Source organism: Dermacentor variabilis, chromosome 5, assembly GCF_050947875.1.
Source record: "Dermacentor variabilis isolate Ectoservices chromosome 5, ASM5094787v1, whole genome shotgun sequence".
In the NCBI taxonomy this organism is placed as follows: Eukaryota; Metazoa; Arthropoda; class Arachnida; order Ixodida; family Ixodidae; genus Dermacentor; species Dermacentor variabilis.
Window position 1 is genome coordinate 122,049,387 of NC_134572.1, and position 72,089 is coordinate 122,121,475.

Here is a 72,089-nt window from a genome sequence, read left to right on the forward strand (position 1 = left end):
CAAACTTGCCGTAAAAATACACTGTTGTTCCACTTACTTGTTTGGCGAAACGATCTTTTATGCATTCAAGCACAAGAGTAACTGCAACGCCCGTGTTTGTCTCACACGTTAGGAAATATCTCGAAACTGTCGGCCCCCAAGAAATTCATTTCAAGTGGATGCGTCTTGCAAGGTCACCGGCTACAATTCGTAAATTACAATATGTGCCGTAATTATTGAGGTAATGAGTGAAATTTCATTAATTATTTGAATATGTGTTTCAGTTTTTCGTGCTGGCAATGTGTGCCTTTTCAGATAATCCCGCTCAAGGACGAGAATTTTGGGAAATTCCCTAAATCTTAAAGATGATCACACCGCATAATCGTGTATAATGTAGAAACTAGGTACTGTTATTTTGATACCTAATGATCCCGACAATAACTTGCTTGATAAATTAGAGCTTCTGAAAGTTTTAGTGAGGTCGTAATTTGTATTGTGAACGAACCCTCGTAAAATCAATCATTTCGTTGTTTCTTTATAATGCAGTGAGTGAAAACTTTATTGCAAATGTCCGGCGATTTGGACGGGGTAGGGCCATAAGCACCCCAGCCTAGGTGACGGCCTCGAGTCCTTGGACTCGGGCGGCTTCCTCGGCGTGCCGGACGGCCCACAGTTGATCGGCGAGGTCGTGGCTGAGCAGGGCCGCCTCCCAACGCGCCCCTCGGTTCGAGACTGCCGTGTTTACCCCGCTCGTCGGGCACTCCTGCTACTCGCTACCGGTGCATTGCCACAGCATGTGCTGCAACGTCGCTCTGGCTCCACACGCTTTACAATCGTCGGACGGATAAATGTCGGGGTAGCAGAGGTGAAGGATCGCCGGGTTAGGATATGTGTGTGTCTGCAATTGCCTCCAGGCAACCGCCTCTTTCTTGTTTAGTTTGGCGTGCGGTGGTGGGTATTTACATCTGTTCAATCTGTGGTGTTGCGTGATGTTTCTGAAATTGGTCATGCGATCTCCCCATGTCCACTCCCGCATCGCTCTCGCGGTGGGCGAGACGCCGGGATTGCCGGCGGGCGCCGCGGCTCGGCATGTAAGTCCTCGAGCCGTGGCATGGGCCGTCTCGTTTCCCGGGAGCGGAGGGTCCGTGTGGGCGGGGGTCCATACGACGAAACTGTAATTTTTGCGGCAAATATCGCCCTGTTGAATTTGGAGGATACTGGCCGCTTCCCAGGAGAACCGGCCGCTAGCGTAGTTGCGTATCGCTGCCTGCGAGTCGCTTATTATCACCTCGGCATCCGTGGTAGCAAAATATTTTTAAATTTTAATTGAATTGAATTCCGTGGTTTCAGGTGCCAAAGCGAGGATTTGATTATGAGGCAGAACTTTATTTTTCGGGAAAGCTTATATCTCTACAACCGTTCGCAATAAAACATGTTCCAGTGGTTCAAAAGTGTAGGCCAGCGCAGGCAGTTATCCCACGAGCGGCCACTTCAGTACAAAATAAGTAAATACTAGAGCATACTACATTCCAGAAGTGTATATGTAACATCGGTATAGAAGCAACCAAATAAATATATTCTAACTTAGTAGACAATAAAAAACAAGTGTACGTTATTTGCGTTTGTTAAAAGATGCTGGCGTCGTAATATGGCACCGACTATTGGTACAGTTACACGTTTAAATTTGTGCACTTACAAATGAATTTGCAGAATGATTTGTACAATAATAGTTAATGCGCATTGAGTGATGTCAACACAAAAGTCTCGTAAGAACACAACGACAAAAATATTCTGAAAGAGACGGTGGTAAAAACAAGATACATAACCTACATGGTGGCAGTAAAAACAAAGTACTTTTAGAACGAAATGCCTTTTTCATACGTTCATAATGCCGAAGGATGCCTGCTGTGCTTAGGATGTTCCTCCAATACATTTATTGCGCTTTTTGGCATAGACATCGTTGGTTACAAGCCTGACAATCTCTTGGTGCCATTGCATCTTGCGTCTTGGTGCATTTGGTGCCATTAGAATTGGTTTATCTCAACGTGTGACATATTCTGACGCGTATCACAAGAAGCCAACAAACAAAGACACCAAGGACAACATAGGGTAAATTATTTGTTCCTACTAATTGAATTAAAAGAAATTATAAATAATAGCATTGAAAATGGATGAAAAAAAAGACACCTTTCCGCAGGTGGGGAACGACCCCACATCTTTGCATTACGCGTGCGATGTTCTAATCGATTGAGCTACCGCGGCGCTCTTTCCCTATCCCCTTTTTGGGTATTTATGTGTGACTACTAGAACCGACCTGGGGAGTGTTAGCCAGCACCACCACTCAACTCACATTGATGCCTTCAGGTAGCATGTTCGGGTATATTGACCAGTTGCCTTCACTCAGAAAGATCACGTACTCGTGACGGCTGCGGCAGAAAGGATGTTCCACAGCCGCCTCCAAGGTTTGTGAGTGGTGGCGCTGGCTAACACTCCCAGGGTTAGTTCCAGTAGCAAAACATAAATACACCAGAAAGTGGATGGGGAAAGGGCACCGCGGCAGCTCACTTGGTTAGAGCATCGCACGCGTAAGGCGAAGACGTGGGATCGTTCCCCACCTGCGGCAAGTTGTTTTTTCATCCACTTTTATTGCCATTAATTTATTATTTCTTTATTCAATGAATAAGAACAATTATCTTCTCCTATGTTCTCCTTGGTTAAGCTTGTTTCTTCACATTCTGATGCGGGACTTCTTGTAATTGTTGAACAAGATGCTACGTTTGTTTCTTTCGCAAGACCACAATCATACTGGGGGAATTTCGGCGAGGTAAGTGTACGTAATATATTTAGCACAGGTGGTTCCAAGCCGTCATCGACAAACAAGTACTTCTGTGTTTCTGTATAAAGGTAACAAAATGCTGAATTCCGTAAATGTTTGAATATAAAGTAGGTCACAACGCGAGGCGTTTTGGTCAATGCCCTTCATCCTACATGAATTGAAATAAGTCGTTTTTGTGATATAGCACAGTTCATGTCCTAATAACGGGAGAGAAACCACTTTACCTCTTGTTGTGTAGTGATGTGTACTGTGCACAGTACTTCATGTACTGTGTACATGAAGTACTGTGCTGGCAGTAATATTTCAATTTCCCGATATTGTTTGATTGTTGAGAATTGCACTTGGAAGCTTTCCATAAACTATAGTAACGTTAATTGTTTCCGCATATGCCATGTCATAGTAAATTAAAAAGCGACTCAGCAGTCGCGTTGCCTGCAATCTCCTGTCACGCGAGCTCTTCTGGGGTACAGTATAAAGAAAAATTTGTCGCAAACACAAAATTTACCGATCAAGGAAATAGGAAAGTCTCTGTAGATGCTTGGTACGTGGAAAACTAAATTACACCTACGTCGCAGAAAGAATACGCGGTGATGAAATTAATGGGGGAATCACATCTTACATTCCAGTGCAGAACGTCCAGCTCGAGCACGGTTTTAATGAAACAAATAGCTTAAGGATATAACAGTCAGTTCACAACAACATTTGCAGAGGCCTCCGGTAATATACCAAAATGGTAGATATTTATTTGAGACATTCATCTGTGGAACGATAATATGAATACTGCTTTTTATAGGTAAATCGATCTCTTCTTGCTTTCGCTGTTCCATACGTTTCTTTTTTTTTTCATCATAAGGTGTTGCTATTCTTAGTCCTCTTGATCCGCACGGAGATCTACTTAATCTACGTGCACATATGTGGATATTTAGATAACCCATTTGAGTTGCGAATGAGTGCTTATGCTATGCTTCCAGCGAGTCGCACCTTCTTTTATTGCACTAGTAACTAGACATCGTGAATCAAACTGAAACTTTGCGTTTTTCTAAGAGTCATTTAAGCTTGACGAGGCCTATTCTGGGGCCTTCACAAGGCCTACATTTCTGGTGGATTAGGAGAGGGATTATAGGGACACTCGTTAGCGCGAGCTTCTCTCTTTTGCTTCGGAGCGTTAAGCTACCGCAGCAGCGCTTTTAAGAAGATACAGCACCAAAATCCCGGGACAGCCGCCTCGAGGTAATTTTCGCCTGTAGGTGGTAGTGATAGGATGTGCCTCGTTAGCAAAAGCTTCCGCTACTGCCTAAGCCAAATACAAGGCCGCGGACTCTCGCTGCTTCCTTTCACGAAGCTATTAACGCTTCAATGGATGAAGACAAAAATACTTAGCTAACGTACATGCCATCGCAAAAAGACTATCCCACCCAAAAGACCGTACATGTGTTTGTAACAAGCCTAATTCTTTGCCTGTTTACGTCGAACCAACGGAGTCCGGAAGCTCACACGTGCATTAGACGACATGTCACTATGTCTGCTGTTTTGGAAACTTGGATACAAACATGAATACATTGAATAATTGGTTATTAATCTGCAGTAGAATCGGAAAATCCTACTGGCTGCATAACTCGTCGGAGCAGCTTCAACATTACCGACATTATTGGAAATGCTATGACTGCTTCCTTCGCGGCAGATTCTAGTGCAAGTAGTTCCCAATGTTTGATACTTTCTTTTCAAGAACGCATTTACTTTTTCGGGACATGACGGACACGGCGACACATCGTATTCGGGAACTATGAGAAGGGGAAATAATGCTCATGGCATGCTGACTGTGAGGTCTCACCGAAAAGCTCTCATGGAGAAAACCGCTACCGTTCACCATACTTTAAAAATACAAACTGCTTATGCATTGTTCTCCTGGTCAAAGAAGACTATGCCAAGATCGAAATTTGCCGAGGAAGTGTACTTTGAAATGCTTTTCACAGATCCTTGAGCCGTGCGCACTGTTCGACGCCTTAGATCCGCCGAATCTCTCCCACAATAATGATCACGTTTCATTCCTTGCCGTTGCTCTTAGCAATCATAAGGTTCCCGTTTAAGTTAAGAGTCTCACCGCGCTGCGTGGTTATTGTAATCTTTAAATATATTGATCCAGACGAAAAACGAAGTGCTCGCCTCAGCAATATCAGCAATGCACACATAAGGGAGTCAGTTGCGCACTAGAAAACTGAATCCGACCTTCACAAACTGAAAAATGAACGGACATTGTTAACCTAAAATGAGCGTAATCGATAGTCCTTACATTGACAACGGAGAAGTAAAAGCTGGACTGAGTTGTTAGGGGAGCGCAAAGCGCACTTTCGCCGCAATCATCTGGGAACGGTCGCTGACAACGACGTATTGAGCGGCGCTAGTTTGTCCGCCCAACCCGCGAAATCGCTCAACGGGACCCGAGGAACCGCAAGCGTCGGCGGCTTCGCGCTCCGAGGCGGTCCGCGAGGGGGCACCTGGGCCCAGTCGGCGAGGTTGTGACGTCACGCACCGCTTGCGAGACCGCGTGGGGCCCTCGCCTGCTCTGAAAAGAAGCTGCGACCGGCTGGTGAACACGAGTGAGCGCCAGACTGCGGTCGAAGATGCGTCGCCCGTTTCTTTCATCTCACGCGGGTGGAGTTCTGTCTCTAGGGCAACTACACGGCGGGCGCCGTTGGCTCGTGATGATGGGTTGCTGCTGCGACTACGCTACGCTCCACTGGTTACATCTCTGACTTGCCTCCGACACGAAACAGTTCGATACCTGGGTGATACGGAATACGTCTGGTAGGAGTGTGAAGTCACTTCCAGCTCCCCGGATGAGATACAAAGCATGCGCTGTCCCGATCCGGACACGGAAGTGGCGATGACCCTTCTTCTCGAGTGCTTGGAGGAATAGTCACGCCCCCCTGGAAACATAGCCGGGCAATGAAGTGCCAGCTGATTTTGGTGTTCCCGTTCGTCGTGCTCCTCTTGGCAGGTGAGTTGTGCGGGACTTTAGGCTTTGCTAGCCTGTGCATTGGCCACACATGATATGCTGCTTACCGAAGAATGTCCAAATAGAGATCATGGGTTTGGTTAGGTGTTGAACATGACGTTGTAAAATACTTATTCAAATAACAAACGCTCTGATCGTCCTGAAGGAGGCTATCTTTAGATACATTATTTAGGTCCCAAAATACATGGCCTGCCTTTCAAAGCTGAAATTTTGTAAAAGGGGCGCCTTGTAAATTGGGAACAAATTAATTTCACTCGTAGCATAGCATAACCGAGAAAAAGATACCTGTGAACATATGCCCATGACGTGTTCAGTTCGCTGCATGCTAGGGCAAAATCGATACCCTATGATTCGACGAACATTCGTAGGCTCATGTAACAATTACTCGCAATGAAACACTTGCAGAAAACCTGAAGTGACGTAGCCTAAATTAACGCGCATTGAACCAATGCCCAATAGGCAATCTTTCCTGGTGTTCTTAGGAGGTGGCTACTTCTCACAAAAGCGACACCTCTTGCAGTAAAATCATGTTCACAAAAGAAAAGAACGCCGCACAGAAGCACACGTATTCAGAGTAATGCGACACTAATTTTAATTTGCCTGCACACATATTCCGCTTACCCACAAAGAGAGTGAGTGGCTATAACTTTGTTAAGCTCTTCACAAGATTTAGAGAAATTTCAGGACTTCATCAGGTTCCTCAGTATATGCGGGTTATCTTGAACAACCAGGTGACACCAATGTCAAATGCGTGTAATGAGGTAGACATGAGCAGTAACTTGATTCTTTTGTGTGAATGGCTGCTTAAGGAAATGTCCATTGCTTTTTCAATATCGCGCCTCTGCACAGTCCTTGCATGTTGGTGCATAAAAAGTCGGGACCGAATACTAAACAAACCGATCATGTTCACCACCCCAGTAAGCACTACTTCACCACAACCAATCGTTACTTTTTGATTCGTGAAGACTTATCTAGTTTTTTCCTGTTTTATATTGATAGCGCCAGGCTGACCATTTCTAACGGCAGATTTTGCTGTCCTGAAGTTTCCACTGAACCCCAATTTTAATATCATTCAGTGACGTAAAGATACAAGAAAATCAAATGCAAGTAAGATTTAAGCGGTGTCATGCGACAACGACTATTAAAGAGGAATGTCCCTCGCTTTTTCTTTCTGCACACTTGCACACGGAAGGTTCAAGAACAGATTTCTCTCACTGAAATTCTACGACGCAGGAGACCGGTAATGATGCGAAAGAGTACATATGTCTCGATCGCGAATTGTGAAACTGGTTACCATGCCCGAGTAAAACAGTACTGAAGCGACAATCATGCACCCGTGATGATCTGTTAGCTGCCTGAGTTACAACACAACAGTATAATATGTTTCCATTAAAAACGTCAACAACGAGAGAGCTTTTACTTATATCATTCTCGGTGAACGCGCTTTAGAGGCATGTTTCAGTTTTGAGCAGTAACCGTAGCAACTTCGCTGCTTCACATAGCCTGACGGCAGTAGGAAATGGGAGATCCCTTCGGGAATATTAAAGCACGTATTTCTTGCTGTACCACTTGGCATATTCACAGACACGTGCTCAATACAACGGTTCATCGCATCATACTGAAGCATAACGTCACCTCTTCGTGTACACAATAAAGGAATAGGAAAGTTTCTCCATCACCACCACGCTTATTCTTCACCCTGCAACCCGAATAAAATAGCCTGTAGACAGTATACGAGTCTGCAAAGACCCAAATACACGGTTTCTAAACTGCAGTCTCAACCTACAGATGCAGAGTACATACAAACGCTGTATCAACCGAGATGTGCCAAATGTCAGACCGGCTGAAGACGCTATCACAGTCCATTACACTTCATTCTACAAGAAATATTACGTATTTCAAACCAGCGCTGAAAACTTCTTTAGCAAACACTTGTCAATATCTATAACGTAAGAGTAGTTGTACTGGGTGAGGCAAAGTTGGCATTGCCTGCAGTCATATTTACAAGTCCAAAAGAAAACACTGAAAGACACCAGTCATTTATCCTGAAAACGGTACAGACATCCGCGTCAGATAAGCTCCTGCATATTCTGCTACACTGCCAAGTGAAAGGGAAGAGACTCGGTAGAGAAAGATGTTATTAGGTGCGACAATGAGCATACAGGCCAAATGAATAAATAAACAAAACAAACGATAAAAAACGGACGGATGAAAGATGATCAGAAAGAGACTCCATGAAAGCACACTGTCAGATGAAATTATTTCTTCGAGAGAAAAGACACTACGAACACAATGAGAAACTCGAAGGCATTCTTCAGCGATATACGCCCCCTCAGCATGACCTCTAGTAACATCTCTACAAAGGAATGCCCACTGACTCGTTGCCCAAGAACTCTACGTAAAAATGCAGGGCCTCGACCCTCCCACAAGAAGTACCGTTTCGAGGTGCTCAGGGATGCTATTACCTAGAAGATGTTGAAATTCTACAGCGCGAATGTCACCGGTATGATTGCGCAAAGATTGGGTTTGAGCAACAAAATGTTCTACCTTTATATACGGAGAAACATTTCAGCGATTGCGTAAGAAAGCGAAAATTTCAGCGCTTCGGTTACGTTCTCCTTTTATCGGTTCAGGTTTTTTTTTCATGCTTTCATATGTCAAGACGAACTGTCTGGATAATTTTTTTTATTTTCAATTTGTCTAGTCAGCCATATGTTGTACTAGAACAAGAGTTAGCTGTGTCGCTTCAAATGATAGTTGCAATCAGCGCGGTGATGAAGAAGCTGCAATCTTCCCCGGGCACTTCTTTCAGGAATGTTAGTTTCACTATGAAAACAAAAATCGGCAATTGGATCAAATAAAAAAGCCGAGGCCTGCGCAGCACACGCAGCACAGTCAAGGTGTAAGATGTAAGAACGTTTCCATAGGAGACCGTCGTAAACTGTTTGAACACGGTAACTGCCAGTAGTAAGCATGTTTATAGCCGTGTTTTGGTTTGCATACATTTATTGAAACACACTCAGATGTGTTTTGGGGTAGGAAAAGTAGGCTGTAAAGGACACGTAGCGGGGCAATAAAGGAACTTTCATGTTTGTAAATACAAACTCAAAACAAGAACCAGTGCGCAAAGAGCAGCATTGTGTATTTGCCACAAATTTCATGCCGAGGTCTTCTTGCACACAATGTACGAAACAGGTGTTGTGCGGATCCATCGCGTTTACGTTGAAATCGCCCGTGAAAATTAGTACCACATCGTGTTGAGGAACGAAGGTATGTTCCAAGTAGTCGGCCCTCTTCCCATGTCGAGTACCTGGTGACACATACACAGAGGCAACCACACTACCATTTGAGTTAAGCACTGCGCACACAGTCGGCAAAGTCTACGTCCGGTGCTCCTAACACTTTCAATGGCACACACTCATTTCCTCGTTCGTCTATTGGCACACCCGAGGCCCGGTGCACGGTTCTATTTGCTGACACGACACACCTGTAGCCGGTGATGTCATGCGGACGACCATGAGAGTGGGAACACTCGCATTAAGATGTAGTCGTGCATGACGTCGATCCCGTGTGCAGCCAGAGAACGCACGTCGACAGAGAAGATGGCAAATCGGTGGGGTTGATCGAGCAGCATAAAGGAACGCTGCATGATTGTATCAAGGCGATATTATTGGAGTCTATGGAATTTGTCACGCAGTGTTTGATCTTGGCTTTCGGTGGCTTGGTAAAACGTGAAGTCGACTTCAGAGTTTGTGATGCAAAGGTCATCAAGTGAAGCGGCTCGACTCAGTGCCACGTACACAAATTCCTGGGGATGGCGTTTGTTGTAATCTTAAACAACGCGAATACATGTGGCACTCTGATATACATGAATCGTTATTGCACTAGTCTGTACTGCGGGAAACTGCGTGCGGCGACATATGACGTCAACCTTACGGTCCAACGTTGTGGTGACCGGGCGGTATTCAATCGGTACCCACTGGGGACGGACCGCGCTCCAGAGTACACTGCGCAACGGTGTCACCTTTAGCCGTGCCAGTCTTCCCGTGGCACCAAAGCCGAACCTTAGGCACAGTTTGTTTGCGAGTCTGGATTTGTCTACGTCAGTGTGTGTGATGTCCCCATCCGCACCACTGACCAGCCCGTCCACTAGGTCTATGTTGACAGCTAAGATATAAGACGAAGTTCCCTGGCCTCATTTTCGTCTGCTCGCTCGTGAGGGTCTGCGTGTAAACCTCATTTTCTGCTGCACGCACACGAAGGTCTCCGTGCCGAAGTTGTTCGGCCGCGTCTTCGGCTGAGTGCACATGAGGTTGCTCGTGTAGAAGCTGTCGTGCCCGATTTTCGGCAGCACGCACTTCAGGGTCTTCGCGGTGAAGCGGCTGAGCCGCATTTTCGGCAGCGCGTACTCGAGAGGCTTGGCAGCGAGGCTGTGGTGTCACATTTTCTGCAGTACGCACTTGAATGTCTCGCGACGAACCTGTTGCGCCGCATTCTCAGCAGCGCGCACTAGAAGGTTTTCGCGGCGAAGTCTTTTTTGCGTCGTTTTTCCAGAACGAACAAAACTGACTGCCCGGCGGTGACCTGCGGTTGACCTGAACTAGAGGGCCCAAAGCACTCAGTACGTAGGGACCGTAACAAGAACGGACTGCTGAATAACGCGCTCTAGTCACTTTGTGTTCGCTATGTTTCTTCTAAATGGCGATATGTCTTCTTCTCGTCTTTGTCTTTGCCGCACTACAGACGCGGCATTTTTCTTCATTTCAAAGGGTGTGTTGTCATGCGAATCAAATGGTTAAGTATGGCTTGATACGCACCACAGTACGTAAATGGAATGCAAAGCGAGCACGTATCGACGCTACGCAGCGTGCCTGATGGCTGCGACGGACACTGGACACTCGACCCCGGCGACGGCAGTGGCGGACACGATATGCAACCGAAATGGCTGTTTGAATGAGCCCATAACCGTTTACGCTGTAAAACAATACCGACAGCAACACTTCCGTTGTCAGCGTTTTCATGAAATGATTTCAGGTTACCTATGGTACCGGCTCGCCTATTGTTCTGGGAAAACAAAGATTCCTTGTACACTATTTCGCAGAGGTAAACAGGCTTTTGATACATGTTGCTGGCATGGTGTTTCCAGGTGTAAATGAGGAGTACTACTTGTATTTATTGCATATCAAACTGAGCAATTATTTGCTTTTTATTATGCATTTTATATTCACTATAAATCATAAATTTTTGGCTAAATTCTAGCTTCAAGTACGGAGCCTAAAGGGCTTATGGAAGACGTTTTCAAAACCGCCCTAGGTGATCTGCACGACCGTTTAAGTCTTCAGGCCACTCTTGGAGTTATGCGAACGCAGGGCCATGTGATATTTACTACGAAGGTTAGTGCGTGTTTATTCAAGCGCGGATGACAATTGAGCCACTTGGCACGGATCCTTGCTAAGATGACCATAACGCGAAAAAAAAAAAACTATGAAGAAGAATAGGCACCACAAGCGCTTGTAGTGTCTATTATTTATCTTAGCGCTCTTTGGCCCTCCATACTTCTTGCCCCATACGCAAAAATGCTCCTGTTTTGATAGTCTCACCCGCGCACTCACCGCGTTTCCGTAGCAGCGTGAACACTTCCATCGCTTTTTACAAGCCATATTTGTTCACTCTTAGTTCCTTGATATTCATTATGTATATACTGCAATCTATTCGTGAGGCACGCAATATTCCTTATTCTTCTCCCAGTAAATATTGTTTGTGCACTTCCGTAACGCGAGATCCGATTGTTTTTCTGGTCTAACCAGAGATAAAATTGGAAGGGGAGGAAGAAAAAAAAGAAATAATGGGGCGAGACAAGGACAGGCCTACTCATCAATAAACCTATCGTCAAATAAACTTACTTTCTCATTGCTTTTAGCAAAGAGAAAACTACGAGCTCGTGTCAATGCCCGTTGGCTATATGCAAATCGCACACTCACTCTCGCGTTTCTTTCTCGTCTGATCCTCTAGGCCGGGGAATAGTGCACGTGCCACGTTATCAAACTTTTAAACGTAGACAGGGCAAATATTTTCCGCGCATAACAATGTATGCACTGTCCTTTGCTATCTATGCGTTCACTATAAGTGAACAGGGAAATCATGTGCTTTTTATTTGCCAACTCTTGTGTAAAGCGCGAGAAAATAGTATTCAAAAGCGCAAAATATACTTCCCGCGTCGTTTACTTTTCTCCTTTTTCAATCACTTTTTCTTTCCCAAATCCATAAGGGGGAACAAAAGTCAAAATTTAGCTTGTTGAATCGTTAAATGTTCTCTTCCCGAACGTTAGTGTTGTAGTAGGCAAAGACAGACTTGCAGCTCCAACGGTTGACGCTGGGTCACGAAGTTGCCTAACGGACTTAGCTTGTCTATCCATTGTTCGAATACACGTTATTGATTATTAATTAAAACAGTGCGGTAAGAGTCTGACAACTTATAATGCCAAATAAGCGAAGAACAAAATTTGTGGCAGAAAGGGCGGAAATTTTCTTATTTGTGCCATCGACTTCACAGATGGGCGTCTGCTCTTACTGTAGATAGATAGGGATGTCTTGAGAGAGTGAAATTCCGAAGATGCGAAGACAACCATTCAGTAGCGTTGCTTTGGTAGAAGGAACGTTATTAGGGCACTCGCATTGCCTCTAGGGATTAGTCCTAACTTCATATTGAGCAACTCATAGCGCTCTTAATTATTCCGAAAGGAGCAATTAAGTGAGAGCCTTTCTAGTGCCTAATTACATAAACGTGTAGCTTTTCTTCCTAGCTAAGTGAAATGCAGCCGCGGTCACCATTACACATTGACAAAACCTTAATTTTTTTCAAACACTTCAATCGAATAAGAATGAGGTTGGTACAAGATTTCCGGCAACGAAAACTTATGTAAACATCGAATAGCATGCGTAGAAGAGATTACGTTGGATGCTTTCGGTGAAAAATAGCATTCATATTTGACACTTCCAAGCAGACGAAGATTCATTCACAAAACTTTATTAGTGTCCTGAAGCCCGGTCTTTTCAGACCGAGGCGGGCCGCGTCCACGTCGGCACCGCCAGGCCGAACCTTATGGCGTCATCGTGGACCCTCTGGACAGCCCGTAGCTGATCTTTATATGAAGAGCTTGTTATCAACTTGTGCCAGTAAAGCCATCTTTCTTCGGGGTCGGCGAGAGTCGCGGGACAGCCCGCCGGCATGTGTCTGATGTCAATGATGCCATCGCACACGTTACATTCTTTCCTAATTTCTCTTTCGGGGTGAATTTTATTTATGAAATACGGAGTGGGGTACGTCCAGGTTTGCAGTAAACGTAGCGTGACTGCCTGAGCCCTGTTCAATTTTACGTGTGGCAGAGGGAATTGCCTACGCCCTAAGTAGTAATATTTAGTGATGTCGTTGTAAGTTAGTAAGTGATCTTTATGCTCCCCGGAATGGTAGTGGGCGTCGGTTCGGTTCTGACCGGCACGGCAAGCAAGTCCTCGTGCCAGGTCGTTCGTCACCTCGTTGAGGTTGGGCCGAGTCTCGTCCACTTGTCCCATATGTGCAGGAAACCATCGGATTTCAGTTTTGATAGTTTCGACCTTGTCGATAATTTTAGCCGCAGTCCCAGCTACATAGCCTTTGTCAAAGCTCTTTATTGCTGCTTTGGAATCGCTATAGATGAAAGACCATTTGCGGTTCCTGATGGCTAGAGCAATCGCGGCTTGCTCCGCCACCGTGGAATCCTTAGTGAAGATGGTGACAGCGTCCCGTACCTCGCCCCGGCTGTCGACCACCACGGCGGTGTAGGCCTCTTTGCCTTTGCCCCAGGCAGCGTCTACAAGGGCCGCCTGTTGTCCTAGCTGTTCAATTTCTTTCAACAAAGCTTTCGCTCTCGCTTTTCTCCTGCTAACATTGTGTTCCGGGTGCATATTTCTCGGGAGGGGTGTGGTTCTGATCGCGTCTCTAAGGTTCGCGCTCAATTCTACCTCGGATTCCTTCGGGTTCATCGATCTATTTGGGTCCGTCCCTATCGCTTTGAGTATAAGCCTGCCCGCTCGCGTTCTCGTCCGTCTTTCCTGCTGCGACATCTGTTGCGGTTCTGCCATCTCTTCTATCGTATTGTGCACGCCTAGGTTCATGAGCTTCACGTTCGAGGTGCTGATGGGTATACCTAGGGTAGCCTTCACTAACTTTCTGAATATAGTATTTAGCTTGTTCAGCTCGGCCTGCGACCATTTAAATAGACCTGCCACGTAGGTGAAGTGACAGAGAGCGAAGGCATGCACTAGCCTTAGAGCGCTGTCTTTACCCAGGCGTCTGTGTCTGTTGCTGATTCTCTTTAGTAACCTGATGACTTGGTCCGTCTTGTTTGAAATGTGTTGAATGGCATTCAGGTTGGTACCTCCCGATGCTATGCGGAAGCCTAAAACTTTAATCTTTTCCACTTGCTTGATCGCGGATCGGTCGTGACAGCGTAAGATAATGCTTTTTTTTATTTGACAAATCTCTTGCTCGCGCGGCAACTTGGATGTCATGTTCGGTTGCTCGTTTTGCTTTCCTTGCGCAAGTTCGAGCTTCGATATGTTAAAGTCTGTTACGCTAAGGAGAGAGCAAAAGTAGAATCCTAAATCACATCCAGTAGGTGACCAGTCATTTTATCCCAAGTCAAAGGAAAAAAGGGGTAATTACCATGCATTATCGCATTGTTGATGCTATTTACTATATTTTTACAGTGATCCTGTTAGCCTCTGATTGGACGACATTTTTCGTGTACCTCCGGGAACCGAGCTCAAAACAAGCGTATGAACCATCAATAAAATATTGCACACCTCCCTCAGCCACTGTGGTGATGGTTTTGCAACAGCTTCGCAGGGCCTCCACTTTCGCAGGGCAGGGTTGGCGAGTCACTTTTTTATTTTATTTTTGTATTAGTAACCAAACAGCTTTCGCACAAATTCATGAGCTCTAATGCACTTGTTAATTCCAATAGCGCAAGGTTTGCATTTCATAGCAGTTTCCTTTTTACTTTCGCACCACACTAAGTAAGGAAACATAGGATGTTGGTTTTTTTAAACTTTGGAATATTCTTCTATGTGCGCTTAAGTCATCTTCATTTTTTTATTCATTTATGTGTAAAGTCGAAAGTTATTTGTTACGAAATAAGGTCGCAAATTTTGATATATTGTGTTCGAGTGCTTCTTTGTCTCGAACCTTGATCATGCTGAAATATTTACAGTGCTTTATTTAATTTGTATATTTCGTGTACTTAAGTTGCCACACAAAATGTTAGCGTATGTTAGCTGCTTTAGTATCTTAGAACGTTTTTCTTTTGGTTACCAAGTTTTCCAATGCAGTGACTTTGAACCCTTGAATCCGTACTGAATTTCTTCAACAAATTGTGGATATATATGGCGTTTTTAGTGGTGCCTATTTTTTAAAAATTTCCTATGACAAATCACAATTGTAACCCTTGATATAAATTGCTCCCCTCCCCCGACTCAACTCTACGATAAATAAAAATGCCTAATTTAATTTTATAATTCACGGCACATACTTGCACCAAAGAATTATACCGGTGAATTCGCAAGCCATATTTGCTGGTAACAAATTCTTAGGACCGCACCACTCTAGAAATATTCATTTTTAGAGTGTTTAACAAAATGCACTGATGTTTCGGTTACTTTTCTTACGAGACTTGCGCTTTATTCATTGAAGCACGAATGCGGCTATAATTTGTCGAAATACTTCCCGTATAATAATTACGTGAAAAGTAAATTAGCCTAATTTTGTCAATATTTAAATTCAGTAATTTCATTTCTCAAACCAGCAATGGCCGCCTCGTTGAGTAATTTATATCAATGGTTAGAAATTCGAGATATACCACATACCACAGGTGAATTTTAAAAATTTTGGTGCAGCTAAAAGAAGGCACCCTGCTTATTTTGGATATGAAGTCCATCGGCACCGTTTCACTACCTGACGTCTGTCTTACCGCAGGAGTTGCGCGTATATTTAAGGAATGTTCATCAAGACTGCATTACTGAAATGATTATCCTCGTAAATTTCTTACCTTTGGTACCCGTAAAATTCTCGAGAATATAATAGCCAGGTATGTCAACGAATTCTTAGCGAACGAAAATATATTTTCTAAACACAATGTCAGTTATGGCGAAGTTGCGCGCCTGTAACTCTGTTAATAACCACCGCTATTGATTTCACTAAAGTGTTTCATAAAGGCAGCCAGATTCATGTTATCATGCTAGATTTCTCTAAAGTATTTGACATGGTAGTGCACTCAAAGTTAGTATTCGAAGTTAAGGCAACCAGTTTACCTTCTGAAATTATAAAACTGGTTACGTATCTGTCTGCCCGCGAGGAGTACGTCGACGTGAATTAATCATGTTTCTATTTTCAAGATTTATGCTATGATGTTCCTCAGGAGTGTTCAGGAACTAATGACGAATGATATACTCGTATACAGGGCGTCCCAGCGCACTTTAGCAGCAGTTTAAACGTATGCGAATGCCACGTAGCTGGACAGAACAAAGGTAATGTTTGCCGTAGCTTAAAGATACTCAGACTGTTTTCATTCCGCCTGATTAGATAATTTGTATAAATAATTAATCAACTTCTCATATATTATAATTAGATGAAAGTGACAATGAAGAAACAGTAGTGCCATTTCAAAAATTCCCTATACACCTTTTTGTTCGTCGGTTCTTCCAAGCCTGAAAGAAGCCCGCAAATTCACGCAAAACTGCCGCGCGCCTTTGATTTACTAGGATAATATAATTTTGGGCCCCTTTATTACGGTAAACGTAGAGAAACCAAGAAAGAGAGAGAGAGAGAAAGAGGTAAAGGCAAAGCAAATGCAGGGAGGTTAACCAGAGATTATATTCGGTTGGCTACCGTGTACCATTGGAGGGGCAAGGGATGCAATAGGTGAGACAGAGAAAAATAATCAAAAAAGAAAAAGTAATGGTTAGTGGCGCACTATGCATTTTCTGACGGTTGAAACAATATCATTCATTATTTATCATGTTGCAGGTGACCGAACTGTTGAAGATCAACTGGTGACCTGCGTGGTACATAAGCGCAAATATTGTATGAAATTACAAGCTGCAAAGGATGACAGTAAATACACTTGTGCGCACTGAATTTAATTGTATAGAATCTAATTAACTGCTTCACAAATGTGCAAACACGTGCGTTGGATAGTTATTCCCCTCATAATGATGACTACTCTCTCCACATAGCAGTGACTGTATGTAATATTAAAATAGGAGAGCAATAAACAATATAAGCTTTAAATATAAGGCGCAAAGAAAGCCCAACAGTGAAAACATAGTTCTGTTGTGATTAGTGGAACTGAAGCATACAGCTGTAAAAGGCCACAATAAGCTCCCCACGAGACTACGATGAGTACACAAGGGCTCGACAGGAAAACGGTGCCGCAGTGTCATGCGTGATCTCGAGGCGCACATATTAGAAAGTGCAGAAATGTGCCAACAACCCCTCCCCTCCTCCCCACGCATAGATCACAGACGAAAAAGGTCTGCGTCATAAAAGACGGACACAGATGACCGTGACTTACATATGAAAGTCAGTGAGTGCAAGAAACGGTCTCTGAATTACCTGAGGTGTGCGCCAACAGTTACGCAATTGTCAGTCATAGCCTTTCTTCGGGCTGTGCTTTTGAGCACTTTAGACACTTTGGCACTGCACCGGCATCTTTTACAGGGATCACTGGATGAGCTTTACATAGAAATAACCATTTCTTTGTTTCGTAATTACACGTGATTATGTAGATATACAATACGTCAGTAATTATTTAATGATGCCAAAATTTTATTTTCCGCTCTTGTGCTGTCACATAGATTGGGCCAACGGGACATATTTAGCTGCTCGTTTTGATGTTCCACCTCAGAAACAATAAAAAAATTACATAAAGAATTGCTCCTATTACTATACGTCCATAAAATTGAGACGAGAAAGCATAAGGGGAGACGTCTGAGTGTATAGGCAAGTCTCTTTGCAATAAACGTTGTAAACGTTCCTCTGTTCCTGTTACCCTGTTACTTTTATCCTTCAATGAAGCACAACGCTACAAAAGCGCGGGTCAGCGTTGCTCTAGAACTCGTGTACTGTCCTCCGAACTACCGCAGTGCCTTTTTTTTTTCGCTTGAGTGGTGAACATGAGAATAAAGGTGCATAAATATTTTTAGGAGCCATCGAGCGGCGACCCGTCTCTTTGAAGTACGCAAAGGCATAATCAGACGTCTCAGGCGGCTGACAAAGGGACGTAAGAACGCCTGAATTTATTCCGACCTACGACAGATGTCACCGCGATTTCACGTGGGCACGCGGTAAGGAAGTGTGCGCGATGAAAACGACAAGGAGGAGAACAGATTTCCAGGCCATTCCAAAAATCGAAAAGTAAAGTCTAGCCGCTTTCAAACATCCGAGGACACCCAAGCACTTATTATGAGTTGTGAATGCGGATGCGTTAATGCCCTATTGAGTAACGCTCAGCGGTCTTTTGAATTTCGCACGGCGAGTAATATACCACAGCGGTACGAGCTACCCGAGGCAGCAAGCAGCAGCAGCAGCAGGTTGCGGTGCGAACACCACATGCCGCCGACGCGGCGATACTCTGCTCCGTCATGCTGCACCTGGCGCGCTAGCGCATCAGAAGGCGTTGCTTTTTGCCCGCTCGGCCAGGCTCTGCACCGTCGAGCAGCACTCGTGCAGAGAGCGAGGGTGACGTGACGCTGTGGCGACGCCCTCTCCCCTTGTCGAACAGCAGGCGCGTTAGCGAGACAGCAGGCGTTCTCTTTCGCCCAGTCTGTTTGTGACGTGGGAAATCCTTCGAGGCGCGCTCATGACGGGCCGTCGCAACCAATGGCAATGCGAATTTAAGTGCCGTTTCGGTGCTACAGACGACGGACGCCGCTTTTTTTTTTCGCTCAATTGGCCACTTGACGCTTTCGCATGAATAATTTGCACGCATATCGCTTCGCCTTCTTTTCTTTTTCTTTCCTTCTTGTGACATTTCACATGAACTACAATGGCGTTGTCTGAAGGGAGATAGGAAGATGCTTAAACATGTCAGAACTTCACAGGAAGGTGGAAGTTCGAAGTCGTGACGGCTGGTAGGAGACGGAATTTCATTTAACGACAAATGGCCTCGTCGAAGTGCTGGTTTCGGCCTGAGGCATTCCGTGCTCTCTTTGAACACAAGCGTAGTGCATACAAGGCGAGGATGCAAGAAGGTCGCATGAACAACAAAGGCGGCGCACACTTCGAACTGCAATTTATGTCCAGGTAGCGCGAAGTACTTGGTGGTGTTTGATATGCACCCCGTCGTTTTCTTACAGGCGTTCGATTATTCTGCCGTCCATGCACCTTTCTCTTTTAACGCGATAGCATAAGGTCCCCATATCGCAGAATATGCGGATTCACTGTCGGTGTCCGCCGCCGCCGGCGTTGTCCTTCAGAAGAAAACCATCCCGAACGACAACGACGGAAGCCCTGCACGTGGCATCGAGGCATTACTGAACTGGATTTCTCAAAGTGAAATGCGTCAGAAAATTCATAAAGACTGACTTGAACACGACCTACAGACATGATATCATCGGACATGAATTTAACTATACGAAAAACCAATTTGAATCTACGATAAAATATTCTGTTACGCGGAAACCCAAACGTAAACTCCTTTTTCCTTGCTTATGGGGGCACGAGCCATTGATTAGTCACTGCTTGTAGCCTTTGCCTTAATGGGAAATGGGAATGAGCCATTACTCTTCCCTGCACTGCCGTCGGGATCGGCCCACTATTGTTTTTTATCGGGCCTCGTGTCGTAGAATATCGGGTGTCGATGTCGGCGTCAACGAGATCCGACAACGCTATCACGTTCTACTCTTAAAGGCAAAGCACAAGCGCCCTCCAAGGTTTTTCACCCGCGCTTAGACGAAGCGGCAGCTGGGCTTTTACTCACCTTTCGCCCCGCCCTGGAAAACCCAGTGGACCGTTTCGATTCGCCTTTCGTTACGGGGAATCGCACCATTGACTTCAGGACACGACGGCGCATCGGCATGACCGGCAGGGTGAGCACCCTAAGGGGCGACTATGGGACAGCATCAGGCACGTACACGTTTTTCCTCCCATCCGCGGAGCCCTTACGGTAACCCTGTGACTTAATTTCGTTCACTGTTCCTTGCACCTACGACGAGCGCCTACTTGGTGTCTATACTACAGTGCCAGTGAGTGGTTGTACTACGCCGAGCCGCACTCATGAGGGCCTCAAGCTGAGGAAGACTGCCTTACACTCCCATGAGCAAGCCCATTGGTCAACGCGAGAGTACGCAGCGCAGCCGTGCGGGACACGTTTAGAGGCTCGTCACGGGAAACCATCCTCCTGCAGCAAGGTGCCGGTGACCCCTTTTCACTGCTTTTGCCTTTTGGGGAGCAACCCCAATGCTGTCCGCGAAGCTCCTGTCCCGGGTGTTTGTGCAGAGCTGGGTGCCGCCAGAGGCAAATAAAGCTGTCTTCGTTCACTCAGGGCCTCAATGTGTGTTTCTGCGGCGAAACGCTCGGCGTCCTTCGCAGGCTGAGCGCGCGCGCCCAGTGGCACTATAGATTGCGCGAGGCGACAACTGGCGAGGCCCTGCGGCTCACCAAGCCTGAAATGGCGGTGGTCGCTACTCCCGTGATTACACCGGTCACCGCAACTTATATCTTTGGTTTCACGCCAGACACAAAACGTGTAGTGTATGCGTAAACACCTGTTAAAAAAATACGAACATGTAAATAAAGATTGGTGTTGTAAGTTAGTGCCGGATCTGTGTGTTCAGTCGCTCTTTTCGTGTCCTCGTCCTGTTAGCACTACACGAGTATTCGAACAGAGCGAACCAACGAGCGAGCACTGCAACGCCAGATAACTAATTGATTAATCGATTGAGTAATGCGAAGGATTTCAATGGCACAAGGAACAAATATGGCCCAAGAGCACCGAGGTCAAACCCTAGTTACAGCCTTGCTCGACTGCTCATCACTTAATAGTATCTCCCCAAGCTAGATCGATATGCAGAGCACGTGCTTTTAAGTGAAATAGCGCGATATGCGCGTTGCGCATTGGGAACGACGTCAATCAAGCCTGTATCAGACTACCCAATAACAGCAACACAGTCTACAAAGTTCTAACAATGCGTACTGCAGAAGTTAACTTTCATTGTTTGTGTGCCAGAGGTCGGTACTATACTGCGTGTCCCAGCTAGCTAAGCTGTTCAACAACAGAAGAATATTTAAAGAACACGGCGCAAGATCCAATAGTAAAACCTACCTGAAGACCAAACACCATAGGTCTTAAGATAGTGTCTCGCGCCGTGCATTTTTAAACTTCATTCTTTCCATGAACAGCTAGGCTAACGTTAGCTGAGTCATCCGATATAATGGCAGCCACTGGCCCCGTTTCCCGAGCATACCAAGATCGATTTGTTTGAGTTCACAACAGCTTTGACTCTCAGTATAAAAGACGTACACACAGAGCATGTACGACGTAGAAGCCGGGCGGTGTCGGTACGCAGGCGTAAACAAAAGGAAGTGGTGGCAAATTGCAGTCTCTATACCAAGACTTTGTCAGTTCCTTCGAACTGCGCGGGTTTTGTTTGTTCATTGCTACGGTGCCATTTCCGAGGAGAAGCGCGAGCTCCGCAAATAGTCGGCAGAGCCTTTGTTTTCCCGCACAAAGGGTGTCTCATTCGTGAACTTAATGGTGCCCGCGTGGGGATGCAAAGGTATAAGAAAACATGAATCGCTTCTTTTTGTGTGTGTGTATCTGGGCACAGAGCCAACCGTGGCTAAGAGAAAAGAAGCGGAGAGGAACAGAAAACGCAGCTAGTGGCGTCCCTTTAGCTAACTCGCTCTTTGCTTTGCCGCAGGCGATTGTAGCTCTCGCAGTAAAAGCCGGAGTTCGGGAAAGGATTGTCCAATAATAGGGCGATGTCACCGTGGAAAGACGAGCTCGTTTTTCCAGGTGGGTAGGCAAAAATAATTGGCCTGCACAAACTGGAATCAACAGCAGGTGAGATATCGCTTATATGGAATTTGATGAAATATGATATAAATGTACTTTTTGAAACAGTGTAGACGTGATACCACTATATCATGATCATCATCTTTTATGCGCACTGCAGGACAAAGAATTATGCTGTCCTGCTTGCAAGCTCACGCTTACAAATGCATGGCGGAAAATAGAAAATGTGATTCACGTCCAACAAAATAAAACAGGAAAACAATTATTCATCGGCTAGCAAACCTCACTAACTTATCGCACGATGTAAAGGCATTATCCCTTTCTCTGCAAGCCGTAATTCCACAAGGATAAATATAGTCAACCTTCAGACATTCGATTGTTTTTGTCTGTGGTGCTGAATTAAGACGACAAACAAAACTAAAGCGGCAGTCTTAATAAAATTAGGTTTGTGTTATATTGAATGGAGGCCCGAAATAGTGTGGTGACTGCGAATATTTTGCATCACTTGTCCAATGCACAGAGAACAGAAAATCGAGTTGATTCGCTCTCTCTTTTGAGAGGGTGAGTATCTTGCCAGTCAGTTACCTAATGCTTATTTTTTCCCGGTTTTGTCCTTCGAATTTGAGACCTTATTTCGTTGTCTACGGCGACAGCGCATTCAAGCTTCAATAGACAAGCATAAAAACCTTCCGATCCATATTTCCTTTCTGGGTGTTGTCTTCCACCTAACTGCGTAACATGAGAATGTGCTGACGTTCTACTATTCTCTGTGAACTGGCGTATTGTTGCATGAAGAATGTGTGACGTGTAACTGATTCACTTCGCTTCGGGTTCTTTTATTCGTTTGCTTAAATATCCTACAGCTCTGTGTACACTGTACGATGTTTTTTTTTTCATTTGCGATAAAGCTTGCATTGTTTCTAAGCAACATAAACGAACATAAACGAAATTTCACGCTGTTGGGTAGGTAATTGATCGGATGTCCCCTTTTTTCTAAATTTCGTGCTACTGTTTTGTGAAGGCTGATATCAAAAGGATGGTTAGATAATCGCAGAGATTAAGACATTCGTGAAACACTCCGAGCAGCGAGTAATTCCGGCCTTTTACAGTGCTATGATTTTAGGCGTACTTGCTTGCTTGTTAATCTATATAGAACTTGTCGCCACATCTTGTGTGTACCTGCTGGACGAGTGATGTTTATTTTACATGTATCAGTGATTCGCTAAACCGGTCGCTATTCAGCGTTCTACAGTAACCCATTTTAGAGCAGCGCGCAATAAAAAAAAAGAATTGCATTCACCTCATGCAATGTTTGGGTCGATGTTATGCGAAGCATAATGCAGGTATCATATCATGCAGGTAGCATTGCCAAATGCACTAGCGTGTTTGTGCAAATCGAGCAGTGCGCATGACGTGACCGTGCTTGTGTGTGACAACAGCAGCTAGGGGACAACGACGGTGACAACGAGTGTGTGGCGGAAACGGTATGATTGCTATTGCACTTGGTTTGACGCAAAATTTTACAACGCTGTCGGGTTCTACATACGTAGTGAATGGTCGTAAGCAAGAGATGCACGGATTGTGACGTGATATGCAAGTGTTACACTGTCATAGGTACCTATGTCTACGTCATGTGCAAGTGTTACACTGTCATAGGTACCTATGTCTACGTCATGTGGTCTATGTTAAAACGAAGATGGCATTTGTACTCGAGCGAAGAAATGTTAAATCGTGATCAACCTAAGGCCGATCATGAAGGTGGTACAACTTCGCACAATTTCTGCGTAGAGTTAGCTGCTGCGTTTCTGTCTCGAGGCGCACAAGGCCTAGCATACAAAGGTTACAGAGACGCTTATGCTTCCTTACGTGCATTGAATGAACGCACTATGAACCTTCCGGCGCGATGATTTTCACTTGGTCATGTGCTCAAATTGGGCAATGTTAATTTCGAGGGTGGGCCATTTAAATTTGAGTGTGAGTCAAGTCGATTTTGGGACTAGGCCAGGTCGGTGTTGAACGTAGGTCAACTCTATTTCGAATTGAACAAAGTCAATTTTGGGTGCGTGCCAAGTCAGTTTAGGGAGTCGGTCAAGTGAATTTTGAGAGTTGGCCTACTAAATTTTGAGAGTGGGCCAACTAAATTTTGGCAGTGGGCCAGGTCATTTTGAACGTGGGTTAACTTAATTTTTGAAGTGGACAAAGTCAACTATGAAGGTGGGTCACAGAAACTTTAGGGCTGGGCAAAGTCCAATTTGTGAGGGGGCCAGATCAGTTATGAAAGTGAGTCAACTCAATTTTTATATTAGGCGAAGTCACTTTGGGGAGTGGGCCAAGTCAATTTTGGGAGTGGGCTAAGTCAATTTTGAAAGTGGGCCAAGTACATTTCAGGAGTGGGACTGGTCAGTTTTGAACGTGATTCAAATAAATTTTCGAATTTGGCAAAGTAAAAATTGTTGGTGCCGATGACATTCGACCGACGCCGTGGCTGATCATGGGATTTCACTATGCGAGCCGCAGCAGGTCCACGCTATCTCGGTGGTGTTGGTCCAGCGCTTGGATCGTGACGTCATCAAAGCCGCGTGGGTTTTGGTACCATCGATTGCTAACACCAGACGCTCGACGGATTTTCCACTCCATGGGGCATATAATGCATTCACATTATTAAGTGTATTTTTAAATGATCTCTGCTGCTTCACGTACTACCTCATTTGCTCATAGCAGTTGTGATGGATGCGTCATTATTGCGGGCATAACCATGTGGTCGAAGATTGACTAATCGCTTCAAAGGAAATGGTTTCACAACTCCTAGCCTGTAACTTTGGAAAGCGTTTCTGAGTATGCTTCTTACAGTCGGGGAAAAATATTAAAAGACTGAGAGGTTGGCGCTTATCTACGGCTCAGAGAAAATGGCTGTGAGATAGAGAAAGACCATGATTAATGATTAATCTTGCGGTTTCTTACGCAGCAACGGGGTGAGGAAGTAAGCATTGAAATTGAGGGCAGTAAAGGAGAGATAAAAGAAAAAATCTGCGCCCAAGCACTCGGTATAGATGGCTATTCAGCGAAGTTGAACGCGCAGCCCCGGTGTTTATTACTGGGTTAATTCCGACAGCTTGTTAAAGGGCGGCTTGGTAGTTTGCCGAATCCTGAGTACACAGTTGCTGCTTGCTGCTGCTGCACGAGGCCGTTCTTGTACCCTGGCGGCAGCATCGACACGGTGTAGACGAGCTTGTTCCCGGTTCTGCTAGCGACGTTGCTGATCGAAAGCTGCCTGCTCCTAGGGAGTACGTATGACACGTGGCCTACATATTTCGTGGCCGGAGAGAAACTGCTGCGCGCGCGCTCGCTTGCGACGGAAAGCGACGACGTCACAACTGGTGCAGCTAATACAAAACCACTTAGATAGCATAAGGCCTTTTCACTCCGATCCATGACGTCATGTTACCCGACCCGACTGCTATAGAATCTAATGGGGATGCTCTCGAATAGGCAACAGTGATTTTCACGTCACCTCTTTGATCATGCCAGCCTTGTCAATGAAAATTTTGAACCAGGTAGCGTTTGTAATCTCATGGGGCGTCGTAAACAAGCCTTGTGCTGTCTAGGTGGTGTTGGCTAATCGCGCGCCTTCTTTTTTTTCGCGCATGCGCATGGAGTTGCGCCGGAGGAGTTTTCTGCGTACAGGCGACCGACAGAGAGACAGATGGATGGACGGACGGACGGACGGACGTACGCACGGATGAATTGGCTAGCCATAGACAGCTTCGCTGAAAAATAGAAAGGGCGTTCCAGTTGGAGCTGCTCACAAAGCACGACCACAAGAAGCGCAGTATAGAGCTTGCCGGCTTTCTTGTGTGATGATAAATTCCGTCGATGGTGTAGACTTATTTCTTTTGAGAGAGGCCAATGGTCCAACTGACTGAGAGCACACCGTTCTTCAGGTACCAGCAGAACATACGGGCTTTTGCTTTCAAGTCACCGCAGTGGCTACAGGCTGCTGTGTGAGCCATATTTATGCGGAAAGCGTAGGCATCGGTAAACGCCATGCGCGCCCACCCATAGCGTAAACAAAGCACCAGCGTGTCTTAGGGGAAGTCCGGAGGGAAACCGAAAGCTTTAGTTAAGATCTAGGGTATACACTTGGTCGTGCCAAATACGGGGTCCGCTCATGCCACATATGCATTGGTGCGCAAATAAAGCTTCCTTGCAATCTCTGTCCTAGAAATCGACATTGATTGTGGTGGTCTTCTTCGTTGGCTGAACAAGCAACTTCATCTTCTCGTGCGTAGCCGATAATGCCACAGTGACAAGGTATGGCATATAATAAATTTGCATGGTGCCCTTTCTGAGCAGGAGCCGTATGGCCTGTAGTTTCAGACACAGACCGGTTAATGTGCATCGCGCCGCAAGCCTATCGGTGAACACTGCAGTGCGACTTTAGAGTCGCAGAAAATTGAAAATCGATTTCTCAGTTCATCAGCAATACAGTGCAGTGCGTCGCCAAGCGCTGCATGTTAGGCTGGCATAGATGTGATCGCGTCAGAACTTTTCTACTAGGTTAGTGGTTTTTGCGAGGATAAGACTGCGGCGTTATGAAGCGTTCAGGCAGGACGAAGACTTCGGTGCATATACGGGAGTGAGTATTGTCTTGGTACTTCTCACGTAAGGTTCTCTCTCTCTCTCTCTCTCTCTCACGTATGGTTACAAATATAATCTGTTTAAGAGCCAGCGACAATACATATGCATATCCTCGGACAAAGGCATTGTGAAGTTTATCGGGGGGGGGGGGGGGGGGGGGTTGGCTGGAGATGCCTAAAGTTCTCGAGGGAGGCGTAAAGCCCGATGGCAATACCTCAACGGTGTGCCGTTACCCTTCGGCAGAATGGGCTACGTGGCCTGTACGTATATAGAGAGGTCATATGGTGGCGAGGAGTGCGGTCAAGTTGTATTATGTGTACCGTTAAGGCTTCAACTCGGATATGGGTCTTGGGAAGGTGGTCTGTAGGAATTCCGATAGCTGCCTCCGTCATTGACGCGCTTCGAAGAAGAGCCAGAGAAATGTGGATAATCAGGGAATTTGCCTTTTTTGATTACGTTGGTTAGTGTTGGCAAGCTGTACCGCACAAAACCAAGAAAAATAACACCTTACTCATAGCAGCGCTCGCGGATGTTTCTCAGTTCACTCAGACAAGAGCGTGGAAACGCGACAAATACCTGTCAACCGTTTTATTTTTCACTGAGGTCTCATGAGGGCTCCATGAAGGATGTCTATCAATTCATCATCTGGTTATTATTACATTCAAAATTTTCAATACCATCACCATCATCATCATCTTCTTCTTCGTCATCATGAGCAGCAGCAGCAGCCACCGTGGCCGTCTATGTCCACAGCAGTACGAAGGCTTGCTCCTAGTGATGTCCAATTATCCACGTTTCGCGCCAGCTGGCTTTATCGCATACGTGCCAGTTCTCTAATTTATTCACATCACGTAATCCGCCAAATATGTTTATCTCTATCGCTTTCTAATAATTAAATGCGTAAGTTATTATTTGTTTGACCTTACACACATCAACGTTTGCGCATTGATTAATATATTGCACTACGTCACAGGCTCACGTGGAGAAACAGTAAGGGCACATTCCTTGGATCACATTTCGAACCGTTAGGACATCTGTAGTAATATGCCCGCAGATGGCGCGCGGGGCTAAACAAAGCTGCCTCTCAGACGAGACTTTACCGCCGAAATAACGAGGCGAGAAATGAAGTGCTAGAGCACGATAGCTACGCCTGCAACCTTGGATAGTGTCGACTTGAAGTTTTGCGAATTCTGTAATTTGAAATCTGTAAACTGTCGCCAAATACTGTCTGCATATGCATGGCATAGATGAGCAGCAGAAACCATAAAGGTCTAGCAGAGCACTCGCTATAAATTTGGTGCACAGAATTTTACCACCGGCGGTCTACGTATACATACCTGGATATGAAAAAAATGAAAAGCACCTTTAGGTAGCTTTCGTCCAGTCTAAAACTTGGCACGCCTGTCCATCTGAAAACGTTTGGCATGCTTTGTTAGCTTTTTGCAGTTTTTTTTTACATAACGCTCAATCGAAGTAAACGTTTGAATAAAGCGCAGGTACCTGTTTCGTTTCAAGTCTAACAGCTTCTCTCGCCTCTTGCTTGCTTTATCTAAAGGAAGTGCTTTTGAATAATGAGATGTAAATGAACTGGCGGTAACTTCGGGTTTGCAAAGTGAAAGCCATCGTTTTCCCTAATGATCCTTCGGAAACGTGTGTCTAGCTTTGTTTTTCTTGTAATGTTCTTTTAAATATTGTAATAACTACTGTTATCGCAAGCCTTGTGAAGATTGGGAATAAAGCACAAGTAGGTTTGCTTTTCCAGGAACGAACGTCAACTTTTCGACATCAATCAATGCTGTCAAAACATTGGTCAGTTAGACGAAATGCTTTCCGACCGTGAATCCATACTGACTAACGCTGGAGGTACAGCCTGTCAAAAAATAATTAAGGCTAATGTGCCGTTGGCAGCCTTTATGATTGATTTTTTTTTTCGCGATAGGATGTACATAATTTGGTAACTGAAAAAAAATGTTTGCTACCCTAAGCTGTTTTTCTTTCTTACCGAATAAGTATGTCTGATGTATATTCCATGCATAATGTAATGGCAAGGTGGAGCGCTTCTAGTCATTTATAAACAAACGGGTGAAACAAGGTGGTAGTCAATTTCGAATCCTTCGCATTGGTGCAATGTACTTCGGACATTTCCATCACTGGCTATATGCCTCACATGATAATTTATCCTGGGATTTTACTCGCCATAATTGCAACCTTATTAGGACGCATTCTCCAGTCGAAAAAGACAACAGAAATTTCTGTCGCAACCACAGATACGTCTGCCGCGACTGCAGACGACTGCGACTCCTGACGTTTCTGTTGCTGCGACAGGCATTTGTGAAGTTAGGACAGAAATTCTTTAGTCGCAACAGAAACCTTCTGTCGCGACGACCAAGAGTTCCGAAGTCGCAACAGAAACGTTCTGCCACGACAACAAGAGTTTTCAAGTCGCGACAACATCTTTGTATTGCGACAGCCGTTCTGACGTTGCAACAGGAATTCTCTGTCGCGACAGCAGACACTTTCTGTCGTGGCGTTAGAACTCTGCCACTTTCTGTCGCAGCGGCATAAGTTCTGACGCCGCGATGGAAGCGGTTTCCGTCACGACGGTTTAAATTTGCATGTCAGTTTCACATCGGTGGTGCACACTGCACTTTTCTCTTGCGCAGCATTCAATGGCGAGTTCTCTAAATACGGCAATGCTGATAGCCCCGACACCGATGTTAAAGTCGACGTTTCCAATTGTCGCAATTGGCCGCCCCGACGAGGCACCAGCAACCGCCCTACCGGCCTCTCAAAATGGGCCGGTGCTTGAAACCATAGCATCTGCGGTAACGGGTCCGCATTCATTTCGCTTTATTTTGTTAGACGAGCCACACAGGCCTGACGACTTACACACGCTGACACATTAGTTCATTTCGCAGAAATGTGGCACAAGGTTTTGTAAAGTGTAAAAGAAGTTTTGGGATGTTCCACAATGTTGCGTGAATATCTGTCTCGCTCGGGTGTCGGTATTCTGGCACAAGCGCTTCTGTGAGGATCGGGTACTCGGCCTCTAAATGATAACTTACCCGCGAATGTTTGTGTAGCTATTTCGCAATTAATACACGAATTATATGCACGCTCAAAAATGTAGGGAGCGAGAGACAGCTGTCCAAATTAGCAGTAGCAACCCTAACAGTTTCCCCGGTCACTGTTTTTTATTTATGAATTTCTTAAGTGATACAAATATCCTAAAGCAAAGTCGATATACTATAGCATTTCACGGAGTACTTCGCAATAGTAAGAACACTTTTGCACTTCTGAAGAAGGGCCACTTGACGTGGCAGAGTGAGAGCGCACCTTGGCTCTCAAAATACGAATCTAAACATCAGCGCAGACAGATATTCTTAGTGTTGACATGGTCAAAATGTAGAAGTACAGCCACGTTCGGCGTGGTTCAGTGCTAAATTCTGGGTTCAGAAGCGTAAATCACAAGTTCGAATCCCAGGCTGAAAACTTTCTATTTCTTCCCTTCACTTTTACTTTTCTGAACTAATAAATTTACATAGCATTAAACAGCTCTCTGTCAATTTTTTTTAATTTAATATAGATCAAAGCTACAGAATGTTAGACAACAGAGCGTCCCAAAATGGGACAGATTGAAATTTGCTGTCGTGTTTTGGAACTGGGATATGCCGTAGGAAGGTGTGTGGGGGGGGGGGGGGGGTGCAGACGTCGAATTATTTTTGACTAACTGGGGCTGTTTGACGTGCACCTAAATATAAGTACACGGGGATTTTTTTGTGTTTCCTCTTCATACCAATGAGGCCACTGCGACCGGAACTGAACCCACTATCTCAGGCTCAAAAGCTCAAGGATAGTGAGTCACTATGAAAGAACGTATGGTTGGGCATGTTACGATTTCATTTTAGTGGTGAAGCGCACAGAAAATACAGAGACACTAAGATAGCGCGTTGCGTATCGCTCCCACTGGTGGGCGTCGGGAAATTAATTTGTCACTGAAGGAAATGCAAGTATTTCGCCTGCAGCGAGAAATGCTGCAGCAATTTTTATGGTTATGCGGGACCTATATTCAATTGGTTGGGTGATACTGAACATTGCATGCAGCTCTGCCAGCACTATACTGCGAAGTGACACCTTGCAGAGAAGACAATTTTCACATGATTGTAAGAAATATTTTGTGTTCCCGCAAGGCTACCAGACTGTAAAAATGTTAGGTCAATTACTATAAGAGCACACGCGTCAGCGAACTCGTCGCTAATTTCCTTCTTTTCTTCCCTCATCTCTCTCAATGTCATCTTTGTTCTCCCCTTTCCCCATTCCCCCGGTGTAGGGTAGCCAACCGGACGTTATTTTGGTTAACCTCCCAGCCGTCTGCTTTTCTCTTCCTCCTCCTGCTGAAAAACACTGCGCCTTCCACTCGTGGGAAAAAGGCGCTACAGGCATTACACGACCAGCAATTACCGGCCTCAAGCGCCAGGCATAACCCGCCTGTTCCCTAACCCCCACAACCACCACTTCTATCTTCGAGCTACGATACGTTGTTCAGGAGATCGAACCGCTGCCTTAGTTTTCAAGGAGCAAAAGGGAGCCGTTGAATTATTGCCTTCAAAGACTGATTAATTCCGTCCAGCTGACATTTGCTTTCATCACATTTCTGTCTTAATCAGAATTGTGAAAAAACGTACAGCTGCAGAAAGAAGCAAGAATTGTGTTCTTTAGTGAGTTTTGTCATGTGTACATAATGTGGGCTTCATGGAATAACTCTATATATCTTATGGGAGTACAGGAACTATTTGCTGTCTACACCATAAATAAAAAGCGCCTATCCAGTCACTTGAAATATATGCCTGCTGTAAACATTGTAAGAAATAACGGAAGAGTTGAACCAGTTACAAAGCGAAGCACTGACACAGAAAGAAAATACCTAGCCATCCACCTACAAATACTTCTTCAAAAACAGGAAAAGCGTACGCAAAATTTTCAAGTTTGCTGCACAGGTCCAGCCAGAAATTCAAGATGTACGCTAGACATTTATACATACCCACCAATGTTTTCGCTTTCAACGCACTAATTTGGTGCGCACGATTGCGCATGCACAGCCTGAAGCGGATTAGGGCTGTTTTTCTCGGCTCCCGAATCTTCCACTCGTGCGCTGACGCCTCGAGACTCCTCCGCCATCTTTCTTTCGTGGCGTCGCCCAAATAGACTCCTCTTGACGGGCAAGCTTACGGGAGCGCCGGCGTAGAGGCCCGAAGCTGTAATATGGGCGTTGCTAAGATCGACGTGATTGATATGGCTCGTGGGAGGGCTTGGAACACGTCATTCAATATTCTGCCGGCCCCCTACCGGAGCTTTTATCTCCACCTCCTCTGTCGCCTTTGTTATCGCCGACATGCCAGAAAAATGAGAAATGCCTGGCGCGACGTTACAACCATTTGCGGGGCCCATTCTTTTCATTTTTGTTTCTTTTTTCTTTGCGCAGAAAAAAAGGGTTAGAAAGAAGCAAAGCGGCTCGACGGGATGCGGTTGCGTGCAGCCGCCGGTGTACGAGTTATACGTGCCCGCCATCAGAGTGCAGCCAGACGTGAAGCTGTGTTTGTCTTCTAGTTGTTTATTATTCTCTCTCTTTTTTTGTCGTTGCGTCTTTTTGGACCTGCGTTTGCATCATCCCTTGCCTCTTCGCGTGACCGGGGCGTCCCATATAAAGGATTAATTTCGCGCTGCGTCACGTCTGTTCGAGGATTGCATGTCTTGTTTGCGCTTCGTGCCAGCCGCTTCTGCCCTTAGCGCTGCTTGTCACGCGAACCAGTCAACAGGGTTTCGGGTCGATGATGAAGTTCGCCAGCGTCACAGATGGGAGAGAAGTGCGCCTCGGCGAGCTGACGATTGCAGGTTGGCGAAGCACGCGCTTTGTAATTACAGAGCAACTCAGAAGATAACGCTTTTCTCAAGAACGAGTGGCGGCCAATTGGGGTAACGAACATTAGGAACCGACGAGATATTAGCAGGATAACGTGACTGAACTTTACGCAAATAATACGTTCGTGGTGGTACAAGTCCCCTATTTACAGGGAATAGGTTCAATGAGTCATAACACACACGCACGCACGCACGCACGCACACACACACACACACACACACACACACACACACACACACACACACACACACACACACACACACATATATATATATATATATATATATATATATATATATATATATATATATATATATATATATATATATATATATATATATATATATATATATATATATATATATATATATATTGCAGCATCAGGAAAGCCTCAAGCCAACCCAAACAGCTCATCATGAGATGTTGTAAAAGAGCCTGTTTTTATAATACGTACCCTTGCCTCCTGTTTTCAGTCCATTCTGGCAATTTACAACTTTACAAGTTTCCTTTGCCGTTTTAGTTGACGACTACACGAAGCCCCCTAGTCGCATCTCAGATTTCAAAGTTCAACTGGGATATGCAGCAGTCGATGTGATCGACTTGATGGTTGCCCAGAATCCCACTACGGCTAGAAACACAAGGAGCAATAATTTGAGGTAACATTAAGGTTTACGCGGCGTTTTCGCCATCAATGATGACACGTTAGCCTTATGAAGTTCTAGAAATGGTCACAAAACCATTTGAAGAAACGAACGGGCAATGAATGCTGACACCTCGTACAGGCTGTGCAGTGACAAAGAAATAACCTAAGATCTCAGGAATGGGTGGAACTAAGGCCCAAAGTTTATTGCGCACTGTAATCTTTGTGCCTTTCATTATCTCTTCTTTTTCGCTGGCATTTGCTCCCTTAGGTGCTTAGGAGGGGAAGCGAGAATTGTTATACTTTTCTCACCAATTTTATTCGCCATCAACACAAGCTTTCGATCTCAGCTATATTGCCAATTAAGTTGAATTGTGTTGAAAAAGTTGAATACGAAGAATGGGCATGAAAACTTTTGTGGTATCAAAGCACCAACTCGTCAAAGAACACGTTGTCCGCTGTTTATGTACGCGATGACAAAACGTCCAATTATGATTGTTAAAGTTGATATAAAGTCAAAAATAAATAGCTGTATTAATAAATTATTATTCTACGACATCAAAAATTGCAGTCGTACCATACAAATTTGCTCTGTAAGCTAGAAAACAGGACGAAATATATGACAGTGGATGAAACCGGCTTGACGTTTGCGCATCAGCTAGCCATGACGTCAATACTTAAGCCGGCATCTGCTTGGGCCTAGTTAAGTTTGTATCTATAAATAGCTACATTATATTCCAACAGAGAAGTACCCCCCCCCCTCCTACTTAAAGAGCTTCCATGCTTTATTTAAGCCACAATGACCCAAATACAAGAAAGTACTTTAAAATTTATGACCCCACACGTAACCTGAAAAATCATAACTTCACCTTCAGTTCCGCTAACACTATTCAGCCTGTTACCACAAATAAACAAAAACGGAGCACGAAAGAATGCTTTATTAGGATAACCTGACTTACAGTCTCTCATCAGTGTCATTTTAAGGTTTCGGCGAATTTCTGTTATGTTACACGTGAGTACATGTCGCATTTATTCATATCGTTTAAGGTCGTTTCGTCCTTTGTCGGTAGGCCTTCGTTATAACCCAAAAAACCTCGCCCCCGCCCCAAAAAAAGAAAAACATGTTTGTTCGTTGCACAGGCTTCTGCCGGGCTGTGACCATTCGACGCCTAATCGTGCCGCGCTGGGTGCGCAATGGGTCCGAGACGCCCGCTGTTCTCGACTGCGAGTACGTGTACAACGAGAACGACCTCAAGCTGGTGGTTAAGTGGTTCTTCAACGACGGCGCGGAGCCCGTGTACCAGTGGATACCAGAGATGGGGGTCCGCGAGGCGTTCGGAGTGCTACGACAACGCCTGGACGACACGTTCTCGGTGAACTCTCGTGACGCGTACTCGCAGTACCGCGCCATCCGCATTCTGAGGCCCACCTGGGAGCTCAGCGGCAAATACACCTGCGTTGTGACCTCGCTCGCTGGCCAGGACGCAAGGCACCAGCACATGACCATATTCGGTAAATGCCCTCCCCTTCCACCTCTTCCTTCCCGTGTTTCCTTTTCTTTTTTTGCGTGTGTATGTGTGGAAATGATTGTACCAGCAGATTGAGTCACCAAACAGCGGCGAATGCTAGTATTCTACGCAACAAGAATAAAAATAAATAAGGTCCATAGAACATGCTAAGGTGAGATAATCGCGCAAGAAGAAATCTAAGAGCATGAACATCAGTCATATGCTGGGTCATATATGCTGGGTCATATATATTGTCATTTCAGATGTCGCCGTGAAGGTCGGCAATAAGAGGTTTCTAGTGGCCGGCAAACATCTCGAACGACTATCTAGCGAGACATATTGATAATTGAGTGAAAACGTTTTCTCTTTAAGAACAACGCCTATTCGATGGCTATATCATATCGATGAGCTCTGCAACGTTGTCACTCCAATAGGCGAACCGAAACTTACGATAGGAAAAGCACCATAGGAAAAGCGCCGATAGTTAAACATGGCCATAGGGTGTATGTAAAACTCTGTAACTAGGGTTTCCCACACTCTTATGTAGCACTGCACAAGGTGGCCGACCGAACCCTCACGACGCTTTTGAGCCGAGGACAGGCTTGGGAACTGTAAGTTTGTACAGTTCGGAAGAGAAGTGGCGAAGATTGTCGCGCCGCCTCTCTTGATCCTAAATAATCCTATCTTTTAGGGCGACACCCGAAATAACGTGGAGTTCACGTGAAATGATCACGACGCTTTTTGCAGAAGGAAGCCACGATTGCAGTTTAAAATGCCTTATACTGAGCCCTACGAAAAGTAGTGCAACGACAGTTTTCGTAACTGAATCGATAGTTCTCTGGGGTATATTTCGTTGAACAAGATTCGCACGTCGATAAACTATTGTCTCCGAAGAGAGTATTTTGCGAACTTCATTGGAACGTCTGAGGTGAGGAAATAAAGCCGGTTAAGCTGTTTCCTCGGAAAGCCAGCGGGCTTATTGATAAATGCAGGGCACGTCGCCACAGCAGGACACAGTGTCACGTTATTGATTAGCTGTCCGCGAGGCTCATCAGAAAAGCAATGCGCTGCCGGAACAGAGGCGTTCGTATAGTGCAGGCCTGGCAGCAACCTTTTCGGCCCCATAGATCCATTGTTTTGAGACTCAGAATCGATCAATGTTGTCAGTTGATTGAACACGAGAAACGGGACCAGGGAGGTCCCATTTCTTGCGTTTTACTGCTGTTGGGCGTTAAGAGGAAGCTTTAGCTCGGGCCCAACTTCGACGCGGCCTATTCAAATACATGTAAACCGCAAAGCGTTTTTTATGAGATAACCACTGGACCGATTTTAACTAAATTTGTTGCATTTGAAAGACAAAGTTAAATTCTAGTGAATGTTGCAAGTGGAATTTCGATTTAAGGCTTAAATTTTCATAAAGAAATTTTCAAATATTTGACCGTTTGAAAGAAATAGAAGCACAAAGTTTAAAAATTCATAACTCTGCATAAAGAACTGAGATCGCGGTTCTGTCAACAGCATCCATTAGATCATTGAAAGCGGACAAATTCGGTATGTCATTATACATCTTATGTGAATTTTTTACGTTCGTTACCAGGGTTCTGCAAAAGTTCCATTTCCCTACTACTAAACTTTTTTATATTCGTGTGTAACATATCAATTTTGTCTGCTTTATATGTACTATTAGATAGAATTCACAGAAGTGCATTATCGTTATTCGTTGTTGAGTTACGGAGTTGTAAACCTGATAATTACGTTCTTTGAAAATTTTCGATTTTTGCTAATGCTTAATTAAACATTGACGACCTAACTCCAAGATTCGAAACCAACAGTCAATAGATCTTAAGTTTTTCTTTTAAATGCAATAAACCTCGTCAAATTTGGTGCAGTAGTTTCCGAGAAAAATGAATTCTCCTTTTACACGTATTACACGTAGGAAGCTTTAGCACCCGAGCTAAAGCTTCCTCTAAGTGTGCTGGGATGGGTTTTTTGCACGTGCACCATTATGTACGCGTTAAGTGTTTCTTTATTCCATTAAAGAACAAATTACTGCATTTGACTGTGTACACGTCAGTTGTTACATTTTGCACGAGCGAACGAATACGCACAAGCAATGCACACATTGGAATCTACGTAATGCGAAGCTTCAATACAAGCAACGATGATGCATAGGATAGTGCTTGCTTTCATCCTATGCAATGTGTAATGTCATGAAATGTTTATTTTTATGCACCCCAAGGTTGGTAACTGGAACATTATGCAATAAATTGTGTTTATGTAATATCGCGTTCACAAGATCTACGTAAATGCAACCACTAGATCAGACAGATGCCCAGCGTCACATGTGGGCACAACGACGTCATCAGGACGAAGGCAATGTATGACGGTATAGGAATGAAGACGTGTGATGAGAAGTGTATGTCACTGCAAAGAAAATAATTTGGTCACATGGAGTTTTTTTATGGAAGAGGAAAGACCTCCTAAGACAAGGACAAAGGTAGATCGACTACACATGCGCTGTCCTGTTTTTTTTTCATGCTCGTCTTACGCGCTGTTTCCCATTCCAAGTGGAAGACCAGCTAGACCTAGGTCGGTACCTTATGGGGTTAATTTGCAGAAAACGCTAGACACACAAGCGCTTTTGCATTCCTTTCTCATAGCAGCGGCCTTTGCAGACAGGAAAGAAACCGGATACATCCTGCTTAACCGCATACCACCATATATTTGCTGACCAACGGTTAGAGAGAGAGCGAGAGGGACCAAAAACGGTGACCTGAAAAGAAAGCAACAAGAAAAAAATTCCAAAGGAAGAAGAAGACAGGGTGTGGGTCGTTTAATCAACGCGGTGGCTTCCTTTGAATGATCCTTCTTTCACCATTAGAAAAGGAACGCAAGTGTAATGAGTTGGGGGAGAACCCTCCGGACAAACTGATTCTGCCCACATGTCACTACTTCAAACGGATGTCTTGTATTCAGATGTAAACTGATCCAAGCTAATACTGCAAAACAATCACTCTAAAATTACCCTGTGAGTAGGAAAACATTATGGCACCCAGACAGAGCGTGCAACAAAAATTGAGTAAAGTCAGCGAGCCAATGTAGACAAGTAAAAGAAAAGGACGTTAGGAATATGTAAGTGCTGCGCAAGTACCTCCCTCTGTTTGAGTTGTCCCACTGATGCGTCTAAGCATATATATATATATATATATATATATATATATATATATATATATATATACATATATATACATATACATATATATATACATATACATACATATATATACATATACATATATATATACATATACATACATATATATACATATACATACATATATATACATATACATATATATATACATATACATACATATATATGTATATATATATATATATATATATATATATATATATATATATATATATATATATATATATATATATATATATATACATATATATACATATATATGGTGCTGAAACGCCGAAACGAACCAGCAGCAATTTCCGTACTGACCAGGTGAACAGCCAACGAGATTTACTGCGCTTGGCAGATGAACCAAGTGCCTGGGCTAACGTTGTTAACTGGCTGTAAGCAGCAGAGCCAATTAATTCTGAGCGTAGGCGTTTTGTTGGACCTTGACTCTCAGGTATAACATCATGGTAGCCATGATGAAATAAAAAAAAATAAAGATAGTAATGGAAGAGGAGACGTTGCACCAATTAGCCTTCAGTACTGACGCAATACCCTAGATGTTGATGAGGAGGGATGGAACAGGGTAAGCTAGGTGTTAGCTTCACTTGCAAATATTTCTGCGTGCACTAACAACATGGATGCAACTTGATTTGACGTCACAAAGAATATGTGCCTTCCTCTGCAACTGAGGTCTTTTTTATGTTTTCTCTCAATAATCACAAAAATAGGGTGGCTTTCTTATTTTATTAGCTCATAGCTCGGTGATAAATCAGTTGCTTCTCGTGATGCTACTACGAAACTTACCATTCTCGGACGTTTTCTTTCCAGCTATCTATTTTTCCTATTAGAATGTAGGGCCATCTTGAAGATAGGTCCATCCAAGGAATTTCGGTTGACCCGGAAGGTAACACAGCCTAAGTGGGTTTATACAGGGTGTCCCTTTATTATTTTTTTTTGCAGCACTAAATACTTTAAAGAGTGCCTATGGCAGATAGCATAATTCTAAGCCTTGATAAAATGACTATCAGGCAGAATTTACTACTACGAAAAATGAAAATAGGCAATTGTCAAACTAACGTAATTACACTACCTACATTTTAATTAATTTACGCCACATATTTCAAGCCACTAACAGTAGCCGCTGAGTTCACACGGCGTGTCCACTTTGAACGAATGCTCTGTACAGCACCAGTTCCGAGACATTAATTTTCGAAAAACATTCTTTATTACATACAAGCATACTTCTTTAAGAAACCGCTGTTTTATGCTTTGAAGCACAATAGTAACTGAAGCACCAATGAATTTCGACGGACACATTGAAAATGAACATCTCGGAACTGGTGCGGTCCGGATAATTCGTCCCAAGGGTACATGCCGTGCGAACTCAGCGGCTATAATTCGTAGATTAACATATGTGAAGTAATTATTTAGAAAGGTAATTAGCGTAACTACGTTAAATATTCAAGTGGACATTCTCATTTCTCGTAAGCGTTCTGGCCCCGTCATCGAGTAATTTAGATGAAGGGTTAGAATTGTGATATCTTCCATAGGCAATCTAAAAAATGTGGTGCAGACGTTTTGACAGGTTGAGAATGAAGAGTAGACTGGTTTTATTCCACAGTAAAACAGGTTTGCATTGTGCCAGTGGTAGGCATCCCAGTCGGGCAGCCACCTCACATCCCAAGAAAGAGCAGGGGGCAATGACCTCTGCGTAGAGGCCAGGCGAGGTAACTGAATTACACTGGTTAGCTTATTTTTATGTGACGAGAAAAACGGAGATGGTTTGCCCTAGGGTGGCTTTGTTGAAGTCATGTCGCGACATTATGGACGAACGCTTTTCAAATCCAAAAACTAGACTGAAGTCAGTGGCACTCTGGGAGCACATTATTTGCATTGTAGAGCGTCTGGCAAAGTAACCAAGCTAGTTAATTACGAGCGTGCAACAACGAGGGTCACGAAGGAGCAGTGAAGGTAAGGCGGGACACCATGTCGCCGCCATGCCTTACGTCCGCTGCTTTTCGCTTCGACCAAAGAACGTATCCAGCCGATTCGGTGTTGATGTTGTCAGCGTTCCTTACAAACTACAACGACTCTGCCCAGCTGAGTCAAATACGAATGACAAGACAGAAAATAATTTAAAACATGCATGTTTCCGCTTTGAAAGAAAATGCAAAGTTAGCTAGATGCAAAGCAGGCCCGGTGCATACGTTGCCACTAACTTGCGGCAATGTTTGCGTATGCCAGACTGGTCGGCGTGTTAACTCTGTAAAGATAATTATTCACAGTTAACGCATCAAATGTAAACCCTGTCATTGTGAACTTATTCCTTGGGTCCCTTCAGTTATATTTGCGCCGTAGAAATGAACTGACAAGCGAAAGTTAGGCTTTCCGTATCAGAAAATGCGCCGACAGGTGCGTTAGTGAGCCGTCTGTCACATTCACTGACAACAAATATTGTTTCTGTTCTTTAAAAAGAAAACGTCATGTGACATTCTGCTATTTGTTATTATTTCAAGCTTTTCTTGAATCATTCTGTACACACTTATGTTTGTTAGCTGGGGTGCATATGATCCGTCATTTCTGAGTTGCGAGTCAGCGCCTGCTTGAAACTCTACATGTCTGTGTAGCCTTTTGTGCGCTCTGCAGTTTAACAATGAACGATAACCATGACGGAATATGGCCGCGAACCTCCAAACAACAACGTATCGCAGAATGAACGAACACGAGCGCTCGTGGTTTTTTATTCTGCGTTGCGTCGTCGTTTCGAAGTGCGCTGCAATGTTCCATCATGACTGAGCAATTATAGCCTACCAGTGCATCTTAAGCACTGATTACCAACTCGCCCAACTTTCATGTATATTGCGATTCAAGTTCGAAGAAAAGCTTCTTTCTCATTTTCTTTCTTTTTCGCTTCTACTTGTTGATCTTCTTTTCGCACAAAGACATTTTCGTTCGTGTATGAGAAGGAAATGTGCTCTAGGGACGTAATAAGTTGCTGTACGGAATGAGCTACTTAGCTACGCTTCAGACTTCTGAAAATTCAGCAGAGAAACAAAATATCTGAGATTCTGTAGAATATGCAATACCATATTGACCGCAGGCACTCTCGTTCAGTAACAAGCATATAAAAGTAGGTGAAATTATGGACAAACTGCTCAATTTGCACCCAAAATATTGGCTTGTGGGATATTCAACCTGTTGTGTAATCGGAGATTGAGAAGAATATTTGCTCTGTTATCACTTGGCTATTGTTTATTGCTTTGCTGCTACCGAAAGTGATCCCACATACTGCGGTTTCCCGGCGCCCCATATGACAAAAGCAATGACGTTGACAGAAGTATCAGAGAAGAACAAAATAGTTTTCTACACTTTTTTTTTCAGACAACGGTATTTTCAAAAAATTTGTTTAGTTTCTGGTTTGTGAGTGGTGGCGCAGGCTAACACTCTAGTTCCAGTTGTAACACATAAATACTCCAGGAAGTGGATGCGAGAAGCACGCCGTGGTAGATCGATTGGTACAGCATCGCACGCATAATGCAATGATGTGGGATCGTTGCCCCACCTGCAGCAAGTAGTTTTTTCATCCACTTTCCTCTTCATTAGTTTTCATTTCTTTAATTCAGTTCGTAAGTACAAGTAATTTACCCTTTGTTGTCTTTTGTGTATTTGTTTGTTGGCTTCTTATGCGATAATACACACACACACGCATATATATATATATATATATATATATATATATATATATATATATATATATATATATATATATATATATATATATATGGTGCGAGAGAGAGAGCGGTGATTTGTTAACACTCTTGTGGGCTAATGTGATAGCACTTATTGCAAGTGAACTTCCTTCTGCAGAAATGTGCTCACAGACAGCCACAAGGAGTCGTAGAGTCCCTTCGCCTCCAAAAGCAGGAATAGGCCTTTTGTATGCGTCGTCTGTACAGGAGCACTTCGACCTGCCTAGTAGAGATATTTCCTTCCAAGGGCAGCCTGCCATGGCGAAACAAGATTTTGCATCTGGACATGTCGTTTGCGTCTTACGGTACGCGAGAAACGAAATATAATAAATGGTTCAGTTTTCATAACATGACCAAAAGTTTGAGTGAATAGCTGCGGGTATTTAAAATATTAAATCCCACTTATTTTTCCCGCTGCAATGACTTCTGGGTGAGAAAGGGGCGAGCTGTCGCAATGCGATTCTGTCTTGCAATAAAAATTGGTGATTTACTTGAGTATGTTGCTTATCGCAAAATGATAAGCACAAAAGGGACCAAAGTTTTGAGCTCGTTCTGCGTGGATATGCATGGCACCATCAGCGCCCTATGTAAACCATACAATAATAAAAATGCACTTGCTAGCGAAGTCATGAGCGGAGGCGATGGGTTTATTCCGAGAATCCAGGTCTTAGCTTATGATAGAGTTTCCAGAGAAGTGCGCCCAGACAATTTGGATTGTTACACGGGAATAACGATCGATGTAAATACTGCATGAAGTGCCTAACGGAACTTTCCGTATGCACTCCAATATTTTCATAGGTTTTGCGTACGAGTCTTACGGAAATTATACAACATCTGCATGGAATGCGGCGTACTCCATAAAAATTTTACAATATACAGAATTATTGGAACGGCATACTGTACCGTAATTTCTGTAGGACTATCCGCTATATACAAAACTTTTAGGCATTAAAGATGTGTCTTCTGTATCGCATTTCTTACTCTGTTCGTTTTTAACATTAGAGACTGCGAATTTGTTCACGCAATGATGGTTAGTGCCTTTTTCAGTGATATGAATGTTAGAAACCAGGGGCCATTTGAAATCTCTACTTGAATTATTTGTCCGCACATATGCTTGTCAATGTGGCTACATCTGCACTAGTCAACCGAATGCTATGGCAACATTCCCTGATTCATTGAGAAGAACATCTGTCTTTAATTCACATCGTGGGGCCTTTCGAGTGATTCTACTGCATCAGCAGCATAACAGCACGATTCCATCATCGTATTGTGCAAGCGTTGACATAAATGGCATCTACGGCTTCAATTCCAACATTTCTTTTTTTTTTCAGAAGAGGTAGTTTTACCCGCCCTTCGCCCAACTTCTGTGCCGGCAGCAAATAATTTTGAGTTATAACCTTCTAAACTGCGCAGCAGTCCACTATAAATTAGCCCTTCAGATCTTCAGCTGAGTGGAATCTCTGTACCATTCACAGCTGCAAATATTTTTAAATGAGCAGTAGTTAACTTGTTCCTATTGTATTAGTCAACTGCCCTCAGAGTGTCTATTGTTCTCGGTCTGTTACTGAGATTTTTATGTTCACTTAACGGCAAATTCACATTTGCTTGCTTAACACTCGGCGAATATTTGTACCGTTTCCTCTAAACTGCGCAGCAGTCCACTATAAATTAGCCCTTCAGATCTTCAGCTGAGTGGAATCTCTGTACCATTCACAGCTGCAAATATTTTTAAATAAGCGGTAGTTAACTTGTTCCTATTGTATTAGTCAACTGCCCTCAGAGTGCCTATTGTTCTCGGTCTGTTACTCAGATTTTTATGTTCACTTAACGGCAAATTCACATTTGCTTGCTTAACACTCGGCGAATATTTGTACCAGGCTGTGCATCCGTGAACATTACGCCACTCATTGACTGCACCCGACCGTCTCTAAGGGGCACATATCGAGGGCCCAAATAGATAAACAGCAAATAAATTGTATTTGTCGTTTGCCATTCCACCTCCCCACTTGTGCCCTTTCTTGCAGTGCCGGCGAAGTCGTTCTCGTTCAACTACAGCGACTCACGGCCGCCGCTAGAGCGACTGCCCCGACCCCAATCTCCGGAGCCCCCTTTGAGCCTCCTGTGCATGGCACGGGGCATGTTCCCAAAGCCGGTGCTGACGCTGTTCCTTCTCAAGGGAGGCAAGAGGAGGCCTGCGACCGAGGCCGGCCTTCGAACATTCACGACGGCGACCGTCGAAGACGGGCTCTTCGACGTCGCACTACACGCCGACGCATTCGAAAGCCACCTCTCCTCGCTGGCCGATCTCTTCGAGTGCGTGCTGGAGATCCCGTACAGCAACTACGTGCTGACGCGAAGGATGAGCCTCGCTCACGGTTAGAGACCGCATGTTCGCATCAGTTTGCTTCTTCTACGATTTTCAACTAAGCCGCACTGACGTGCTCGCACTCAGAGTCTGTTGAAATAGCGCGCCTTTGACTATGCGCGCTGCTTTGCCCTATCTGAGTATTTAGTGCATTGTATAAGTAGCAACGAAACAAAGACCAAGAGGAGGGAAAAGCAGTCGAAGACGGCAGAGAATTAGGCGCGGCGATGAAATGAGGAAATTCGCAAGCATAAGGCGGCGTCAGCTGGCACTATAAAGTGATAACTGGGAGGTCGCTGAGGAAAGCCTACGTCCTGCAGTAGCATAGATAGGTCGACGATGACCCCAGACGAAAACTTCACAGTGGCCGAGAAGTGTAGTAATTTCAAGATTCCTTTAAGGTCTACTAGGGGTCGTGACTCGCTTTTCTACTCAGTTTTATCGTTTTGTTCAATAGTAACACGTGTCTGTCACTGAATTTCTGAGCATGTTAAGGAAATAATAATAAAGTCAAAGGGAAAGCCGAATGGCTGTGAGCTAGTATCCGGGATTCCCGCTCTTTCAGTCGTAAGTCCAAATCCTGGCTGCTCAATTAGAATATTTTGTCTTTCTGATTTGCTTGCAGACAATTTTCGGCTTTTAGTAACGGCACCGGCGGACATCAAACTAACCAGGGGAGTTAGCCCATAACAGATATCGTTCTAAGAAAGTTGAATATGTCGTCGTATTCAGCACCGCGGTGTTACATCTGTCGCTTTTTTTTTTTAATGAACCACACCAAGTGTTTAAGGAACCCTGCCAACAAACTGAATTCGAAAGTCGGGCAGGCAAGCAATCTGAACTTTCTTTTTTGTTTCTTTGTTTTATCGCTGTGAACAAACCTTTCAGTAAAATATACCTGATATGCATAACCATACGTAACCCAACTGCAAACGGTGCGAAAGCACACGGGCTAGACGACGGACCAGCACGCTCTCTGTATATTCTGTTCGGGTCATCTACATGTTTGCACAGCGGCAACGGCTGCAGAGCAGTAACGTATGCAGAGCAAATAAGTGCACGATGCTCGCCGTACTTCGCAAACGAAGCCGTCTGCTTTTCTAGACACTGCAGGGTTGGGTTTGCGGCACACGCTTGCTTCGGAAGTCGAACGACAAAGCAAACCGTCAGCTATTCTGAGCGTTCCAATGTCGCTATATCTTACAAAACTGTTTTGACTCGCAATACAATAAGCGCTTTCCGAGCGATCGTCGCAACGGAAAAAAGAAAGATGGTACAAAAAAAGACAGAAAAGATGTCCCATTCGGTCTATTCAAATATTCCAACTTGAATCATTCAGGTTAAGCAGGGTCGCATGCTTTTATCTTTTACCGGTGAGAGATGTCGCATTCGCGAGAAGTGCAGTACAGTATTTGACATATTTGCGCACCACAAATAATGCCGCCAATACGACAAAGTAAACAATAGGCGGCTCGGCTCGTGGAACCAAGTCGTGGAACCGAGCACAAGATAAAGTGAGAACGTGGTAGCTTTTCGTGTGCCGTATTGTTTCTTCTAAGAAGCTACAAACAATTCAGTCACGATTGCGACCAAACACTCCCAACGCGGAATTGACTTAGCAAAATAAATACTAGGATTTATCGGTTTGCTACCGGCTACCGACTGTACTAGGTAATCATGTCAGCATAAGTTGAGGCTAACTTGCGCATATTTAACCGGCCTTGACGCGAGGAAAAAAGGCTTTATCGTTACACTTGTAATTCCATGTTCTCTCCCCATCTCTCCCTTGTGAGAACAAGCAATAAGTGATGCATTCAGACCAGTACGTCGCAATGCTTTACACTCATATGTGTTGACGTTTAAAAACTGATTCCTTGTCCTTTCTCTTTACAGAGCTTACCTGGGGAGCCTACGGTAAGCAGCACTTACTTACCAGCGTTGCTTTATCAATGTCTACCTATAGCTGTTCATGCAGCAATGCAGATATTGCAATTGCTGACGACAAATGTTTATGAATTTTGAGATTTCATCCTACCGGCTTTACGTGTACAATTGGATGCCACTCCCGTTCAGGCTTTTCCTTATGAACATTTTGGTTCCATTAAATTATGGCGATTTTACCTGCCCAAACCATGATCTGATTATGAGCCACACCGTAGGGAAGGACTCTGGTATAGTTTAGACCACCTGGGGTTCCTTAACGTGCACCTAATTATAAGTACGCGGGTGCTTTCCCGTTTTATGAAGCTTCGGCCCCACATAAATACCCTCTGTGTACTTTTCAGCAAGTTGCATACTCCGTCAGCGTCAATGGCAGTGCAAGTACTGGATGCTCCTAATCCAGTACTTGCAAGTCTCGAGTAAACCCCGCCGCTCACCCGCAGCCTCCTTCCTATTAGCGCAACAACCGCTGGTTCTTTAGTCGTCGCACATGTTATCAATGCAGATCACCAGCTATGGAACTCCACTTGGGTGTCATGGCGGTTCACTGCACACACAATCATCACTTCCCTCTTTTCTTCTTTCTACTCCCCCTTTCCCTCACCCCCCGTAAAGGGTAGCAAACCGGACGCTCGCCTTGTTGACCACCCTGCCTTTCCTCTCTTTGTCATCAAGATAGATATCTTATCCCTTATCTTATCAAGATAGATAATCAGACATTAGATCGACCGAGCCACCGTACGACTGATAAATTTACAAGGGAACTGGATACAAACGTAGGACGCATGTGCTTCCCGCTACCTCCAATTTCGCCGCCGCGGTCGCTGAGAGGCTAGGTTGTTGCACTGCTAAGCACGAGGCCGTGGGATGAAATGCCAGCCGTGGCCGCTGCACTAATTTCGATAGGGACAAAAATGCAAAAACTCCCGTACCTCGTGCATTGAGGGAACTGTAATGATCCCCTGGCGGTCAAAATATTCCCGAACTTTACAAAAGCGACTTCGCGAAAGAAAAGCTCGGCAGCAAAGTTTTGGCACGCAAAATGCTAGAATTCAATTCAAAACGTTCATGTGGACGTAAGGACTATAAGTGATCAGAATTACTGCATAAAAATGCTGAATGACGTCAGCAAATTGGTATCTGTCGAGCTTTTCTTTCGTGAAGCCGTACTGGAAGGCTTCGCCCGACATAGTGAAAACAAAGAAATTATGAAAAGCCTCACTATTCAAGGCATCTTAAGTGACTGTAAACCTCAGATGTTTGCCCTGGTTTTGTCAACGAGGACAGGCGAAAAATTTCAGTTATGGGTGTATTTTAATTCGGGCCCGCATCGGAGACAGTCTGCGTAGACATGCAAAGGCTCATTCACACTAGCCCAACAAGACACCGATTTCGGTCTGCCGACCGTCGACGACAGCGTTCTTTCCCCTCGTGTCGGCGCCTCTGGCACACTGTACCGACGCCGACAATCTGCCTATGGCTGGCGGACAGCTCGGCGTCGGTACACGGTGACAGAGGCGCTGACACGAGGGAAAAAAGCGCTGTCGCCGACAGTCCGGCACACTAAAATCTGCGTCTTGTTGGTCTACCGTGAATGGGCCTTAAGGTGACAGCCGAGACAGCTTCGAGAACGAGTAATGGAGCACTCTTCTAGCCGTCTGGAAAACGCTGCGGCAACGTGACGCGACTCGCTTCGACAAAAGCTTACAAAAATCGCGCCTTTTTTTTCCTATTTTGAAACCTATGAAAAACACAATGTGACTTACATAGAGTGCATAGGAAAGCGTGTCTACGTTTACTTGTGCGCATACGACCTTTCCGCCAAGTTTTCAAGCATTCTGCCCAGCCGCTATTTGTTTGGACAGGAACGGAGCCTGCATAGTTTTTTACTTCGATGTTGTGTTAGCGAAGCTGTCTACTTTGACGTCTTCGTGAGGCGTGGAACGCGACTTAAGATGGCCACTTTCCACTTATCCGTCTACTTTGCCGTCTATGGCGAGCGTTGGAACACAGACTATATAATATATCGCCCCACAAGATCTTCATTTATGTTTCCTACATTCTCGGTGTCATTTCACCATAGAGTGCCCCACCGACAGAAAGATTGAACATAATATTCAATTGCGCTCGTTTTATGACGAGTTCAGAGGAGCTTTATTGCGCGTAACACGGTCGTTCTTCTGTGACGACGAAGAGCGAACGTGATAAGCATGATCCAGCTCTTATCGCGTTTTTGTTGAAATCACAGTCAGCAGATTTGAAAGTTCACAGGAGGAATGCTTTATGTGAGACTCTCCGGACGAGACTTTCTAAACGAAAGTGGCATGATCAAGCTGCATGCGTCCAGTAGCGCGCATTTGCAGCTTCATAGCGAAATGCCTCTCCGATTGCGAAGTTGTTTTCGGCGAATACCTTGAAAGTGGCGTGAACATCATACGCACTACACTACGCTTTTGTATCATGGCGCCATAGATGTACGATAAACGTATGCACGCTTACAATTGTGGTGCTGGTAATACGGCGCACTCCAAAATTATTTTCTTTCAATTGTGGAAAACGTTTTCTTTTTTTGGTTGATCCGGCGAAATAATTCGAAAGCTCAGTCTCAAATGTTAAGAACACAAGCTACGGATCGTACACTAGCTACTACCCCTAGGTAACGAGTCCGCTTTTGTCATAGATCCTCGGTTTATTTTCGTGCCCAGCTTAGGAACACAGAACATTTCACTGAAACGTTAAACCTAGGGAGACCCAGTTTATAGAATTCATGCCTAATAAGTAAAATCAAAAATGTTTACTATTATTTAAGGCATTCATCTCTCCTGCCTTTGCTGTGCCATGTGAAGCTGGACTAACACTCCATACATACATACGGGAACTTATACTCTGCGTGAATAGCGCGTTAGTTGCATGAAACAGCGCATATAGGAATTTATCCATACTGACGCAGAAAAGGGCAGCTGCTTGCCCTTCGTAATATGTACAGGGTCATTTTCGCAAGTGGCGTACCCATGCAAGGGTGGCGAAAAGATCGGATAGGGCAAAAGGCAAAAACGCGCCTTTGCAGCCTCATTGTCTTTGTTATTAGTTTATTAGTTAGCGTATTAGTTGTTACGCTAGAGTGGTGTAATGACTACGTTTAGGTTGCGAGATTTAAACGCCTTTAGTAATTCGATATATGATGAAACTGAGCAGTGACTGCGCGGAATTAGTGCATATAAAGGAATACACGCAGGCTGAATGAAAAACATCGTCGTGGAAGGCTCTGGATAAATTTTCATCGCCACAGGTATTTTAACGTGCAACTAATGCTCATCAAACAGACGCATTTTGCATCCGTTTAATATGCTCTCATAAGAATGCGGCCATTGGGCTTGGTAATCGAACCTGAGACCTCGTGCTCAGCGCACACAAATAAATGCAGGCGCTATGGAAGTAACAATACAAATACATTGCCTAATGTTATGAAGCTGTACGCAAGTGCACTTTGCGAAGTGTGCAAATGTTCGACTCGCAAAAGAAAAATCAATTTTTCTTACTCAAGAAGAATGTATCGTGAAGAGTTTGGTAAACTGTAAGATGTCAACATGTCTTGCGCCCACTGTTAAGCTTGAAAGTCCTAGTGTTAGCGCGGCGAGCTTAAATGGTAGCTGTGATGCACAATCCGCGTTCTTTGAAAGGCCTGCTACTGTTTGAGAGCGCCCATTCCAAGATTGTAAAGCGTGCAATTGCTACCAATTCTCTGCAAACGGCTTCAACTAAGTCTTGTATCCATTTGGTGTCAAGTAGCTTTAGCGCTCAAGTGCAACGACTAGAACAGGCAGGCTTCCCGCCATGTCTGATTTCAGCTGTCTGCGAAACGATGGTCCAAAAACTAAAGCACCCGCCTCTTATCAGGGAGCCAGTTTCACGCAGTTCTGTTGCGGTAATTCCGTACCTTCATAAGGTATCGCACAACGTTAAGAAAGTGGCGATTAGGCATCACGTTCAGGTTGTCTTCTCGGCGCCTTGCAAGTTGTCTAAGCTTTGTGCCATGAACCGAGAGAAGCGTCCGGCTTGTTCGATTAAGCATCAGAAGTAGTTCACTGAATGCAGGACACGTGTCATCTACCAAATCCCTATACGCTGTGGTCGCAGCTATATCGGACAAACAGGTCGATGTTTTAATGAGCGTGTAATGGAACATTGTCGTAATCTGCGCAACAATGAAGGGAGTTTCCTTGCACAGCATTGCAGAGACTGCGCTAATTGCCGCCCTCAGTTTGACAAAACTAAATTTTTGAAGTTTGGAAAAGACAGGTTCGAGCGGGAAATTGTGGAAGCCTATTTCTAAAGAAAGAGGGAAACACATGCGTTATCAGGCTGTCCATTGTGCTTAGTGACAAGGAGACTACTATTTTAGAAGGTTTCATTTAGCCCTCATGTTAGAGTGATTTCATTTGGTTTTTCCGTCTCTATTCTTTTTATTTAACTAGTTTTTATTTTGTTGACGATTTTCTGGTGGCTCTTAAGCTTTTGTTGCATTTTTTTTTTGACGCAGACGCTGTTCTTTAGACTTTTATCGTTAACTCTTCTGTCCATTTCATTGTCAGGGGGTTCATTTTTCGCGCGGTCACATGTTTCATCAATTTTTTAGGTGAGTGACTATTAGAGATTCTAGTTTTGACGCAGACACTGTAGTTAGATGCTTCTTTCATGTTTTTTCCGTGTTATTCGTTGGTTATTATTCCAATAGTCGTGCGGGTTTTATCACTGACTGGGCCCTAGGTGTTTGAAGTGTGTTATGTTGTGGATAGTTTGATAGTGAAGCGTAGACGGTACTTTTTACGTCTCGTTTTTTGTCCCCGTTGGCTTGGAAAAGACTATACTAAATCAATTGCCTCCCGTGCTGATCCACGTGTGGTTCTTGTTTGCTCATTCGATATTATAAGCCAGATATGATTCCTGAGTGGTCGATCGAATGCTGTTTTTTACTTCTAAAGTTTCGTGTGTGACTCGGCGTGAATAACCTACATAAGGCAGGCTTGTTGCGGAAATAAACTTAGTTGTGAGCGGCACCGGTCCTGCCGTTTGTGTTCTTCTTGAGTGCTGGTCTTCTGCGCCTTGCCTTTACTACTTCAAGCATGAACCAACTAGCCCAAGCAAGAGTTTTACTTGATGCTTAAATCCTATGGCAGGGAACATTTTCTGTTCACTTCGTTGACCTAATAAATTTGTGTGTGATTGTCGCTCACTTTTGCATTGATAAAGTTCTGAATATTTGAAACGCTCGCCAACCTTTTGTGAGTTCGTTTACTTTTACGTAAATTGTTGTCGCTGTCATAGCATGCGTGCCAGAAATTTAGTGAAATATGCCCAAACAAAAACCATGCCTCAGTCATTCTATATTATTTTATATGGTTTGGGAAGCGAAATATATTAACTGCTATTAGAACATATTTAACAGCGCACGTTTCTAAATAACGTAATGATGATACCATATACTTTTACTCTGATGAAATGAAACCAGGATAAACTCTAAGCGGCCAGCAAGCAGCCCAACCTTTAGAAAGCCCTTGCGTGTAAAATTGTAAAAGGCAAATACCAAGCAAACTACTACAGCAGTGTACGATTCGGGAAACTATGTCCGAGTACGTGCACATGGTTCCTGAACAGCAATAAACTACAAAGCAAACTTAAGTTCTAGCAAAGCCGCCGTCATGCTGCTCGAACAATGAACAAGTATCTCCAGCGGCTTAATTTCCAAAATATCAAGCTTTAAGAAACAAGCATCCAATGTTTTGGAAGGAAGGCGCATTAAGCTAATACCATTTAAGCCACCCTGGCCAGAAATCTCCAAACGCAACCGCAGGAGAAGCAAAAAGGTGCTTAAGTTTGCGTTGAGAATGGCGGTAGCCGCACAGTTATGATGTGTCTTGGTTGTCATGGGAATACCGCTACTCCACACAGTCAGAGTATTATTTCTTAACTCCTCTCACAGCAACCTCAGTGAATCAGTTGTTAGTGCTTGAATAGTGCAGGGCTTATAAGAAGCTAACCTATAAGAAAACCTAATTTGTTTTAATGGGAAATAAACTTTGATGCAAGTGTAAATCGTATATAACCTATCATATTCCCTACAGGTGCATCTAAAGCATCACGCCTGCCCATCCTGTCACTTTTTTACATCGCCTTGAGCATAAGCATCTATATCGCTTCTGGGCCGCATAAAAGAGGTGAGTCATCAAGCCTTTGCGACTCCTTAGTTGGAGCAGCTGTGGTATTTCGGACAAGAAAAAAAATGAAATTTACCTAATTATTCTAATGCTCATTGTGTTAAATAAACTCGCCCTTACATCCTTTTAGATTTCCATGTATCAGAGAGACTCGGGTTCTCATGTGACAAACGACCCTTTTCTGCCAAGACTGCCTTCATCCTCGAGATGAAAATAAATTTGAACTTGAACAATGTGCACTTGGTTATCTTCACGTAGAATAGCGCTTCCTTTTTAATTATATGTTGCATGATACATGGGACACCCTGTGTAAACTTTGAGAAGGCTCTATATTTACACAGTGGCGTAGCTTCTTTACTGGTTATTGCTACTTTTTCCAGTACTGCTATAATTTTTGTTCAGAGCAAATCCCCATTGAGACGTACCCAGAATCTATAAAACTCGCAACAGACTCGAGTATGAATCAAACTTTCGCATACACAAATAAACACGACTGCAACAGTACACACTTGTAAAGATAGACGCAGCTTCTGGGACCGAATTCACAAAACTCTTCATTCGTAAATGTTATTTTCTTTGGCATTGGTTTGCAGCCTTAACTAATTATATACCCAGCATCGAGATTGGCAGGAATTCGTCCTTGGGAAATTCTACAGTAGGAGCTTTTTGTGATTATGGGCCGAGTACTTTTAGGTACCATGAATTTACACCCCGTATGGAAGAGGGCCTATGAAAGCAATTTAGGTCATTCAATCGCACGTACTTGTTGAGAAGTGGTCTGCTGTTTTGGGCTTTCATAAGGGCTGCTATAAGAATTAAGCGCTACTGATTTCGCATTCTGAAGTCGGAATTTCAGAATGCGAATCCATTCTGAAGGTATGAAGCTTAAGACTCAGTCGTACGTTTTTTCGCCAGGCGACAGCTACCATATTGCTTTTTTCGGCTCTAGAAAACATACGGCACAGAAAATATGTTGATTCGCGCCCTGCTGCCTGTTTGTTCTTTGCTTGAGACGCCGTCACACAGGCTCGACACGACAGCGATGCTGAAAGGCACTGACGCCGACCATCGACCGCCTCGCTCGCAGAACATATCACTGAAAGACCGCGCTGTCATACTAAGCCGGCAACAATAACGAGGCGACCGATGACCCCAATTCGTCGTAGTGCGGCGAGCTTTCGTGCCAATAAAGCCGGCCAAAAACTAGCCTGCTCAGCGTCGATCTACCAGTCTCCGTGCGAGTGGCCGCTGGGCGAAATCACTGCCCCATTTACATGGTTGCCACAACAACGCCACTCGTATTCAGTCGCGCTCAAGATGAAACAACACAGGCTTCGCGAGTTGAAATGTATGAACCTACATAAATTTGCAAAAAAATTAATGAAGTTCGAATAAAAGAAATGTAGCGACCTACACAAATTTTAGCTAATATCGGTTGCGTGCAACGTAACCTAAAATACAGTGGAGCCGACGACTTGGGCACCCTGTACAGGTGGACCTCGATGAAATGTAAGCAACTGGATGGAAGGAAACGATTTTTACATTTCAGCGTTGGCGATAGCGATTTGTAATGCATAACTCTTTATTTGTACGGTGCGCACGAGAAACAGGAAGTAGCGACACGGCGTGCTGACAATATCAGAATAAGTCCCAGTTCTTCAAGACGGCCAGTCGCAATTGTCGGCCCTTCTCCGCACGAGATGAGAATACTGAGGTTGCTGGATATGTAGGCGTTATGCGAACACATTATTTCGTGACATTGTACTGTTTGCTTGACATTTTAAATGACCAACCAGTGACCATAGATTATGCCGTGTAAACAATCACCTCAGTCTGGTGCATTATCCCACAAGGCACTGCATAACCCAGCCGTGGACCTCTCTGCTGTTTACTACAGCGTTTGAAATAAATGTTTACTCTCTCTTCTCACAACAGCGAGGTGAACTGTTTCTTAGGTTGAATAATCAAATAGAAAGGTAGTAGACGGCATAAACTATGAATGGAAAGAAATGACTATGTTGCTTGTGTTCTTGAGCCTCAGCACACAAAATAAATAAGTATAGCACCAACTGCACGAAACGCAGTCTCTGTGGTTCTTCATGGTTCACTCGGGTATACGATGTCAATGCGCGTGTTCTTCCCGGCGATATGAACAATAAGTGTTTGTTGCGAGCACTAGATGCAGCACCCCAAGACAATGCCTCAAAACACCCCGTAGTTCCTATATGGTGGAGCGCGCAACTGCTGAGACAGAACAAATAACTGTGTTAGTTGGTTTACTTGCATCTTGAAACTGTCTTGTCCACTCTCTTCGTTCTCGCCTTTGTGCGCTTTCACAGTTTAGAGATACTGAGACCGAGTTAGTGAGCCTAGACGGAAAAATTAAACAACGTGAAGATGACACATAATGTGAATGTTTTCAAGGGTCCGATATGAATGTATGCTGTAAAAGCAGCAGACGAGATTATTATTTTAGTTTTAACATGTTTAGACTTTTTGACTGGAGACAATGGGAAGCTAGGTCACCAAAGGGCTGGTTATCCGAATCACCGAAATTAAGCTCGGCCGACTAAATGTAAACGAAGCAGAAAGGGGAAAACTAAAGCCGAATGCAGCACGTGTCGATAGCATAAAATATGCGATCGGTGAGCTGCATTTTTTTTTTTACGTTTTCTTGGGTGTTTGCAGGTGGAGAAGAAAGGGTGCACCAGACAACACGGGACTTCGGCGAGGATCAGGGTGACACGTAGCGAAAGCTTGGACTGTTGACGGTGGTTGTTGCGTTGACTGTTGCCATTTAATGTTGTTTAGCGGCCTTCGTAAATGATGGGCCTTCCGCCGAGGGACTCCATCGTCACTCCGGTGGTGCCGAAAGTGGACGGGTCGGAAGGAACATCGTAAATAGAATGACTGCAACCACAAGGATTCCATTCGGGCAAACTTTGCGTTCACAAAGTGTCACCGCAGGAAGTGGCTTGCCGCTGAGGTGATCATCAATCTTCGTCGTTCTGGAAGCGACGCTGTCGAGGTGTGTTTCGGACTCGCCCCAAACAGATGGGTGCAAGTGTTACGACATGCGTTATCGTGTTGAGACTCGCAGACTAAGTCCCATACTTTGCACTCTAGTGTGCGTAAACGGTAGTTTGTTTACTTGGAACGTGGTTTTCTAAAACGCGTCAGGGCAAGACGATATCAAAGCAAGCTAGCGTGTTATGTAAATCGTTGAAGTGCCATATTAATTTTCCTACAAAAAATAAAGAAAGCTAATTCAGCTATTTACGAAATGGGTGAAAGCGCAAAAGTTCAGCGATTACATCCAATTTCGGATTCCCCCCCCCCCCCAACCCCCAAAAAAGTATTCTCACGAAGAACAAGATTCGCCACTGTTGGCAGTCGATGATCAGACAACAATAAAATTTGTGTTACAGCAAATGCTAGGGTATGGCGTAACTGAAGGACCTTGCCGTGATGTAGGTCTGGAAGGAGTTAAACTGTTGTCATTACACTCGCTTCCCACTTGGCCAGTTCTATGTTGAAACTTGTAGAGAATGCATATTTTCGCGCTATGGTTACAAAATAAAGAACCAGAATGAACATTACGTCTACAGAAGTGTTATTCAAGTTATTGCCTGCTGTTGAAAAAGCAAATATAATTAAGTATTGCTGTTTTTCTAGAACAACACTAGCACGAACACTTTGTTACACAGAAGTAAGAAAAAGTTTTAAAGAATTAGATTCCGAAACAGAGGCTATTTGAACCCACGTATGATGTAGTACGCAATGATTCCAGATGAAGCGGTGTGCATATTTGGGTAAGGCAAGCAAAACTATTCTCGATCTGCTCTGCTCAAAGGAGCGGTATGTTTTCCGCAGTGACATGACATTTCAGCATGACATAGTAAACGGCTAGTAATATGGATGAAAATTTTTAACTGGGAATAAAATAACATATATGTGGAAGAGCACATAGCTGGCCTGTATAGCGAAAAATTATGGGAACCTTTAACCACATTTTTTACAGTCGTCTATGCAAATTGCGCAGAGAATTCTATGCGCAGATTGTGCAGACCATTACTCATTTGTGTTAGCCTAGTTTGCGGCCCCAATGAAGCGTTTACGTTTGATCTTTTGTAAACACACAAAGTTAAAACAAGTTGCATCAGCAACGCTCCCTGCGACATCCCATAATTTCATTCAGCAATACCATTCAGACAACACGTTCAGGCAGACAGAAGAAGACAGATGAATCTAGCCACATATGCACAACCGCTCACGTGGCTGCCATGAAATCCTTCGACGCTCTATACGTGATAGAACAACTCGGTGTGAATGAAAACCTGCCACACGGTTATCTTTTGCAGCCAGGTGATCGTGCTAACAGGGACTCACGCGAGGGCAGCATTGACCTCAAGTGAACGGCTCTAAATATTTATGCCTGCGGGCTCTCCCCAAGCCTTACGCCTGGTTCTGCCCTTTCTGAAGTTTTCTTTGCCGACCTATGGACTAAAGCTCTTGTGTTGCCTTAACGGCACCTATCAAGACGCAACTGCATTTCACAGTTGTGTGGCAAGTTTTGGCAACACACTAATCATCCATTGCATGATTCCACTGTTGCCATGCCACGGGGAAAAAACGCTAGCTAAATAAAGCTCCGTAATGTTGTGTTGTACTAATGTAATTGTTGACTAAGGAGGCGAAGGACCCCTCAAGATATCATTTGAACGGCTTTCCCCTCCGCCTGCTGTTAGACTGTACTGTGACGAAGCATATAATTCAATGAATGAATGAATAAATGATCTACTGGGCTACAAGCAATGGATTTGTTCATCCAGCTAATGTGATAAGTGAATGATCAGAACCAGCTTAATGTGTAAAAATGCAGTACCTTTTTTATGCCATACGGCAAACTATTCGAGTGGGAAACGAAAAGAGAACACTGCGTAAATCTCACACCTACTCTGAGATGAGATAAAACACACGAATGTGACCCTTACGCTTTAAGGTGAATAGTCGCATCCCTACCCACTGACCTACGATTTAGTTCTAGGAAAAGTGCTTGCACGGCTGTTGAGAAAAGAAAAGTAATTTCGCTAGACCCCTCCCGTCAAGACAAATTAACGATAGAATTACTGTCGATAGATGCCGCTTGAATGCAACTTAATGTGCGGCCCGAAAACAAATAATAATAATTTTTGGGGTTTTACGTGCCAAAACTACTCTCTGATTATGAGGCACGCCGTAGTGGAGGACTCCGGAAATTTTGACCACCTGGGGTTCTTTAACGTGCATCTAAATCTAAGCACACGGGTGTTTTCGCATTTGGCCCCCATCGATATGCGGCCGCCGTGGCCGGGATTCGATCCCGCGACCTCGTGCTCAGCAGCCCAACACCATAGCCACTGAGCAGCCCGAAAAGAATATTGACAGGTGCCGTGTTTGGTGTTACAGCTTATGGTGAGAATAAAACATATGCGCCGCATAACCGTCCTCTAAATCAAGCGTTCTTGACTACTCAACTCGACAACTGATGTCCCTAAGCAGGAAACAGTTTGGTAACGCGACAATGACATTGCGAGCGCTGAGCGGGGTTTGCGAGCCCAGCGCCAAGTTCAGAAATGGGAGGTAGAGATGAGTTTTCACGGTTATACGAGCTTACTGATTAAAATTTACAAAGCTTCGATAAGAAGTATGCTGCAATGCTTTTGACCCGAGAGATACGAATTATTCCTGCTGACTTTGTCTAAACTAGCTTCTTGCGCCTCAATAGTATTTCTTCCTTTAGTCAAGTCGCTTACTTACAAGTGTGCACGCTTTCAAGAGACATGAAAAAAACACGTTCTTCTGCACCACGTGGCACCCGTAATGCTGATTTAAAATAGTAGTGAAATTCTCCTGAGCACATCTGTTAAAAGTTACCCACGTTAGTAAAGTGAAACATCAAGTTGTCCTCCGACACCACCTAGAGTACGAGCACCTGTCTTCACTTAGATATTGCAAAACACGCCGCAAAGCAAGGCTAGGCATCCAAATGTTGCGTGAGCCCCCAAAGCTAAACCCGCAGGTTTTGGCATAATGGTTGTCTTCGTTTGCAATAAAAAAACAAGCGAATTCGATGAGCTTGCCACGTGCCGTATTTAGTCAAGCCAGCGAGTCTAAGTATACCGCCTTACAGCACATCAAAGACGTGTTCGCGCACATCGTATCACCGTTCGTTCTAGTTGTTTTTTTACTCACATTTGCGAAAATCTGCCACAGAAAATGATTACGTCTCGTCCACGAAAGCAGGGCCTCAGAACTGTAATTTAGAGTTCGTCTTCTTTTTCCCTCGGTGGATTCTAAGGAGACCGTTGCTGTCAACACTCTTATGAGGCTTCCGCGGCAACGGTCGATACGCAGTAAAAACATGAGGTGAGAACGAAGATTTTTTTTACGTCCTCGGGCGGAAGCGGAGTGAGCGTGCAGTATGCATAAAGTTTCTCTCGGGTGTCTTTCAAAAACAGACGCGGCTCTAGCCACCCCAAGCATGTAGTGTAAATGCAGCACTACATCAGTGCGTGGGTTTGACTGTGTCGTAGCGCACTGGGGCACACACTAAACAACATTAATTAAACTGGTCGCGTCGAGGTTGATCAATTTCATTTTGCCTCGTTCATTGGATTATAAAACCTTGCTGAATCAGCACTACCTTAATAATATAGATGTATGGTTTGAACACAAGGGTGCCCACGCAAACAAGTATTGACGTCCACGGCAGACTTAGTTTAGCCATGTATCAACTTGCACTGTTGAGTTGTGGATGTTAACTATGTGGAAGTGTTATCGAAAATGCACGACAGAACAGTTTACGGTTACCACGGCAGATGGCTGTTAGTACAGATGTTACCAGCTAAATAAGCATTCCAGTACATGACCATGGCCGAAAAGCCTATCAAGAGATGTCTTTGGTTGGTTGCCTATGTGGCATCGCTGTGCAAGATTATCACAGAAACTCGGCCCGAGGCTCATGGTTACCATTGAATAGACGGCCGAACACATACTGCATTATACGCTCTCGCGATTCAAATTGATATGAGCTCTACGCGATGTCTGTCTGTGTTTGATTTTCTTCTTGTAGACCGGGGTCCTTCTATTACTTTCCACTGCGCAAACAGAAATCATGTCCTTGCGACCTTCCTCCGAGAAACAAATTGTGGTGTAAGGCAAAAAACAAACGCAGAAATGCGCGAGAAACAACCGTTCGTTTGACAACTGGATTGGAAGCAAAAATACACACTTTAGTGCAGTTTCTTACGTTGAATCTATGTAGTCTGACGGCGTATGATTGTATAGGGAAGATTTGAATGGCTCCTAATTTCCGAGGACCTTCCTTACGACTGCCATTTCGGACATACTTGAGTTTTCTTGAGGACATTTGACGCGATAAATAATTTCTAACTAATATATTGTAACCGCACCGGTCTCGCTTTTCATATCTCATAAACTGGTATCAAAACACAAATACAAAGGAGAGCACGCCGTATTTCATGCAACGTCATAACCAGAAAAAGCGGCAATATCTAAACAACATTATGCGGAAGTAAGATACATCCATGAAAATTTTGCCCCGCATCTGCGCGAGAATATTGTGCACTCAATGACACTCAACAAGAAAGTGAAGTGCAACGCTCAAGGCCCCGAAATAAGGGAACTCGACGTTTGCAACGATCAGAGGGAGTTTCGCGAGGCGAAGGCCACATTTGTGCAGCGTTAGAATGCATGGCATGCAGATAAACGAGCCAGTGCTAGAGGGAAGGAAGCTGCCTTTCCTTGAGCGGATGAACATCTCTTGCACGCCTCGACGCGTCGCAGCTTACCAGAGCTCCAGCAAGATGGAAAAACCTTCGTGTGCAAGAACTCGCAGCCACGTGAGCAGGATGCTCGGGGCAACCGAGGAACTGCCTCCCTTGCTGCTCGGCAGGAGGATACTCGCTAATGCGAGATAAATTTTTTTTTTAGCTAAGGAGTATGTGCCACGCTGTCTTTATCGGTTCGTTGCTGGGTCGAAAGCACGCGCATCATTAGTTTTTCTTTAGACGGCCAGTATTCGAGCTTGATACCAGAGAGAATTTTCTTCACATGCCCATGTTTGTCATGATGTAAATGACCGCGTTAGTAGAGCAACAATACCTTGACTCAGATTCCGGTGGGGTCTTAGGTGAGCTGTTGGTAGACCGAAATGAGAAACGAGGGATAAGTACACAGCAAAATGACACGTATGGGCCAGATGCAGTCTGTCATTCTGGGACCTTATTTCGTGGGTCCTGGCTTACGTTTTAATGCCAGAACGGTGCACTTCCAGCAAAAAAAATAGCTCTAAAATAAACTTCTGGCCAAAAAAAAAACCTACGCTTCTGACACTTGGTGCGATCCGAGAATGACGTTTACTGTACGAACAATGCACGCTGGAACGACGCTAGCACAGTCACACAAAGTGGAAAGCATGGTTCTATGTGTTCTGAGACACAATGTTTACAAATAACCGGGAACCGTCTAATAAAAAAAAAAACTTCGTATTTATGAAATCTGTTGTAGATAGTGAGGAATAAACCTAAATAAATAGACAGCTAACAAAGTTTGCGTATAGATGAAGCCTCTTGATCTTCGAATATAAGTTGGGGAAGCGAGCTGACGGGAAACCGACGATGAAAGTCCACTTTGGAGTAGAATAAAATGGTTGATGACATCGAACTTACTGAACCTGTTTCTGACTAGTTTTTTCAACCCACAAATTCTATATATCGGTGCAGCCGACATGATAAACAAGATGTGGGCGACGCTCTTCATGACTGTACTTCATCGAGTCACCTTATTTAGAACAGCTACGAAATGCAAGATAAGCCAGTGATCGACCTTCCCTCTAACGAGACCTCTGCGACTGTCATTGACAGAATTATCGAGAACGCATGGGCAACCGTCGACGACACACTATGGGCAGTTTCGTTCAAGGTAAATTTCCGGCTACGGGGATTTGAGAAGCTTCATCTGGAGCCTACACGGTATTGATTTAACGAACCTCAAGCACCAGCAGAAAAGGTGAGCCTCATCTTTAAAACTTTCGAAGAAGCGCAACGACCAATGAAACAATACGAAGGGATCACAGCCCTTGTTAAGCACCCTAGTCAAGACATCAAAAAGTGTCATAAAACCTGAGAATTGTCAAGGAGACCCACAATGTCCATAACAGTCGCTGTTCTTCCACGAATACACTGCTGAAAATAACGAGTGGTCGTCTGGTGATTTTGAAATCCTGAATATGTGCCTTCGTCTCGGTGGCATTGTCAGTAAGGGGTATGACCTGCAGTTCTTGCAATAAATGAGACACTGTTCCGATGGGACTGCTTGAAAGAAAGACAGTATTCCAGATAAAAGTAGTATAATGGAGGGTTGTAGTGTCACGCTACAAATACATATGTGGCTCTGCGCTGGTGTATATTCTTGAGAAGCGTCCCTTACTTGTGACCTTACCGAAGATTTCCTTGGCAGCAGTGCTTACTTTGATTACCCATAGGCTGCCTGCAGACATTCAAATACCGGGGCAACTAGAGCCCTAATGACATCAGAGGCGATGCTACATGCAATGAGCTATGCGTAGTTTGTTTAACATGTGGAACACGCACGACTTGAATGCTATAGCTGAGGTTTAGAAAAGGCAAGCGAATGTCGGCGTCAATAAGCCATTTCGAACTAGTGTAATATGAAGAAACTGTGTGCGACGTTCATATTTGTGTTAGATTCAAGCACACATACGACGGGGACACAGAGAGGAAGTAGAGTGGACGGCGATTTACTCTCCCCTGATTTATTGTTTGACAGAAGCACATTTATGAAGATGTCAGAGTATTTTCGCTCATGCGCAGGAAAGAAATACGAGACACCCATGATAGGAGCACGAAAGCTTTAAACTCCTCAAAAATTATATCGCAATTGTTGCCTATCTAGATACGCATACTCTCTATCGTGCAGCGTAATGGTTGTCTGACTGACGCAATTGCTACCCGCTTTTCTAATATGGTATGCCTCGAATATTCCGCGAGTTACTTGATCTTCGTGTCAAAACAAAATTTGCGTGTCACTAAACTCTGGCTCAAACCCACCGTTTCTACAGTTTTTGCAGCGCATCGCTAGATGAGTATAGCCTGTAGAATTTAACGATCCGTTGTGTTCCCTAAATAGATCGTTTACGCATCTGCCTCACTGCCAGACATGTACTTTACCGCAAGAGAAGGGGATCATGTAAACCACCCCCGTTCTGCATTTAGCAAACTTGTTTTGATCTTTAACAAAACAATGCCTTGGTTCTATTACCTTATTAATGCGCGGGCAGATACGCGCCAGCTTACTTCATGCCGTGAGCTTCACGTCAACGTTGCACCTACTACGAATATTTTTCAAATTATCTGCGAACTTGTAATCACAAGGGGTTAATTTCGTTTCCCGCCCCCTCCTCCCTCGGTAAAGTGTATGTGGGGCAGTCAGGGAGATGCGTAAACAATCGACTTAAGGAACACAACAACGGATCGTTAAATTGTACAGGCCATACTCATCTAGCCATGCACTGCACAAACTGCAGAAATGGTGGGTGTAAACCGCAGTTTAGTGACACGCAGGTTATTTTTCGACACAAAGATCAAGTAACTCGCGAAGTCTAGGCATACCAGATTAGAAAAAGGCGTAGTGATTGCGTCAGTCAGACAACCATTACGCTGCATGATAGAGAGTATGCGTATCCAGATAAGCTATAATTGCGACAGCATTTTTGAGGGTCTAATGCCTGTTCGCTCCTACCATGACTGTATCATCTTGCTTTGCTGCGCATGCGCGAAAATACTGTAACATTTTTATAAATGATTTTCTGTCAAACAATAAATAACTTGAGAGTCAGGCGCTGTCTTGCCTGCTTCCTTTCTTTGCCCGCGTCTTAGGCGCGCTTCAATCAAACTGAAATATGAACGTCAACCAACTATCCCAACTCGCCATCTTAATGTGCACGTCATGTCTTCTACTATACTGCATATTCTATGAAGGTCGACGGTATTAACATGGGTGTCCTTACAGATAGGAAATTCTCCATGTATAAACTAAGCAAAACCAGATCTACGGCAGCCTTCTATACTTCTGTAAAGTAGTGCGGGTCCCAAGCTTCGATGGGACACTCGCTTTATTTAACGAGTGGGCTTGTCTAAAGAATTAACTTCAAGGACAGTATGCTAGCAGTGACGTTTTAGTGTGGAGGCGTTAACATAAACGCTAGAGACACGGCACTAACCAGAATAAAAGGGCAACTTAACAGCCTTTATATACACGATTTATTGACTGGGAATAAATAAATGGAAAAAGACCTCTTGATAAACTTCATCTAGAGAGAGTCTGTAGATTTTGCACAGACTCAAAAACAAATTATATAAAGTGAAAGCTGTCCATAAGAAGTCCCTATAGAGTCTACAGATTGCCGAAATTTATTTTTGTAAAGATTAAGCGCTAAAATTATTCTCTCGGGCGAAAACCAAGTCCCGTATATGGTTTATTATTTAGGGCCTCCTCCCAATAAAAAAATTCTGAAATTCAGCACAGCACGAAGATACACAGCACCGCAGTTAGTATAGTCAGCGTAAAAGGATTTACTCTGCTTCATCTCGTTGACTCAAGCTTGAGACAACCTGCGGCGTAAGACATACAGAAAATTCTCTTACACGCAAACAACTCTGCGCCGAAGTTTCTTGGTCTTCTTACATTGCTGCCGAGCGGTTTGCCACAGCAGCAATTCGCTTAAGAAGGAGATCCCAGATTTTTTCTAGTCGGCATCTCGATGGGAAAAGCACCGCTCATTCGGCACCCTTTACCTCAAATCCGACCTCGAGAGGCACTTCTAGAGTCTTCAGTGGCATTACGGCCCTCCTGCAGGCGAAACTCAACTTATTTCGTGGAGGTCCATCAATGCGCCATTCAGTAATTCCGGAGACGCAAGCTCTCTATAATCGGATTAGTGTGTTTGCTCAGTTCAGCAAGTTACCTTTTTACGCTGAATGTCATAAAAGACGAACACAGAAGGAGGCTTAAGAAGGTCGGGGATTCAGCGCCATAGTTAAGTTCTGAGCGCGAAAAGCACCAGAAAGGCGTTATGAAAGCATCATAGCACCGCCATGAAACAAGCGCACAGATATGCAACCTAGGTTTCGCGAAACACAGCAATGAATACCTTTATAAAGGATTGATCGCATAAACACTAATGTTCAATAAAACCCAATCCTCGAGAGGTTTCCAACTTAAAACCACCCCCGATCAGTCACTGACGTAGTGCCACTGCAACGAATGCCGCTTTGGATGCTTCCGCTGGTTCTTGGTAGGGTGTCTTGTCACACGCAGTCATATGAAGCAGCTGCTGTCACGGCAGTCCTCGAAAGCATAAACGCGACCCTCTTTCGCAGTCTGCTAAAGAAAGGTGCGTTTTCGCTTCATGAAAACATTTATTTGGAAAAAAGGTAAAAAGAAGGATGGTTTTAGTGACAAGAATTCAATACTCCATGAAGTACGCGATTCCTTTGTAGGCATATATGAATAAAAAGAAGCATAAGTTATTGTCGAACCTTTTCTGTATTTGAATGAACAAACCAATGAGACAACAAAAATTCGCAAATTACGCGATAAAGTCTTTGTCAAGCTCGTCGCGTTACGCCGCACATTTAAACGCGAAGCGTTTCTTGTCAAAAATTTGCCTTTGACCATATTTATCTACCTAACCGCCTACGTCTTGGCGCCCTCATGGTCGTTTCGTTAACGTGGTACGTACTAAAATTGGCATAATATGACTAGAGTCTATGCCGAACATAAATGATCGGCCGTGACATGAATGTGTCATGTATTCACGAAACAGCCGTCTACCGCTTTGTATGCACCAACATTGGCATAGCAGGACAACAGTGTAAGACAAACGTAACTGATATGCAGTGACATGCATGTCCTGACCTGCGTGTGATGCAAGTCATGAAACAGCGCCTACGTCTTGGTGCTATCATGGTCGTTTCATTAACCTGGTATGAAGGGGATCACGGTAACTGACCAAGTCTGACGCATAATCCGAAGTTTACGAACCGCGTACGCGTTCCTTGTTCACCGAGTTGGACAGGAAATCGTCGTCACTTATGTAGCCAGCACGTGACGTAACGAACGTGCATAAATGACAGGCATATTCACTGGTGTCCGTTTCATTGTAACTGGCGTCGACTGAATGATTAGAGATTCTAGCAGCCGTCGGGATGACACGTTCTTTTCTTTGTCAACAACAGTGGCATTGTCCCAGTCAATCTTGTGATTATGTTCCTGCGCATGCTCGGCAATGGCTTTCGTCGCGCGACTATTATTTCTTACGTCACGTTTATGGTCCTTGAGACGACTAGAGAACTTCCCTGTTTCACCAATATGTACTTTTTGGCAGTCAGTGCATGTTATCTTATAAAAGACTCCTGGGAATGATTCTACAGGTAACCTGTCTTTCACATTCGTTAGCTGGTTCCGGAGCTTGCTGGTCGGGATGTGGGCAACGCGCAAGTCGTATTTTGAAGATACGCACGACAGTTCCTCGCTGATTCCTTGGACGTAAGGGATGGCTTCACGTGCACAGATTGTCGTCTTGTTCTCCGAGCTTGGCCGTAATATCCGCTTCTCGGTCCTGCATATGAAACTAGGGTAGCCGTTGCGGGTTAGCTCACGGTGCCTTGTCCGTAATTGGTATGTACCGTAACCGGGAATGCACCAAAATCGGCATAGTATGACAAGGGTGTATGAAGAATGTGAATCATAACATGAACGTCATCAGATGCGTGTCACGTAGACCCTAATAAGTTATTCCCGAACCTTTTCTGTGTTGAAACAATCCAATGAGGCAACAAAAAATCGCGAATTACCAAATTTTGAATGTAGTTTTTCCCGAAATTCGCTACTTTTTTTTTTACACGAACCAAAATTGGTTATATTCAGGGCACAGGATATATGCTTACTTAAGTAGCTGTGAAATATGAGGTGTTGTTACGCGTGTCTTTAAGGTCGCGGCCTTGAGCTCCACGTAACCACACTTCCCGCGGATGTATCGCTTCTATAAATTGCCCTTTAATTCGTCAAATTATTTTTATCATTACTTGAATTGAGACTTGCGCATTCATATAACTTTCTTTTTTACAATTACAAATATATTGCGCATTGCGACGCCTATGTACAGGCATAAACCACCGACAGCGTCGACGTAAGAAAAACTGCTGATTCCGTATGCCATACGAAAAAAGTGGATGGGAAAACAGCGCCGCGGTAGCTCGATTTCTAGAACATCGCACGCGTCATGCGAAGACGTGCGACCGTTTCCCGACCTGCGGTCAGTCGGGGGCAATTTTGGGTACAATCGCTGGCCTATTTCAGGCTCGGAAAAACGCTTTTATGTAGCACGTATTGAGCAACAGAAAGTTGTATCGGGAGTTTTTCATGTTGCTCTACAATTTTCTCATGGACTCGTTAAAGTTCATTACAGTATTTTGATAACTTCGTTAATAAATTAGGGCTAATTATATAGTTAGGCGCACTTAAAAAAATGCATCTCCAAGCGACGCAAACAACAAGATCTTGGTTCCGTCCAACTACGTGGCATTCGCAGACTCTTAAACTAAAATTCTTATATATATATATATATATATATATATATATATATATATATATATATATATGTGTGTGTGTGTGTGTGTGTGTGTGTGTGTGTGTGTGTGTGTGTGTGTGTGTGTGTGTGTGTGTGTGTGTGTGTGTGTGTGTGTGTGTGTGTGTGTGTGTGTGTGTGTGTGTGTGCGCGTGCGCGCGTGCGTGCGTGCGTGCAAGTGAAGAAAAAATGGAAAAACGCGGACAAGCAAGTTCAGTTTTACAATTTCTTCTAATATTCAAAATTAAAAGGCGATCCAAACCCAGATACCTTATATCTTCACTTTCTCTGACTGTTCAATTAGGTAAGTACTACTGTTATTTTCCGGAAACATTTAATTTTTTTCTTTACAGGGTTGTTTGCCATCTTATGCATCCTCTTTTCGCCCGATTGTTGGCCTGTCTCCCTAAATGAGTGCCTGTCATAGCTGGGGGTAATGATCATCATAATCATAACAGCTTAACGTGATTGCGTGCATTACAATGTCGTTTCGTTTGCATTGTACCTGAGCACTTACACCACTGCTCGTAAAGCGCATGGTTCGTTTATTGATAACGTCGCTCCCGAGCACTTTTTCATGCGCCAGTGCTTGCTGTGTCGTAACTTCATTCTGTATTTTATATGCGATGTTAGTTATTGTTATCCATACTTTGTGCTCACAGAAACGGCTCTCTGACATCACGTATCCTTAGCAGCATATACCCCGCCGGAATTGAGCAACTTTCGACAAAAAACTGCTAAATAACACAGCAACTACCATTGGTCAAGAGGTTAGGTCCACACACAAACAACCCGTACTTGAAGGCTCGTCCTATGGATGGTCTGTCCACATACTAGACTTTATAAGCTTGAAGCTTTGCTCTCTGTTTTGGCAATAGAGACCAGATAAGGGGCAAAATGGGCCAGCAACAATACTTGCAGAAATCAAGGTCAAGCTGATCGTAAAATTTCAGCAATACAACTGCAGACTGTATCAAGAAAAAAAAAAGAAAATGTCGTTTAATCTGCGAAATGGCTGTGCACCTTCCGTGACGGCGTTCAACACGCACAGTACCGAACATGAGGTACTGTGCATGCCGTCTGAGGGCTGTGTTAGTCAGCAAGGGTTATTTGGTTAGCATATGCGCAGCTGGTTACGTGAAAGAAGTATAGCGTATCTTACCGCGACGCGCCGAAATTCTACGCTGTTGGTTGTCTGCATCGATAAGCTTAGATGTTTATTTAGCTATGAAGTCTGTGAAATTGTGCACCTTCGAACGTCGTCTAAGCGAGCGTAAAGCGCAGGCATGTACCTGAGACATCGATTGAGTAGTTGTGGTGTTCTTACTCATTCATAAAAGCAATGAGGCTTCAGCTTTCGTCTGCAGAGAGTCTCCTTCAATGTTTATTGATTAAAAACACTAACGGTACAGCGGTTACTACAGGCGCGTCACTGCCCCATTTAGCAACAGACAATATATGCCGATTCTCAGCGCAGTGCATGACAAAGCCCAGGACATAAATATTTGCATATAGAGTCCACACGAATTTATATGCGTCGTTAGCACTTAAATTAGTACATAGCATGAATGGACACAGCACATTTATTTTTATTTGTTAAAACGATTTTAGTCCAGCTGTGCCTGATAACAGAAATAATATTTCAAAAATGTACGAATAAGCGCTTCGTGTACAAGGACGATATCGCAAGTAAGTATAGGATGTAACCCAACAAACCGTGATAATGCTAGAGATAAAGATTCCACTCATTTGGTGGAAAAGGTTTGTCCTGCCTATACCGAACATCAAACGTGAACTGGGAATAGAAAACTCCATAACTGCCTCGTAGGAGAGAGATAACTTATTTAAAGGAAGGCAGAGAGGTCGGCCTGAGTTAGTGTGATCTAGCCAGCTACTCTACACAGAGAGAAGGAGGAATGGGCACGTAAAGATTGCACGAGGGGTCATGACGTCATAGAAGAAGGAGGCACAAGGATGGAGACAACTACAGAATTCTCATGGTTAACAACAAAGTAAAAAAAAGTCCTTATGAAGTGTCATCCGTCTTCTGGAGTCACCGAATCTAACTGAAATTTTAAAGAACTCGCAACAAGAAAGCTTGTGTGTGGGCTTCTCCTGCGTGAGCAGCACAGGTGCCAAGTAAGGTAAGGTGCCAGGTAAGTAATTTATGTAAAAGGCTGCGATAAGCGGCCACAGTACGGCGAAGATAGGCACTGCGCTTTTAGCGGCCGTAGTCTGGAGGCAACAGATAATCACGCGCATTGACTCTAGCAGGTGTTTCAACATTTTTTCAGCGCTTTCCTTGTCGTCCTTTTCGGCTCCTTGTTTGTCTGTTGGGTAGTCAGCTTTACTAGCCTGAACACCCACTCCTTGACGTTGAGGAACACTACGGCATGGCGTCGTGTCCATGGTTCTACAAGGCAGCAAATGCCACTCCGTGTCTGTGCCGCTCAGAAGCGCTGAACACTCGCCCTGTTCTCTCAGCGACGCTGCATTTGCAGTATACGCGGTAATCGTCCTCGGCACCGGCAGAGGTTGTCGTTGCCCCTGCGCCTCGTCCTGTATTCCGCTAGATTTGAAAGCTACAAAATGTTTTCGAAATGAGACCCAAAGCATATAAATAAGACATTGGAAAACTGTGCATCCGTTCTACGTTAGTTGTCGGCGCTTCTAGGATCGTAGGCTGCACAGCAGAGTTTGGCAATTTATCGGCTGCGTGGGAAACTTAACAGTCATGCTTTCTCCCCCACTTTTTTGTGTGTTTTCTGAATAAAACGATAAAGGAGTGTTTTCTTTTTCTCCTTGTCTTTCCAAATTTTTTTGCAGCCGTTGAAATTCTTTGCATAACGTAGAATAATTAGGTAGTCCATGTAATTTGTACGTCAGTCTCTCCGCAGCAACTTTTGTACAAGAAAACCTAGGAGAACAGAACATGCTGTCACCCCCTATATTAAGCCATTTAAATCAGGCAACATACGTTGTGCGTCACGATCAACGGCCAGGTTCAACGCATCCATGGTTTAACTCTAGTACACATACATAAAAACCAGAGAAGTGGACGGGGAAATGGTACTGTGGCTGCTCAGCTCTTAAGAGCATCCCAAGCGTAGTGCGAAATCGTGGGTTATTATGTCATGTTCGGCCAGTTTCTTTTTTGTTATTTTTTTCATTTCACTTTCATTTTAACACATAAGCACTCTTTAGCGATTACCCCAGCAAAGTCTCTCCGCTACGTGGTACCTTACATACGCAAAACAAATACATATTTGGCCAAGTTAACACGCGTAGTCATTATGAGTGATTGGTAGAATTAGAAAAAAAAAGATTCTTCCGACCCGTATTCGTACCGTGGACCACCACGTGGCAGGCAGATGTCTTTGTGAGCCACATTACATTCATAGGAGTGGCAGATGATTGGCAGTGTTAGAAAAAAAAACTGCTAACATTGGTCTCGTCAGCAAATGTATATCGTTATAACAGCAAAATAGTAGATGATTGGTAGCGTTAGAAAAGAAAAACTGATGACGTTACCCGCCGTAGTTGCTTAGTGGCTATGGTGCTTGGCTGCTAAGCACGAAGTCGTGGGATGTAATCGCGGCCGCAGCGGCCGCGTTTAGATGCGGGCCGAATGCGAAGACAGACGTGTAGTTAGATTCAGATGCACGTTAAAGAGCCCCAGGTGGTCCAAATTATTCCGGAGCCTGCACTACGGCGTGCCTCGTCATCAGATCGCAGTTTTGGTACCTAAAACCGTATAATTATAATCTTTGCGCAAAGGAAGTAGGAGAAATAATTTCAACAAAAGAAAGCTGCTGTGTGGCAAAAGAAGAAAAGAGCTGCGATGGCGTTTCAGCTCAGTTCGCACGATATATCTCGAAAAAAAAAACTGTCAGTTTTTAAGTTGACACATTTCATCGTTGAAATAGTGTAATAGTGCATGATTGGTAGCGATGGGTATATACATGCATAATCTGGCTGAATAAGTATACGCAAAAGCGACGTAGTAGCCGAGCCAAAGAATGGTTAAGCATTAGTAGATAATTTGCTGAATTTCTGTAGCATTAGTTTCCTCGATTTCTCTAGTCATTTTGTTGATAACTTCTACATTTCAATTAAGTAAGCAAAGTGTTTCCTCCATGCTTTCCTAGGTACCATTCCTTCTTGACTTCTCAGGATCGCAAGAATAAAATGAAAGTTCACAACGTCCAAATTCCGAACTAACTGTGTTCACCATACAGCTGTCGTTGCTAAAATCTTCTTTCCCGTTGCATTGCCGCCGCAGATACGGTTAATTGATTTGCCAATCCTATATGCGCAGTCAGCTATCTGTTAATCCGCAAAGTGTATGACCGTTTCATGCACACAAGTCTATTACGCCGCCTTGGCACATTTCTTCTTGATAACGTGTGATTTCACTCAGCAACGAATTGAATTCTTATTGTGCCATGGTACGAAAGCTAATATGCTCGGCTACTTGCCACCCTGCAGTAAGAGTGTAGTGATACCATACGTTGATAAATAGACGAACACATGCACACTCAAATATTTTCGTGGGCTATGGTACTAAATCACACTCATATGCCCCTTCACACGTGCGGGCACTCAGTCACGTTCCTACTGTCGCTCAATCACTGACAAACACTCATTCGCATTTATAGTCGGCCCCATTCCCACTTACCGGCCCCCACTCACATACATGCTCACGTTCATTTGTAAGTACTGTCACATTGGCTTTTGTTGATACCCGCATTACCGAACACTTATATTGGTTGTACTCAGGTCCCCTCATATTTGCGGTCACTAGCGGCCTTCAATGATCCCCTACATTGTTGCTAATAAACGCTTTATGTCCCGCTTGTAAAACGAGTGGGGATCGCGATATGAGTGTGGATAGAGTCAGTGCACTTGTGAGTGAATATGCCGATCTATGAATGATACGTTATCCCTCTTAGTCCGCGGACACACAGCACTATCCCACTATGGAAGCAGAGAATAGCGATGGAGCCTCACCGGACAAATTGGACACTTGTAAAGCCACGTATTACGGCAAGCTTAAAAATGTTAGGACAAGCCAGCAAATTCACAAGCCATACGTGATGTTTGGGCGAGCGAAAATGAAAGAGTGTGCTTCGCGTAGACTGCTTATATTGAGGAATGTTTGCGTTCGCGAAGGTTCATCCGCCTATGTCTGTACCGCGGCGTCGTGTGGTGTTTTCGTTTTATCAACGAAAAAGCGCCCATCCATGACTATAAAAATTTATATCCTGCCATTTCGTTATTGAACAGATGTTCTACAAGGGATGGCGGTGAGGCTGTTT

At 44.2% G+C, this 72,089-nt stretch overlaps 1 protein-coding gene across 1 annotated transcript; it reads left to right on the plus strand.

Moving 5' to 3' along the window:
• The first annotated feature begins 5,405 nt into the window (after nt 1-5,405).
• On the plus strand, nt 5,406-55,802 carry LOC142583128 (uncharacterized). Its single transcript, XM_075693457.1, has 6 exons — nt 5,406-5,813; nt 34,222-34,593; nt 43,562-43,912; nt 45,796-45,816; nt 51,966-52,058; nt 54,747-55,802. The coding sequence occupies exons 1-6, from the start codon at nt 5,762-5,764 to the stop codon at nt 54,806-54,808; spliced, it is 951 nt and encodes a 316-aa protein (XP_075549572.1). The 5' UTR covers nt 5,406-5,761; the 3' UTR covers nt 54,809-55,802.
• The last annotated feature ends 16,287 nt before the right edge of the window (nt 55,803-72,089 follow it).

What these genes read in the sequence shown, in the direction of transcription:
- LOC142583128 (XM_075693457.1), top strand. Translation starts at nt 5,762, where the DNA reads ATGAAGTGCCAGCTGATTTTGGTGTTCCCGTTCGTCGTGCTCCTCTTG. An exon ending in CGTCGTGCTCCTCTTGGCAG is followed by an intron (nt 5,814 to 34,221) that starts GTGAGTTGTGCG and finishes TTCGTTGCACAG; the next exon opens with GCTTCTGCCGGGCTGTGACC. An exon ending in TTCTGGGCCGCATAAAAGAG is followed by an intron (nt 52,059 to 54,746) that starts GTGAGTCATCAA and finishes GGGTGTTTGCAG; the next exon opens with GTGGAGAAGAAAGGGTGCAC.